This window comes from Telopea speciosissima, chromosome 5, assembly GCF_018873765.1.
Source record: "Telopea speciosissima isolate NSW1024214 ecotype Mountain lineage chromosome 5, Tspe_v1, whole genome shotgun sequence".
NCBI lineage: Eukaryota > Viridiplantae > Streptophyta > Magnoliopsida > Proteales > Proteaceae > Telopea > Telopea speciosissima.
This window is the reverse complement of record NC_057920.1, coordinates 43,464,494-43,536,582: the sequence shown is the minus strand read 5'-3', so window position 1 is coordinate 43,536,582 and position 72,089 is coordinate 43,464,494. Positions and strand designations below refer to the sequence as shown.

Sequence of the window (72,089 nt, the reverse complement as noted above, 5' to 3'; positions counted from 1 at the left end):
TGTTCCAAGCCATAAATTCCCTTGACCTTGGTAGATAGATTGTCTTTTTTTTTCTTTTTTTTTAATCTGTCATTGGGTCGCATCAAAGAGAGACATACTGATGAATGAGGGAATAGTGGAAACATGGAGAGTAGAAGAGATAAGAAGTAAATGGATGGATGGAGGATTGTATATGTGGGAGGACCGAACTTGATTGTTCTTTTTATCAAGTTGCCTGCGTAACCTAAGTAGGGATCAGGTCGAACGTAGTTCAAGACAAAGATGTCCCAACGTTAAAGCCTTGATAATTAAGTTCCATCATAGCCGGGTGAGTTCGAAGCTGCTGAGGAGAGTCTCATCACTAGGTTGTAATGGGGCTTTGGACTAGGTTCCAAAGGATGGTAGAGGCTCAAATGTGCCCCTAGGGTCCAACCATGACTCAACACTTGTGCTCCCAAAGTTCTACCAAGAGTCTGGTAACTGAACTTGTTGGGGAACTTTTTCTTTTCAGTAGTGTAATCAAGAAGTTTGGCAATCCCTCTCGTGTTTCAACTGAAGACTTTGGTAATTTCAACCTTGATAATTTTTACAATTCCATCTCCGAAGGAAAATTGGCAATTTTTGTCCCAGGGTCTAATTGCTCTCAATTGTTTGCAATGTCTTGAGCTAGTGCATCCTCTCTTTTTTTTTTGTAACTCTTGTTTCTTTTTGCTTTCATCATTTGTTTTTTTGAACTCTCATTTTTTTTTTTTTTTTGAACTCTCATTTTTATTTCTTTTGAGATTGGCCCAATTTTGGTTGTGGAGATGGAGCTACTCTTTTTTTTTTTTTAATTCCTTCGAAAACATATTGTCTTTGTGGCATCTTACTTCACCGAGGAGACTTCTTCCGGTTAGACCCTAGAAGCTAATGTGACATTTTGATGAGTAAGAGGATACATGGATAATGAGGTGTAGGTGGGCCAAAGTGAGTTTTTCAAAGGAAAAGGCTAAGGCACAACTGGGGGACTAACAGATTTTGTTGTCTCAGGGTTTATTTAGGATGACTAGTGGCCAAAGGGGGCCCTCCCTTAATAGGGTTTATGAGACGATCTTCATCTAGGCTTCCGGTTCATTGGAAGGGGATCAGATGTATGGAAATCTCCAGATCTTTGATCATCAAGACTTTAACATTGGAAAAATGGGTAGCAGATTTTTATTTTTAACTATCAGTTATGAGATCATCATAAGCTGCTATTTGAATAAAAGCGAAAAGAAAGAGAATGAGTAGATGGACAAGAAATCATATTCATTGACAGCTAATGGAAAACACAAGGTGGATGAGTTTACCAAAATAAATTTAACTGAATGAAAAGACCTAAAGACCTAAGGGATGCGGACCCAATGATGTCTTCAGTGCGATCCTGTCTATACAAGAGTGAAGTATTGTCACTGCTTTGTCATGGGACTGTGCAGTTTGTTCCATCAAAAGTGCCCTTCTAACCAAAGCTGGGTACTAGTTCCATTTTAAGTCGGTCGGAAAAACTGATTGCTCATCAAGTTAATGAGCATAGTTTAATGCCTTCGGGCGACAATGACGTCCTTAATCAGTGTCCGCCCCCAGTTTAAACTTTTCTGCTTCTAGTAGGTCCCAGATAGCATGCCCGAGTGCAATGCATTCATCAGTAGGATGCCCCTTTTGGGTGTGATAGTCACAATAGTGACCCGGGTCATACCAAGAAGGTGGAGGATCTTTGACCAGTCGTGGTCGGACCGTGCCTAAAAGCCCTAATTTCTTCAATTCGATGTATGCCATAGACCTAGTCATGCCCATATCAGTGAACTCACATAGACTTGAATTTACCATGTTCACCTCTGGGTTTTATTTCTGATTTTGCATCATGTGATCATCCTGGACGTTTACATCTCTGAACAATTTATCTTCAATGCGCTTCCCTGTGGCTATGAGTGCTTCGAAAGTTGTGAGTTGTTGGCTGTAGAGACAATCATGATATTCTCCATACAGATTCTCCAAGATCATCTCCACTGGTTCTGCTTCTGTCGGGCTGCTCCATATCTTTGTGGCCTTCTCTCTAAACCTCATGATGAAATTGGAGAACCCTTCATTTGGCCCTTGCCTTAGTGTCTCCAACTCTCGTCGTGCGATATCCAATTCAGTGTTGTAAGAATATTGCTTTGTGAATGCCTTCACAACTGTCGATCAGGTTTGAGTTTGGGTTTGGTCCAACTGGGTGAGCCACCTCAGAGTTGATCCAGCTAATGAATAAAGGAAGGCCCGACTCATCTGGTTTTCTGTGAGTTCCCATGACTTGGCCACAGTGATGAAGATTTTTAAGTGGGCTTTGGGGTCTCCAGTTCCATCAAACTTATCTAGCTTCTATTTGAAATCTTCGGGTATTCTTCCTATCATAAAGAAGACCAAATCAAATCATCTTCTGGCTCTGGCTTTGTAACTGTTTTACCTTTCACGGTGATCTCCAGTTTCTCGAACTTTTCCTTCATTTGCTTTTCCCTTTAGTCTCAGGTGGATTCTGTAGGGTGTTGACAATAACAACCTCCTCTTCTTCTAAAACGACTTCAGACTAGACCCTAGATACCGCCAGTGTCATCTTAGGTTCTCCAGGGCTTTGCGCATTATCTCCTCTAAACTAGACCTGCATCGCTTGAACCATCTATGTGACCAACTGTTTTATCTCTGTCATTTCTTTTCGCATGCTAACCATTTCCTGATTCAGTACTTCAATTGACGGGATGACATTTGACGGATTCATGGTGCCCACACTAGGTGCTGACCTTACTAAACTCTGTCTGAGTGGAGGAACAAAAGTACTTAAGACCTCTAGGGATCAAATTGGACCAACTCGGGTTAGCCCATTATCATGAAGGGCCCACACGAGTAACAGGAATATTTCTTATCGTGGATTGTGCTTTACGAAATTTATTTTAGGACTTGAGAAGATTTTTTCTTTTTTTTTTTTAATTTTCTTTATATATGTATATACACATATCTATGTTCTAGTTTACAAAGCAAATATACAAACATATATATACAAAATAGTGGTTAGGTGGCATGGCAATCCATTCCTGACCTCTTCGCTCCATTTCTAGCCATAAATCCTCTCTTGTTCGATGGCTCCCAGAGATCGTATTAGGACCATCACGAAGAGGCTTTCTAGAGGATCTCCTAATAGTCCATCTTCAGTTAATGTAGAGTACCTTCCATTTCGGTATAACCAGAGCTCCATTATTGACATAATGTCCTGGGTGGTGTACCATTTTTTGAGGGACTATCGAGGCTACAATTTTTTGTTTGATACACCATCCCGAATGATTATGTCGCTTTCATTGAGGGACTATCGAGGGATAAATAGAGCCCTTTCCCAGGACGAGTAAGCTACATTAAGGAGAATATACTGCCAAGAAACTCATTTTCAGCCCCAGAGGTTTACTACGTTAGTTTGTGGTATATCCTATCATATATGGTCTAATCTCCTACATGATGTATGAAATGGGTAGGCTGATAGGAAAGAAAAAGGTCACCCTTGACAGCACCTATATATCTATCGCTTGTGGTTCTGAATCGTCAGTACGTGGTGCTTTTAAAATACCTGGATAGTAGGTCACACGACCTCAGAGGAATCAAACTAGTGCCCTTTATGAGTAACGTACCCCACGACACACTAGTGAATGCCCTCGTCAGTGATTCTAAACTCGTGCAGTAAATATCAAGGGTTGTGGCTTTGCCGCAAATTATTCATATCTACATATGGGATCCAACGACTAACCATGGGGTTGTGTGTTTCTATGCGGTGTTGTGTGTGCATGATAGTGGTGGCGGAAGCGGGTATCATCCGATCTTAGAGTACTTAGTATGATGTGCTCCACCTCCCCAGGGGTATAGGCACAATAGGGAGTACCCTCTTTGTTTAACATCACTTTGAACACGATGCATGATGTGGTTAGTACATAAAGGGGGTTAGCCGAACATGTTATCAATCAGTAATGCAAAAGGAAGAATATTCTTGCATTCAACGGTAGCATCTAGTATTGAAAGCTTGACCATCAATCCCTAGTGGAGTTGCCACTGTGAGCATCCGTTCCATTCCAAAACCGTGTAGCGAGGGGGGTCTTGGCTTCCCCCGCACTTGGCTCGATGGAGTTTTTTTGGGGTTATGCTCATTGGTTGGAGAGAGAGAAGGAATGCGTCTTCTCAGATGGTTATGATTAATCAGGAGATGGGGGTCATACAATTAAATGAAATGGAGTCAGCACCTAGGATTAGGGCTTAGGACCCAATGGTGTAGCCCGGTGAGGGATTACAAGACTTCTTGGTCTGGTCAGATATTAGGGGTAAGTGGTCAGGTTACGAGAGTGGGAAGATGTTAGGCACCCACCTCACCCGGGTAAACCGATCTTTCTACTAGATGCTAGTTTTCAAATATTCTTCCTTTATAAATGTACTTTTCCCACATATATAGCTAAAATGATGCACACACTGCTTAATTAAATTAACTACTGTACACTACACAGTCATAATTTAAAAGTCTAAAGAGTTAAATACTTGTATGCGTTTAAATCAATGCAGTTATACGGGATGAATCATGTCCCCCAGCTTAGGTGGAGGCAAAAGACTAGCTTTGTCCTTCATCGGATAGAGTAACGGCATTAGAAAGTAGTTACCTGGATCTCAGGTAGAATAACAGCGTCGAAAAAATATTTGGGGAGTACTTACCCGGATGTTGGGCAACATAACGGCGTACGGGTGTCGGGTGCTAAGACCTCGGACAAAACAATGGCGTCGAAGAGCTTCAGAAACTAGGCTTCTTCAAATATCAGGTAGAGTAATAGCACACGGGCGTCGGATACTAGGACCTCGGACAGAATAACGGCATCGAAAAATGCTTTGGAAACTGGGGATTAGGACATCGGGCAAGGTGACTAGGCCATGGGAGGCTTCGGGGTTTTGAACAGAATTGGGTTAGGAAAGGCAGGTCCGGAGGACCCGAACTCCAGACAGAGGAACCAGGCTCGAAGGCTCAAAATCGAAAAGGGGCAGGTCCCCAAAACTAGGAAAATAGGAAAAAAAACTGAAAACTAGAGCTCTGGGGGTCCCCCCTCTCCTCAACTTGAGTTTTTTTTTAAATGAGGGGTGGGGGGCTATTTATAGGTAAAAACCGTTTGGCGACGCTACCGGACAAAAAAATTTTATTTTGGGTACCTAGGCGGTGCCATGGAGGGGGAAAAATCCCTGGCTGCTACGGCGTCGCGGCCGGAAGCAGCGCTGTCGGGAGGTGCCACGACCGGGCATGGCACGTCGGGCTGCCCCACCACCGAGTGTGAGGTGCCGCGGTCGAGTACGGTTCTGGCAGTTGGTGCCGCAGCCAAGTGCGGTGCCATGGTCGTGCGCGATGCCACTGGGTCAAGGATTTAATCGAGGGCATCGTGGGGGGTCATTTCGAGAATGCGGGGGACCATGGGTGGAAACAAAATGGAACAGGGGGTGTTTGAGTTACCCCAAAGGAAATGAGTATTTAAAGGGCATTGCTAGTCTTTTGCATCCTATTGTCGTCATCGCTGGGGGGAGGCAAAATTCAGCGTCTACAACCAGTGAACCTAAAGGAAGGGCGAGACAACAAGCCATGAGGCAGGAAAGACCGCGAGGCTTCAAGTCCAAGGGCGAGATGTCGAGCTACGAGGCAGGTAAGATCACAAGCCGCATGATCACGAGCTGCGAAGGGCAAGACCCCTGGCAGCGAGACATGGTGGGCAAGACCTCTGGTCACAAGCACGATGAAGGTGAGACCCCTGGCCGCGATGCATGGAGGGCGAGACCTCTGGCTGAGTGCACGTGAAGGACGAGATGTGGGACTGTAGACCACGAGGGGCGAGATGCCGAGCCATGAGGCTTAAGGGCGAGACCCTGGACCCCGAGGCGTGAAGGGTGAGATGTCAAGTTGTGAGGCGGGAAAGATCGCAAGCCGCGAAGGGCGAGACCTTTGGCCATGAGACATGGAGGGCGAGACCTCTGGCCACAAGCACGTGGAGGCTAAAGGGCAAGACCCTGAACCCCAAGGCATCAAGGGTGAGATGTTGGCTGCAAGGCATGAGGGGTGAGACCCTGAACCCTGAGGTGATGAAGAGCACCTTGAGGTGATGAAGAGCAAGACTCCCCCTTTTTGCAAGCAAGGTGGGCAAGATGAAGGCGGTTGGGAAGAAACCCTTGAGCAAATAACAATGGACGAGACCGAGTGAAGATTGAAAAAAAAAACTCTCTAAGAGGAAAAATGGCAAACACATGGGGGGCAAGAAAAGTGCACTTGATGAAAAAAGGAAAAAAGTGGTAAAGCTCCAATGAAGAGAGAAAATGGGAGAAAAATGAAGAAAAGGAGGAAAAAAGGAAAAAGAACGCAAAATGAGGAAAAAAAAGAAAAAGAAAACAAAAAGGGGAATAAAAAGGTAGTAAGGAGGGTTTGAACCACCTCACTTCTCCCACTTACCAACTTCCTACAAGGAGAAAAAGCCATCTGCCCCAAAAATCAAGATCAGAAAAGGTGGAAAGGTGTAGTGATGGAGGTTTGACCCAAACATCTCCCCCAATTATCAATTTTTAGGAAAGAAGAAATAGCCATCTATGCCAAGAAGCAAAGTCCATTTGACGGTCACGAGATGCTCAATCACAAAACTCATTCTAAGAAGCTTTATTTACAGTAAGCCCCTCACAAGATTGAAGACAGTAACAACGACACTACTCTCTTAAGCACTCCATTCCAAGAGAGTGGGGGGCAAGTGATAAACCAAAAATGCACGGGCCAATCCCGATACACCGGGGGTCCTAACACAAAGAAGAAGCCAGCCCAGGCCTGGCTACATCAAAACCCATTTGGTAATCCCAGAGGACTAGACCCAAAAAGTCATCCAGGGACCAAGTCCTCTATACGGGCCAACAAGGTCCAACTATGACGTCACCACCAAGGTCCACGCCATCTTATCACTAGAAGGTCGGAGCATGGGAATGTACCAGAGGGACATTATCCCAAAGAGATATAATTCTAGTCGAATTCAAACATCAAGGGTCGTTGCCCAGCACGTGAAGAACGCACTTATCTAATAGGGAACCTCTTCCCTACTAAGTCTCTACGTCTCACAATGAAGCACTTCCGAATACGACTCTACTATGTGAATGTATGCGCATGCCATGATGAGTCTAACATATGCACATATATTAATGGGATTCCATTCTCCAGAAATCAAGTATGTTGCGAACCCAAAACCAAGCATGCAGGGATCCACCATCTCCAAAATAGGAGGCAGCCAAGACTTCAGATCCTGCCATTCCCGCTATCTAGCCCGCACTCACTACTCATGATGTCTCTACAATCATAGTTGACATGATAAGAGGGTTCCAACACCAACAACATACGAATATAGAGGACATGCGGGCGACCATGCAATAATAGTAGTAACAGTTCATGATCAATGTAAATGCCTGGTTCCAAGCTATACAGCGAGCACAACCTGTGTTAGCTATATTAATGGGATTCCATTCTCCAAAAATCAAGTATGTTGCGAACCCAATACCAAGCATCCAAGGATCCACCATCCCCAAAATAGGAGGCAGCCAAGACTTCAGATCCCACCATTCCTACTGTCTAGCCCGCACTCACTACTCATGATGTCTCTACAATCATGGTTGACATGATAAGAGGGTTCCAACACCAACAACATACGTATATGGAGGACATGCAGGCGACCATGCAATAACAGTAGTAACAGTTCATGATCAATGTAAATGCCTGGTTCCAAGCTATACCACAAGTACAACCTGTGTCAGCTATTTGGACTGATGTGTATAAACTAAGGGAAAGGTTTCAGAAGCTTCATCCTCTTATCTTCTCCAAGCTGGTATAGGATTCACTATTTTCGACAAAGTGGGTTTGGGAATTAAGAAGGCCTTCACAGTGCTCAAGTGAACCGATGAGCATAAGCTGATATGTGCCAATTATCAGTTCCACGAAGAGGCTGATGCTTGGTGGAGGGCCACACAGCCGATATTGACTGCCACCCACCCTAACCTCTGTAACACCCTGTAGACTTTGAATTTTGTCACCCCCCCAACAATGATAACAATTGGACGCAAATGACTGACAATGTCCCATGGAAACCATCCTCCAAAGACCGCAGAAGCACCAAAAAGCCTCAAAACACTCATAACGCCCACATAACCCCTATAGAGCATGCACCGCATGCGTAGCGACATCGCAAACAGGCACGACCCTGCCACGTAGCACCATAGATGGGTGTAACCCTGCCACACGACGGCATAGACAGGCATAGCCCTACCATGTGGCACCATAGACAGGCAAGGCCCCACCAGGTAGCCGATAAAAAGGGGGTCCCCCCCCCCCTCATTTCACCGTTCCAAGTTTCCGGGAGAGGGGAAACCCCCAGAGCTTTCAAACCTTATCCCCTTGTTCGAAGTCTGGGATATCCAAATCTGGCTTCTTCAACCCTTTTTCGCCCGCCTCCCAGAATTCTTCCATGGCGTAGCCATTGTGCCCGAGAATTGGGGATCCAGCTCCTAAAACCACAAAACACTATTATTCTGTCCGAGCCCCAAAGATTCAACACTTGTAAGTCGTTACTCTATCTGACAGAGGACAAAGTTAGTCGTTTGTCTCCACTTGAGCTGGAGGATGTCTTTTGCATTGCATTTTTCATAATTGCATTGGTCTAAAGCATACAGGTATATATTTTTACTATTAACCTTTAATTTTGGCATGATGTAGATTCTCAAAGCATTCCTGTGTAGTATATTTAGTAGTTAGAATGAAACGTTTTAATTCGTTTAACAATTTGTGCATCATTATTTAGCCATACATGTGGATATATGACATTAATAAATGGAGAATATTCAAAAACTAGCATTTAGTAGAAAGACCAATTTATCCGGGCGAGGTGGGTACCTAACAACTTCCCACTCTCGTAACCTGATCATTTACCCCAAATCTCTGACCAAACCAAACGGAGGGCTACACCAATCAAGTCCTAGGCCTTAATCCTTGGTGGCGACTCCATTCCATATTATTGTATGACCCCCATCCCTCGATAATTTAACATCGAGAAGACGCCTTCCTTCTCTCTCTAACCGAGGAGCAAAAAACCCCTCCGCACGGCAATGCGCCAAAATAAATCCTCACAGTGGTAACTCCACTGGGGATTGATGGTCAAACTTTCAATAATAAGATGCTACCGTTGAACATAATAGTTTTCTCCCTTATGCATTGATTGGTTGATAACATGTTTGGCTAACCTTTTTGTGGTACTAACTGCATCATGCATCGTGTTCGAAGTGATATCAAATGACGAAGGTACTCCCTATTGTGCCTCTACCCCCGGGGAGGTGGGGCACATCATACTAAGTACTATGAAATTGGATGATAGTCACTTCCTACACCACTATCATGCACAAACACACGGCATGGAAACACATTTAGCCCCATGGTTAGTTGTTGGACCCCATGTGTAGTCATGGGTAATTCGCAATGAAGTCACATCCCTTGATATTTACTTTACGGGTTTAGAATCACTGATGAGGGTATAAACTAGTATATTGTTTGCAAGAAATAATAACCGCAAGTGTACAGATCAGTCATAGCTACGGGTCGAACTCAAGGAGATGTACGCCACTCTATTTTACTCACTTAAAAGTAATGCAAAGTGAATCAAATTAAAGTATTAAATTAAACTAATTAAACTAACGAAAATTAACGCATCCTAACTCACAAGCATCTAGCGAATTGAATTGGTATCCTAACACATAAACATCTAACCTATCAAAACTAACACGGATTAGAAGGAATAAATTGCAGCCACACATCACAACCACATGAAAAAACCAAAAGAAGAGATTAGAGAGAGAGAATGAGACTAAGAGATTAGAGATGTAAAACCCGAAGGGGCTTGAACCGGATTGAAATTGCTTGCTTCTCACACTTGAAATGATGCTACCAAATCTGAAATTAAAACAAAAATAATTAAATTAAAATCCTACCATAATCCATAATAATAATATTGAATAAAAAATAAAATCCTAAATGCATGATTGAATTAGAGAGGTGGAGGATGATAATGAAAATAAAAATAATGGAGAATGAAAATTCCTAATAGAATGGAGGGATTAATGGAGATGAGAATACTAATAAAATAAAACTAATAGAAGAAGAAAGAGGTAGAGAATAAGAAGAAGAAATTAGAAACTAGAAGAATTAAGAGGTTAAGAAGAAGAAGAACATAAAAATAAAAATAAGAAATTGATACTCCCTTCTACCAAAGTTGAGAGTGCATGAATTAATTAGGCTTTGCATGAATGAAATTGAAGAAGCTTGAACACTTGATTAATCCTTGCATGACTTCCTTTTCCAAGTCTCTAACTCTTCTCACTAGAATTAGAAGCCTAGAGTAGAAAGCTTTAAAACTAAACTAGAATTTAATTATTACAACCATATTGAAGACATAAAATTAAAGCATGAATCAAAAGCATTACAACCATGGAATTGAAATCATAAAATCAAACTAGAACTTAGAAAGTCAAAAACTAGAAGAAGAGAAGAAGAAATTTAACTAATGAATTGAGCTTGTTTACAAGAGAATGCTATGGGGTATTTATAGGGGGAAGGAGAGGAGAAGAGATAAGAGACGAGAGGGAGGCTTCCAACGATTTTGGGGCTTCTCCCCCTCTAAAAATCGTGGAGAATGGAGTAGGGTGGAGAGAATCTTTCCCAAAAATTTGATTCTTTTCTCTCTTTCCCTTTACAATAAGGCTTGATCCCAAAAAAAAAAAAAAAAAAAAAAAGAAACTAAGAGAGATAAGAATCCTAGTTACATAAACCTTTTATTTTTCAAAAAGTAACCTTCTAATTCTAAACTTGTGCTTCCTTATCTTTGTAGGTGTCTTCTCCAAGCAATGAGATCAAGGCATCTTTGACTTTTCAACCTTCCAAGGATAAGAGCATCTTTTCGTAGTAAAATCTCAAAAGTGCCCTTAAAAAGTTGGAGGAGAGAGAGTGGTGATGATGACTAGGGCTCCACTCAAAACAATTAATGCAATACCCATCATGTCCTCTAAAAATCGTGGAGCCTTGTGTGAGAGGAGAGATTTTAGGAGAGAGGGAAGAAAAAGAGAAAGAGATAAATAGAAAAAAAATGAAATAAAATAAGATAGAATAAAGATATGGGAGAGAGAGATAATAGGAGACCACGTGAAAGAGAAAAGAGAATAGAGAAGTAAAAGGGGGTAAGGGAGGTGGAAAAGTGAGGTGGCATAAAAAAAAAGGAATTAAAAAATTTTTAAAAACAAAAGAGAAAATCATGGAGGGGTTAGGAGATGGGAGCCGTGGGCTTATTAGAGGGAAAGGAAGGATTTTAGGAAGGGGGTGAGGTGGCATAAGAAAAAAAAGGATAGAATTTAGTGGAGGGAATAGGAAAGAAGAGAGAAACGTGAGAGAGATGGTTGTGTGTGAGATGAGAGACCGTGAGTGAGATTTGAGATGGAACAGAGAGAAAAAATAGGAGAGAGGTGGTGAGAGCCGTGAGTGGGATGAAATTGTAAGAGATAGATTAGGAAAGAGGAAGAGAGAGGTCGTGAGTGGGAATTGAGATGAGAGAGTATCTTTTCTTTTTCTTCTTTTTTTTAAAAATTTTTTCTTTTCTCCTCTCCTATCTCTCCTACTATTAATCCTTCTAAAAATCATGGAGGGCATGTGGGCCTTCAAAAATCATGGAATCTTGTGGCAGTGTGGGTCCCCCCTTGTGGATAGCAATTCTTCTCTCTCTTCAAGACTGAAAAATTATCGTAATGGTCTTGTACTTGCAGTAGATCTCCACCATTGATTAGAAATACCTCCTTTGATGCCAAAAATATCCTTGGGAAGTGGCAGAATGGCTATGGGTTTGCATTACAGCTCATTTTTTACCCCTTATCCTTTCTTGGGCTGAAAAGAATAATCAACTGCATGAAAGCCTAAACAGATGCGTAACTGAATTCTGTCACGTCCATCTTGCTCAAAATTTAGCTCTGAACACAGCCATGTAAAAACATTGGGCAGCTTTACGTGTAAATTTGGAGATGTAGCCCCCGATAGCCTAGAATAGCAATAAATGGCCCAAAACCGGAAAAGCACAAGAAAGCACCGAGTAACTCTGTCCAATGTGGTAAAATGCATGCTTTATGCCCTAAGATTTCACACATAAATGTGCTCATCATGTGTTGTGGGGTACTTCGCTACCCAAAAGGGCACTAGGTTGATTACTCTGAGATCGTGTGACCTATTCCCCAGGTATATCAAAAGGACCACATACCCACGACTCGCATAAAGTGATAGGTGTATTTGTTCTATCAAGGGTGACCTTGTTCTGTCCTATCAGCTTACCTTTTGCATGTATCATATAGGAAATTAGACCATATATGACTAGGATACTCCACAAACTAACGTCATAACCTTTTGAGGTCGGAAGTGGAACTCAGCAGTATACCCTTCCTGATACAGACTACTAATCAGGGAAAGAGCTTTGTTTGTCCCTCAGTAAATGTCGCATATCTGTTTGGATCAGTGTATCAAAAAACGTAGCCTCAATTATCTCTCCAAGAAAGATACATTGTCTAAAGGAAACGACAATGATAGAGCTCTAATCAGTGCCCAATAAAAAGTATTTTGTATTAACGAGGGATAGATCGCTGAGAGGTCCTGAATTAGGCTTCCCTGTGATAATTCAAATTTGATCTCTGAGAACCATCAAATGATGAAGGATCTATGGTGGGATTACATCATATTGCGATATCATAAGGGTCATACCTGAATAATCTCAAATGTTGATGTAAGTTCCACCATCGATTACTCCAACCAATTAAGTGGAATCAAGAGATTAGAGGAGAATTGTCACATCAACTTGTGTGTATATATTTGTTTGTAAACAAAATTCTAATATAAAAAAAATATGTCTCCCCATTTGAGTCCTAAAAATTTGTTCCTTTTTTCCTTGGCAAGGCACAATTCTGCGAAAAAGAAGATCCTTGTTACCTGTGTGGAACTGTCATGGTGGCCAGCTAAATCGGGCCGACCTCAACCAAACTCCACCTTCTGAGTCTATTGGAAATTCTGGTTTTGCCTCCTTTATCTTCCAATCCCCCAACGCAAAGTCCAATAAGGTCTCCCCTATTACAAGCACCATGGATCCACCAAAGGCCAACTCTTCAAAAGAAGTATTGAGTCAGGAAATGGTTAGCAAGTGGAGGGAGATGACCGAGATGAAACAGCTAGTTACGCAGATGGTTCAGGTAATACAAGAATAGTCTCTAGGAGATAATGCACCAACCCCCGGAGAGCCCAGGGTAACCCCGACGATGTCTAGAGCACAAGTCAGGATTGTAATAGAGGAGGTGGATGTACTCAGCAATGCTCCCCAAAACCCACCGAAAGTTGGAAGGGAGAAACAGATGAGGGAAAAGGTTGAGAAGCTTGAAATGGCAATGAAAGGCAATGCTGTTGAGAAACCGGAAGATGACCTAGTTTTCTTTGTGGGAGAAAGAATACCCCAAGATTTCAAGTGGAAGCTCAAAAAGTTCGACGGAATGGGGTATCCGAGAGCTCACTTAAAGATCTTCATTATAGTAGCCAAATCATGGGATCTTACAGAAAATCAAATGGGTCAAGCATTCCTTTACTCGCTGGCAGGATCGGCTCTGAGGTGGCTTACCCAATTAGACCAAACTTAAACTCAAACTTGGTCGACAATTGTGAAAGCATTCACCAAGTAATACTCCTACAATACTGAAGTGGACATCATCTGACGTGAGTTGGAGACCCTAAGGCAAGGAGTCGATGAGGGATTTTTCAACTTCATCATGAGATTTTGTGAAAAGGCATCCAAGATGTGGAACCACCCAAATGAATCAGAACAGGTTGAAATAATACTAGAAAACCTACATGCAGAATATCATGACTATCTCTATTGTCAACACATCAAGACCTTTGAAGCACTCATAGCTATAGGAAAGCGTATTGAGGACAAGCTATTCAAGGGGAAGCAAGCCCAAACTTCAACCAAGGAAGCCTCCGGATCTTATTCTGGAAAGAACAATAGAGGGGGAAGAAGAAAAGGTCCTGAAGTGAATGCGATGACTACCGTTCAGTATACTGAAAAGCAAGTTTCACCAACAGTTGTTTCACCTTTGGTGATCCAGGCTGAATAGCCGACCCCACCCAGATAGTTCACTTTTGGCAACATGACACCCACTCGTCTCTTCTTCAAACTCAAGAGGGAAGGGATGCTTGATATCAAGCCGCCACAACACATAGATATGGCCAACCCACTGCTATTATCATAATCGAAAAGGTCATCAGACCAACAAGTGTATACATCTCAAACATGCCATATAAGATCTGATAGATGTAGGGAAAATTGAATTGAAGATGGGTCAACAACCCAATGTGACGACAAACCCTTTACCAAACCACGGGGTGTATATGTTACACGAGGATGTTCCCTTCAAGGACCCAATGGTTTTAATTCTACCTATGAATTAATGGAGGGAGACTATAGGGCTATCCTAGTGAGCTGAATAGAGGAGAGCAAGAAAAAAAGAATAGAATTTGAGGCGCTAAGGCAAGGACCGAATGAACGATTCTCCAACTTCATCACGAGGTTCCACAGAAAGGCTGTAAAGATGCAATACCCCCTAACGGAGGTAGAACAAGTGGAGATAATCCTAGAGAATGTACATGGAGCATATCATAAGTATCTCTACCCTCAGTGACCTAGGATTCTCAAAGCATTCACCACCATGAGTGAGTCGTCAGCAAAAGATGGGCTTAACTCTCCAAGATTCCACTGGATCTGTGAATCATTTGGAAGAAGGGACAATGGATATCGACCCCACCTCTCTCATCCAACCCATAAAGGCACCTTTGAAGGAATTAATAAGGGTATGGAGGGATAGAGTGTGCCTCATGTGGCAAATGGATCTCCCTGTGGAAGCAAGAACAAACATTAGCAACTTCTTAAAGAAAATATACAAAGAAGAAATGCTAAAGAGCCAGCCAACATCATTCTGTGGCCAAAGCCAGTACACTTGGAAGAGAAAATCAAGATGGATGATGGTGTGTGCCTACTGTGCAAGGATAAACTGTAATGGGAAATTTAGAGAAGGCAAACAGCAATGCGACTAAGCAAAAGGATTAGCTTTCGATATCCAAATGATGAAACTTGAGTTCCTAGCAAATGGGTTGGACAGCCTCAGGCTTGATGCACAATTGGAGAGTTATGGATTCATAAATTATGAAATCAGTCACATGGCTTATGTGGAGAATTCAAGAGGGGAAGAAGACCTCACTAACCCAGTAGTTCACATTCAACCAATTGGGGAAGAGCTGTTCGGAGGCAACATAACAACCATTGAAGAAGTTACACCAAGTTTGATCTGAGTCGTATCTACATTAACCATTGGTGAAACCCTAACTGGAGACACTTTCCTTATCCAAATAGGTGGAGATGCTGATGATAGTGAAGAAGAAGATGTTAAGCCACAATCTGAAGATGAGTTCTCCATTGAACTTGCAACAAGAACTTTTTAGTGCGTAAACAACATTTGAGTCGACGATGATGAAATAGTCCCAACGGATCTCATTTAATCTATCCCTCAAGAAGAATAAGGAAGGAGTGGCGATGAGGAAGTAGGATCTCAAGTAAATCGAGGAAGGGCATGGTTTGTCAAAAGGGAAGACTTTTACAAGTGGAACATGAGCATCTTCTACCAAGTGCAAGACATCCTTGAGCTAATGTCCGCAACTCATGACATCCTATATAAAGCTACTTCCAACTTCCCAAACATGGTGTATGAACACTTCATGGCACAATGTGAGAAGATAGAATTGCCAACAAAAGAAGACTTTCTCTAGAGAATGTTACATGAGTTAAGGAACATGACCTGGTTGAATCTCACTTTAGTGAGAAAAGTTTTTGGGCATCCTCCTCAAGATTCCATGTTGTACTCAGACAACTGGCCATATTTTGGGCCCCCAATGATGATGGAAGAATGGGAGACTTGGATTAGTAATATCAATTCCGGAGATCCATACTTCGACCCAGTGGAGGGAATCCACCCTATTGATAGCAACAAAGAAGAAGGGGATGACTAGAGTAAAGAGTCCCTCGATGAACATTTAGATGAGGAAGCATCCAGTGAAAGTCTGAATGGCGAAGTAATGGATGAAGACATAAGTGATGAGCTACCTAGTGAAGCATCATAAATGGAGATAAAACCTTCTGTCAATAAATAAGAAGAAATTTGTGGACCAGGATCTTAGTCCCTTGCATTCAAGGCAAGAAGGATCCTTTAAATGGTGGATCAAATCCATTAAATGTTGTATGAGGTAGCCCCTATAGATGTAGGGTATCAGAATGTGTTATAGTGACACCATCCGACAGTTGATAGGTGGCCATTACCTCGGATCATGATAGAATTAGAGGACTCAGTCACATTGGTGTTTGCTTTGGAAAAAGATTTATGCGGGAGCCCTTCGGCATCCCTGGACCGAGGGAGTGGGGAATACCATGAGTATATGCAAGCACATGAGCAGTGGTTCCACCTCAACAACATCAGCATGGATAAACAAATGAAAGATCCTATGGAGAACATTCATCCAGTAATCTCCAGTGATGAGGAGACATTAGAAGATGCTCGAGAGGAAGAACATTTTGTATCTTTATCTAAAGCAATGAGATTCCAAAAATTAGCTAGTGAGACCTTCGAAATGATCCAGTAGATGATGCTAATAGGTCCATGAAAGCTGGAGCACGACCAACTTATTAGGCACCTCTATGGAAAGCAATAAGCCTTATCCAAGATCCTACAGAAAACCTAGAAAATAATAGTTGCCTTTAAAGCGGAATGCGAGGTCACTAATCCAAGAAGGAGGAGTTTCATGGTAGGAACCCTCGTGATAAATGAAAGTGACTTAGAAGATGAAGAGTTGTACCCAGTAGAGCTCATCATAAACGGGAAGGAACTTGAAGTTTCGAAAACCCGAAGTGGAAAGAACTTCAAAGATAAGGGATTTATTATAGAAAAGCCCTATGCACCCACTCTACCCCAGAATCAAGTAAAATACGAATAAGAAAATCAGGTGTTGAATCAGTTGAAGAAAGCACATGGTCACATCTCCATCTGGGGGTTGTTGATGGCCTCCCCATTACATCGAGAAACAGTTCTGAAAGTACTCAACAAGTTTCAGGTACCAAAATAAATGGGTCCAGAAGAGCTCTCACACATTGTAGGAGTGACTTATGTAATACAATCTTTGTCTTTCTCCAAAGATGATCTACCACCTAGGGGGAAGGATCACAATTGGGTTCTGCACATAACAGAATGTCATGGGAACCGAGTCCCTCAAGTTCTAATTGACAATGGGTCAGCCCTCAATGTCATATCTCTCAAAGTTGTGAGTTGCATAGGGTTGAATCTTACCCAAATGAAGCCTTCTACTCAGACGATCCAAGCATATGACAATACAAGAAGAAAATTTCTGGGAGTTTTGACCACCGTCATCCAAGTTGGACCCACTCAATTCACTATGGATTGTCAAGTGATCAACATTCAAGCATCAATTAATATGCTATTGGGATGACCTTGGCTGCATTTTTTGGGAGTGATAGCTTCAAGTTTGCATTAGAAGATGAAGTTCATCTATGAAGGGAGAATGATCACTATCTTTGGTGACATAGAGATTGTCGACACCTTGGCAAGCATTGAAGTAGGTAGCGAAGCCTTGGTAGACATCCAGCAAGGAGGATTTGAGATTGGGACAATTGGTGTAATGACCTCAAAAATGGAGGAAATGATCCCATGTGCATATCAGTCCACATGGTGCGGGATAGTTCTGAAGATGATGAACAATATGGGATATTTCCCAGGACTCAAATTAGGAAGGAACTAATAAGGAGTCCTAGAGTTCCCTGACTTTCCAACCTATGGTAACCATCACAGGTTAGGGTATAAAGCGCCAGAAAAAGGAAGCAAGTCTGAAAGGAGGAGTCATGAATACCTGAACGCAAGTACTCTCAAGATGAAGAAATTGTCTCCATATTTCAAAACATTGAATAGATACTTTGTCAAAGAAGGGGCAACTTCCCTTACTGTGGAAACATTGAGCCTTGGTTCGATCATGACACTGGAAGTCTCTAGCTAGGATTCGAAGTCTTCTTTCAGCAGAATATCGACTGGGTTACCCTCAAAGTAGAACAAATGAAACTGAAAGCAATCGAAGAGGAACTGGACATTGGAGGATTGTTCGAGATAGCCATGATTTCTGCGGGAGATGAAGAGGGGGCAAAGCCTCATCTATTAATTCACCCACTCCAAGAACCAATTGTAAACTGGATTAGTGTCTCTGAAAGGTTCAGAAAGAGAGTCTCAAGGAGTGGTTAGCTCTGAGTTAGTCATGTCTGTTAATGAGTCTGTTGCAATTAAGGAAGGTAGTACCTTCCAGTCTATCGAGTCTGTGCTCCTGCTTTTATCATGAATGAAATCACCCATTATGATATGTCTCCTCTTCTTCTGATTCTTCTTCCGATGATGATGATATCCTTGAACATCATCATTTAATAAAACAATTGAAGCAAAGAAAGGCCCAACCTGTCTGAGAGGACATATGCCCCATAAATTTGGGAACAGAACAATATCCCCGAATGGTTAAAATTGGCTCCTCATTTGGTGAAGAGGAAGTTGGTCAAATGACAACCCTGTTGAAAGAATTCCAAGAAGTGTTCACTTTGTCTTATGAGGATATGTCCGACATCAATCCAGAGATAGTACAATATCAACTACCTACTTATACAGATGCACGGCCCGTCAAGAAAAATCCCAGAAGGATGCGACCTGAATGGAGCGAGAAGATCAGGGAAGAAGTCATAAAGTAGTGAAATGCAGGATTCCTACAAGTGACACAGTACCCCCATTGGTTATCCTATATCGTCCTTGTACCCAAGAAAGATGGGAAGGTGAGAATGTGTGTGGATTTCCGGGACCTTAATAAAGTCAGCCCCAAAGACGACTTTCCTTTGCCACACATTGACATATTGGTCAAACATGCCCTATTGTCATTTATGGACAAATTCTCCAGGTATAATCAGATCAGCATGTGTCTGAAGGACAGAGAGACGACAACATTTACCATACCATGGGGAACCTATTGTTATAAGGTAATTCCCTTTAGCTTGAAAAATACTGGGGTGACATATCAAAGGGCGGCACTGGCTATTCTCCATGATATGATACACAAAGAGGTGGAAGTGTACGAGGATGACATGATTGTCAAATCAGTTACCCGGTAGGGGCACTTTGCGACATTAAGAAAGTTCTTGAAACGAATTAAAGAGTATAAGCTGAGGTTGAATCCTCAGAAGTGTGTGTTTGGAGCAACAGTAGGGAAACTCCTAGGATTTCTCGATAGTGAAAGAGGGATAGAAGTGGATCCCGATAAGATAAAGGCTATAACAGAAATGCCAGCACCAAAAACAAAGAAAGAGGTTCAAGGCTTCTTAGGATGAATCTAGTACATAAGTCAGTTCGTAGCTCGTTTAACCACACTATATGAACCCATCATCAAGCTCCTGAGGAAAGAAGAACCAAAAGAATGGAATGACAAATGCCAAGAGGCATTCATAAGGATAAAAGAATACCAGATGAATCCACCCGTCCTTATTCCACCAGTATTGGGCAAGCCTCTATTGGTAAATTTGTCTATGGGGGAAACATCAATGGGATCAATGATGGCACAACAAGATCAAAAAAGTGAAGAAGAACATGCAGCATACTACATAAGCAAAAAACTGTTGGAATATGAAACTCACTACACCCCATTGGAAAAGACGTGCACTGCTTTGGTCTGGGAAACCAGGAGACTGAGGCACTACATGATCGCACATCTAATCCGGCTCATTTAAAGGATGGTTTGGGAAACCAGGAGGCTAAGGCACTACATGATTGCACATCCAATCCGGCTCATTTCAAGGATGGATCCAATCAAGTACCTCTTTGAGAAGCCAATATTGACAGGAAGGATGGTCAGATGGTTGTTGCTATTGTCAGAGTTTGACATAACCTATGTTAATCAGAAGCCATAAAAGGATGAGCAATCTCAGACTATCTAGCCGTATACCCAATTGGGGTAGATTCACGACCGCTAGAAGACTCATTCCCAGATGAGGATTTGGCATGTGTGGAAGAAGAAAACTGTAAAGACTAGTGGTGATTGTACTTTGACGGCGCAGCCAATCAAAGAGGATATGGGGCAAAGATATTGTTGATAAGCCCCGATGATCTTTATCTGCCATCTGCATTCCGGTTAGAATTCCCATGCACTAATAACATTACAGAATACGAAGCCTACATAATCGGTTTCAAAGCCGTTGTGGCATTAGAAATCAAGAGGTTAAAGATTTATGGAGATTCATCGACCTTGATCTGCCAAACCCAGGGAAAGTGGAAAACAAAGTATAAGAAATTAAAACCCTCCCAGGAGCACTTGGAGAGCCTGATCAAGAGCTTTGAAGAAATCACCTTCGAGTATTTGCCAAGGGTCAACAACAGATTCACAGATGCCTTAGCCACTTTCGCTTCAATGGTTGAAGGAAGTTCAGATACTTAGATCCGCCCATTTTTTGGTAGATAGAAGATGCGAACCAGCGTATGAAGAATCGATAAATGCTCTGACTGTCGATGGAAGGACATAGTTTGCACCTATCATCGATTTTATCAAAGAAAGGAAATATCATCCGAATTCCAAGATAGGTGAACAGAAGCGGTTACGGAAGAGTGCCACACAATTTATACCTCAAGGTAACCTGCTGTACAAAAGGTCTTATGATGGCATATAACTGCTATGTGTAGATGAACTAAGCTCGGGTGATTATGGAAGAAATCCACCGAGGGATTTGCAGATTACACATGAATGCTAGGATGCTCACCAAGAAAATCCTCAGAATGGGATATTATTGGACAGCAATGGAAGCCAATTGTACATCATTCGTCTGGAAGTATCACAAATGTTAGATATTTGCCAATATCGTCCATATTCCTCTGACAGAGCTACATTCATTGAATGTTCCTTGGCCATTTTCAACATGGGGGATTGACATAATAGAGAAAGTGACGCCAAAGGCATCCAATGGACACGAATTCATCCCTCATTGTCATAGAATATTTCACCAAATGGGTGGAGGCACAATCTTATGTTGTTCTGGCAGCTGCAAAGTTAGCAAAGTTCGTCAAGGAGAACATCATATGTAGGTATGGAGTACTACATACCCTCATATCTAATCAAGGAGCACATTTCTGGGGAAAGGCGGACAAATTTTGTACCAAGTTTGGTATCCAAAGGCATCGGTCTACGACTTACATACCACAGACTAATGGAATAGTGGAAACAACCAACAAGAATGTCAAAGCCTAATTGTAAAAATTGGCTAATACTCACAAGGATTGGGCAGATAAGTTCCCATATGCATTATCGGCCTATCAGACATCAATTCAAACTTCTACTGGGGCAACCCCTTTTTCCTTGGTCTACGGGATGGAGGTAGTGTTACCCGTGGAAATCCAAATACCATCTTTCAGAGTATTAATGAACACAACAAATTACCTAAAGGAGAATGGATGCAGGAGAGACATGATGAGCTTAACCTACTAGATGAAAAGAGAATGAAAGCCATAGATCACCTCAAGAAGTACCAACTCATGATGGCAAGGACATTCAACAAAGGAGTTTACCCTCGCAACATTGAAGAAGGAGATTTGGTTCTCCAAGAACAAAAAGCACCTATCCATGACTCAAGAGGCAAGTTTAGGCCTAATTGGAGGAGACCTTACCAAGTGAAGGAAATCCTGAATGGGTAAGCAGTTTGTCTCATTGACTTGGATCTGAAGGGCCTTGTCAATATGGACCAACTAAAAAATATTATGTGTAGCCATCTGGCCTACATGAGCTACGTTTGACCTGATTCCTTTTCAAAGGATACGTAGGCAACTTGGCATGCTCAACTGTGGGCTCAATAACAAATCTCCACTAGGGGCATGTCTCTAATTCTACCACCTGACACCTCTGTCATTCAAAACTTCTTCTGGCATTCGGCATTTTCATAGGTTGTTGATAGGAGTTCCCTAAAGTTCTGCCACCCAGTACCTCTATCAAAAAAAATCTGCCATTCGGTGTCCTTCCATGTTTTACTAATAGGAGCTGACCATTCATTAAGTCTTATAAAAAAATGAAATTAAAAAAAAGAAGAAAAAATAGGAAAGAGACCTTTTCCATTGTATTAAGAAAGTTCTTCGATTAAGTGCAGTTAACATGCATCCCCCAAAGAAAGCAACCCTCAATGAGGTCCTACGAAAATGGACCATTAATATGAATTCTGATGATTTGACCATTTTGGAAGATGTCCAATTACAAGTTCTAGGAAGAATCATTTGTATGGAAATTCATCACGACATGCTTCGACAAGCACACCAATGTTGGGATCCAAAACTGCATGTTTTCAAATTCAAAGGAGTGAAGACAACACCCACAATTGAAGAATTACGAGCTTGCATGCTCTCACCACCAACAGGGAGACTCTTCTACCCGCCCTTAAGCGAGCACTACGAAGAAAATCTACAAGATTTTTTCGGATGGACCAAGAGGGAATTCAAAGGAATCATGAGATATCTTAAAGGTAGCAAAAGTTTTTCAAGACAAAAAGGTGTCGAAGAAGCCCTATAGAAAAATAGAAGGAGGCCATACCCCTTGTGCTTGACCGGAAGGTATTTATTGCGTAATCCAAAGAAAGGCATCTCACCTATAATTTCAGACCTTATTTGGTAACTTATAGAAGGACATGGCAACATCCCTACCTTATTGGCAGAGACTTTCAAAGGCTTGGATGGAATGAGTGTTTCCCGAAAGTATGGAACAGATTATTGCACGGGATCACCCACAAGTTTGCAAATGTGGTTAATGGAGAGATTACAGTTAGTCAAACCTATATCCATCGCAAAACTGCAACCAAAGCATTTCCAAATTCGAAGAGAGATGGAGGAATTCTGCACAATCAAGGATTGGAGGAAGTATTAGGAAGAAAGAACAGATGAGCAGATGTAACGCCCCCAAATCCGTCTAGGAGTTTAGGTCGTTAATGGTCCACAAGATCAATAGTCTTAGCGAAAAGGAACTGGAGTGTGAACCGGAATAAATCATAATAGCCTCAAATTACAATAGCAGTGTGCCTAATCATAACCATTCTTATAAACACAACAGAAGTCTTTAAATTCAAACCAAAATCTTTGATCCAAATCCCCAAAGCCCAACCATCACATTGTCTCTTGACCATAATTAAATCAAAATTACAACCTTAAAAACTTAAATCAAAAGTCCATAAACCAAAACTTGTCTCAACAGAATTTTAAGTAAAATAAACAACTTTGCAACAATCATACTCTACGTCCTCATACTTCTCAACATAAGTCTGCTCATGCTCAAGAGGTGCTTCATCTGAAAATATAACGAGCGGTAAGCTAGGGAAAGCTTAGTGAGGAAATGAAACAACCTCATACGAGCATTTGAAAATCATGTAGCATTACATTACTTAAAGGCATACATGTATACTATCATACGATCAAATAACCATGAATAGAACCACTTAAATCCAACTCAAGAAAAGAAAAAAAATTACTATAATGTATCATATCATACTTTTTTTTATAAAACATTTAAGCATATATTTTGTACTCTAAAACATGCTATGCTCCGCTGTACAATGCCATGCTATTCTTTTCTATCTCTAGCCCTATAGAACATGGAGAGAAATAGGACAGGGAGTTCGGCTCTTGTAGTCTGGTACAAGGCTTCTATAGAGGGGAACACCTTGCCCTTATGTAGCGGTCAACCTTACCCACCCTGGCTGCCACTACTCTCATCCGGTTCAGTGAACTAGGCTCAATAAATGACTCCCGTAGTCTAGACAAGCTAGTCTTGCCCTTATGTAGCGGTCCACCAATCACTTCCTCTGGTCCACCCCAATGTTTAACCCACATTGGTAGGGTATGCATCTATATGCCATGAACTATCATGCATCATCATGGAACATCATCATGTTGTAAATCATATACTTTCTTCAATATTAAAAACATACTTTATAATTTATGTAATAACATACATGCTTTTAAAGAAAGACAAGAGGCTACACTAGACTTCCATAAGACATGATAAACAATCAACTCATGGTTTGAAACATCATTGTGAAGAAAATACAACTATAAAATAAGATGGTTCTATGAGTCTCACTCACACATTTAAAAAAGACATAAATTGAAAAGAGAAATTTTAGAACATAGAAGGAGAGCTTTTATAATGAAAATGAAATATGAGTTGTGTAATTCCACTCACAGGTTTGTCGAATTAATCAACATGTACTTCTCCTGAAATTTGAAATTTCCAAAATTCCTTACTCAACTTCAACTTGACATTTAACCCACTTGTAGGCAGAATTGGAAGATGTCTATTTCTGCAAAATGTGTAGATTTTAGTATCGATTGACTAATGGAGTTAGAATCACTCAATTTTGATATGTATTGAGTGAGTTATGGTCCTCATAATAGGGAAATGTCAAATCTATACAGGATAGAAATCAACTCACCATTTGCTTGACAAATCCGATTTCCTAACGAAGCTTTGAAGATGCTCTAATTGTTAAACCTGCCCTAGACTGACTGAAACTTTGCTTGAAGGACAGGAGCTTGAGACCAATCACCCAAGCACACTATGGTGTGTCACCCCTGTAGTTGAATTCAGTGGAGAACCTCTAAGGATGTCATCCATCATACCTGTGAGAAGATGGGTTGCAGACCCATGCAGCTACAGCTCCAACTCCAGGTAATCTCTCTCTCTGACAAATACATAGGGGCCATACCCATTCAGATGTTTATTTTGTCTTGGAAAGGGTATTGGTGAAGTGCCCAAGTGGTAGTCTAAACCCCTGTGCAAGGCCAAGGCAAAAACTGCAGAGATCCATTCTTTGGGCGATGCATTGGGCGATTGACCCAAAAGCCCAGTGAAATGCCCAGAGTGTCTGTAACTTGTATTTTGGACTCTAGACAACTGGGAACAATGCATACAGCCTGTGGACACCCCCTAGAGGTAGATGGAAATTTTAGGAACCATTACCCAACTCTGGAACCTAGTGGACCCCACCTATGCAGCTGAAATGGCCCAGAATACTCTTAAAAATGCATTTTTGAAAGAGGGACAACATGGCCAAATAGGTCTTAAGACCATAAAAGCTATAAGTAGGAGGGCCCAGCCCTCTTATTTTGTTTTACTACTTTAACAGTAAAGAGAAAGAAAGAAAGAGAAGGGAAGAGAAGAAAGGAAGGAAGAAGAGAGTAAGGATTGGACTTGAGATTGGATTGAACCTCTCCACAAGCTTAAAGGTATATGATTCAGTTCATAACACTATCAAAGTGCGAAAACCAATGGAATGACACATTCCAAGATAGATCAAAGTCAGCGGAAGCGTAAATCAATTAAAATTAAATAGTTACAAGGTGTTCATTGGCTAATGAAAATATATACTGTAGTTACAATTTTTCTATAACCATCCAGTAATTAATCCAAAAGATATACACAAAGTTTGTACACGAAAAATGATAAACATAAAAGTAAAGAATAAGGTTATGCCCCAAGGGCACCATCCTTAAATGTACACCAACATCCAAGTCCAAGCCATTATGTTAGACCCGCACCCGGGATACTATTATTTTATTTCCTTCCTATGCCACGCAGGGAGGTAGAGGTCCTTGTGGGTGCACTATGCTCCCCGGTTGTCAGGCCAACCCATAGAATCTTTAACCAGTTCACAGGGGCCACCCTGTGATGGCCAAAAGGTAAGTTTTGGCATCCATTTATTTATGGTTGTTACCCTCTGTAAGTCCTTGGTGTGCAGGTCAAACCCATTAACTTTTGAAGTCCTCTCTGCCAGTTCAGTAGGGACGGATCCACTGCTGGTGAATCCGTCTGACAGTTTGTCCATGCTACCTTGTGCCTTTGTGTGTGTTCTCTATTGTGGGGCACACCTGCTCTTTTGTTTGGACATTTTAGTACCCCTGGGCTTGGTTAAGTCCTACTTAGCCTTTCCTTAGCAACTTCTTTAATAAGCCCATAGGACCCATGTTTTATTTTAAAACTAGTCTTAGATGTGTTTCTTGTTAAATGGACTTTTAAGCAACCCTACCCAAACAGACCTTAAGTTAGAACTAAGAAAACCCTGTGGGACCCATTTGTTCCTTGTCCAGGACATCATACATGAGTCCCCAAAAATGGTAGACCCCATCCCCATCTTGCCCTCACTTTGTTTAGTCTTGTTGGTGCCCCATTAGCCTATTAACACATTTAGTTGAATTTTATCTTAAGGGACTCAAACCAAACAAGCCCTAAGTGGGCCACTTAATATAAATACAATACTCAGCCTTCTATTGGCTCATTCACTCCTCCCACCAACCAAAATCGTGGAAGGCTCGGAGAGCATTGAAGGAGAAGAAGAAGGTAATTGGAGGAGGGCTTAGTGATGGACATCATCCATTGGCTCACTTGGCTAGGTGAGTACCTTCTCCCTCCCTCCCTCTCTTTCCTATTTCAAATATGGGAATCCCCTCTTGGATCGGTTCCAACCTAGGGTTCCTTTGTGGAACCTAAGGTTAACCTTGTGGGCCTCCTAAATGGAGTCCTACCCCTCCATTAATGCCATCAAGAGCCCTTTATAACCTAAGCTGCTATCCCAAGTACTAAGACTCTAACCTAAGAGTCTAGAAACCCTATAAAAGTTTCCTATTCCTTGGATCCTCTAAAGCCCATGGATGAACTAGGTACTATTGACCCTAGGGAGCCTTAGGACTCCCCTCTCTAACTCTAGGAGCCATGTGACTTCAAGGATGGAAGGTGAAAATCCTTTAAAATCTCGGACAAAAACTCGACGAAAGCATGAGTGGATCCAGCGTCGTGGTTCGGTCTGTGGATCCGTCCAGTATAAATAGTTGACCGACTCGAACGAAACTAGGAACGGATTCATCTAGTCGTTCCGTCCGTGGTTCCGTTCCCTCTCTAGAATGTCTTAGGGTTCAGACGGATGCACAAACAAATTTATGGTAGCATTTCATCCGTGAGTCCGTCCCTCCTGTTTTCACCATATGCCTAGATGGAGCCAAGAAAGGACTCACCCTGTTGCTTCCATTCTAAGTCCGTCCATACTGTCTTGTGTGAGACCCAACTTTAACACCTGGGACTTATCAAGGGGCCCACCTACGCTCTTCTAACTTTATTCTCATACATCCCTAAGTTACTTAATCAGTACGGGAGAGCGTGTATTGAGGTAAACCTTACTAAACACCTTAAGCGACGATCGAACAACTATGAGTGAGTTTTGGGTGATTGTTAGGATTGCTATATGAACTGCCTTATGAATTCCTCTATAAACTGCTTTAGGAATTGTTCTATGCTTACATCACTAATATCATTGTTGTATGTTGCATACTTTATAAGATTGTGATTGAAATGATGTGGTATCTAATGATCTCTTTATTATTGGATTGTGGTGTTGGGTGTGCCGGTGTCGTAACCCCCGAACTACAAATGTTGTACTGTTGCATGTCATATTAGTCTGTATGTGTCGTGTCGTGTTGGTACCCAGGTACTAGATGGAATGGGACGTCGATGCACCCGAAATACCTTTCGGGATGATAGAACTTACATGTAGTATATCTATGGTTAGGAGTCTTGTTCCCTTATGCTATGACCCTTACCAACAGGGGTTTATGTGTTGGGTAGTCAAAGCACTTGCTGCCTGTGGAGGAGAGAGACCAGGCCAGGGGTGGAAATGGATATCGGGGTCTGCCACTAGGTGGGGAGGCCCACGGCCGACGTAGGCTCCCTTGTGATAATTGAGGTTTCATTGTGACGATAATATAAGTGACCCACAGTGCCTTCCGAGTTATCATAGTAGCATATACCTGACTTAGAATTGTGTGCTAGGTGAAAAATGAATCTAATATATATATGCCTTATGAACTATTTGTAATTATTGCGTGTTTGTGTGTATGTGCATTCCCCTTTGCTCTCTCACTAGCTTGTGGAGCTAACCCCGTTGCGTAACCCCTTTTTAGTTGTTATGCAGATAATCTCTTGATGTGGTCCTTTTGATGCGAATCGAGTGGAGCTAGTGGCTTGGACTTGGATGTTGGTGTACATTCAAGGATGGTGCCCTTGGGGCATAACCTTATTCTTTACTTTTATGTTTATCTTTTGCCATGTATAAACTCCGTGTATATCTTTTGGAGTAATTACTCGATGGTTATAGAAAAATTTTAACTACAATATATTTATCATTAGCCAATGAACACCTTGTAACTATTTGATATTAATTGATTTATGCTTCCGTTAACTTTGATCTATCTTGAAATGTGTCATTCTATTGGTTTTCGCACTCTGATATTATTATGTTTTTAATATTAGTTCTAGACTATGATTTGGGATACTATATCTGTGACCCTAGTAGTTTATTGGGATAACATGTGTCATCCTAGTCACCCTTTTCTTGTACTTTATCCTTTATTGGGATGGGGGCATGACACACTAGCTCCACTCGATTCGCATCAAAAGAAGCACATCAAGAGATTACCTGCATAACAACTAAAAAGGGGTTACGTAACAGGGTTAGCTCCACAAGCTAGTGAGAGAGCAAAGGGGAATGCACATACACACAAACACACAATTACAAATAGTTCATGATGTATGTACATGTTAGATTCATTTTCCACCTAGCACACAATTCTAAGTCAGGTATATGCTACTATGATAACTCGGGAGACACTGTGGGTCACTTATATTATCGTCACAATGAAACCTCATTTATCACAAGGGAGCCTACATTAGTCATGGGCCTCCCCACCTAGTGGGAGAGCCCGATAGCCATTACTACCCCTGGCCTGGTCTCTCTCCCCCACAGGCGGCAGGTGCTCTGACTACCCAACACATAAACCCCTATTGGTAAGGGTCATAGCATAAGAAAATAAGAATCCTAATCATAGATATACTACATGTAATTCCTATCATCCCGAGAGGTATTCCGGGTGCATCGACGTCCCATTCCATCTAGTACCCGAGTACCAGCACAACACGGCATATACAGACCAATATAATATGCAACAGTATAGCATTTGTAGTTTGGGGATTACTGCATCGGCACACCCGGCACCGCAATCCAATAATAAAGAGATTGTCAGATACCACATCATATCAATCATAATCTTATAAAAGTATGCAATATGCAACAATGATATTAGTGATGCAAGCATAGAACAATTCCTAAAGCAGTTCATAAAGAAATTCATAAAGCAGTTCATATAGCAGACCCAACAATCACCAAAACCCACTCACCAGTTGTTCGATCATCGCTTGAGGTGTTTAGTAAGGTTTGCCTCGGTACATGCTCTCTCATACTGGTTAAGTAACTTAGGGATGTGCGAGAATAAAGTTAGAAGAGCGTAGGTGGACCCCCTGAAAAGTCCCAAGTGTTAAAGTTGGGTCTCACACAAGATAGCAAGGATGGCCTCAGGGACGAAAGCAACAGGGTGAGTCCGTTCCTGGCTCCGTCCCGGCATATGGTGAAAACAGGAGGGACGGAACCACTGGATGAATCCATTCCTGGTTCCGTTCGAGTCAGTCAACAATTTATACTAGACCGATCCACAAACGGAACCACGATGCTGGATCCGCTCATGCCTCCATCGAGTTTCTGTCTGAGATTTTGAAGGATTTTCACTTCTGCCCTTCCATCCTTGAGGTCACATGGCTCCTAGGGTTAGAGAGAGGAGTCATAAGCCTCCCTAGGGTCAATAGTACCTAGTTCATCCATGGGCCTTAGAGGATCCAAGGGATAGGAACCATTTCTAGGGTTTCTCCACTCCTAGGTTAGAGTCTTAGTACTTAGGTTACAAAGGGCTCTTAATGGCATTAATGGAGGGGTAGGACGCCATTTAGGAGGCCCACAAAGTTAACCTTGGGTACCACAAAGGAACCCTAGGTTGGAACCGATCCAAGACGGGATTTCCATATTTGAAATAGAAAAGAGAGGGAAGGAGGGAGAAGGTACTCACCTAGCCAAGTGAGCCAATGCATGAAGTCCACCACCAAGCCCTCCTCCAATCACCTTCTTCTTCTCCTTCAATGCTTTCCAAGCTTTTCACGATTTTGGTTGGAGAGAGGAGTGAATGAGCCAATAGAAGGCTGAGTATTGTATTTATATTAAGTGGCCCACTTAGGGCCTGTTTGGTTTGAGTCCCTTAAGATAAAACTTAACTAAATGTGTTAATAGGCTAGTGGGCCCACCAACAAGACTAAACAAAGTGGGGGCAAGATGGGGATGGGGTCTACCATTTTCGGGGATTCATGTATGATGTCTGGGACATGGAACAAGTGGGTCCCATAGGGTTTTCTTAGTTTTAACTTGAGGCCTGTTTGGGTAGGGTTGCTTAAAAGTCCAGTTAACAAGAAACACATCTAAGACTAGTTTTAAAATAAAACATGGGTCCTATGGGCTTATTAAAGAAGTTGCCAAGGGAAGGCCAAGTAGGACTTAACCAAGCCCAGGGGTACTAAAATGTCCAAACAAAAGAGTAGGTGGGCCCCACAACAAAGAACACACACAAAGACACAAGGCCGAATGGATGGACTATTGGACGGATTCACCAGCAGTGGATCCATCCCTGGATCTGTCCTTACTAAACTGGCAGAGAGGACTTCAAAAGTTAACAGGCTTTGACCTGCACACCAAAGACTTAAAAGGGTAACAACAAAAAATCAATGGGTGCCAAAACTTACCCTTTGCCCATCACAGGGTGACCCCTATGAACTGGTCAAAGATTCTATGGGTTGGCTTGACAACCGGGGAGCATAGTTCACCCACAAGGACCTCTACCTCCCTACGTGGCATAGGAAGGAAATAAAATAATAGTATCTCAGGTGCGGGTATAACAGAGGCTATTTGAGGTTTGATTTGATTCCAGCCCTTGGGATCATCACCCACAGGCCTAGGATAGTTTGAGGAACCTTGTCACTATCTCAAAAGTTTATGGGAACCCTACATGTGTAAGCTATGTGGTGGAATTCATGAGTTATAATGTTTTATATCTCTGGGTGATGCACTGGGCTTTTGACCCAAAGACCCATTGTAAGTTCCAGAGAATTACAACTCAATGGTGGGTACTCAGATCTGTTTCCAATCAAACCTAGACCAACCCTAGGACTTTAACCCATTCTAAACCATATTTGACATGTTCTAATGGTCCGGTTAATATAGATTATAACCCCGAACATGAGGTGCAATGTCAGATACCGATTGGGACCGAGCTGACTAAAGAGCAAGTGGGACTAGTACAAGGTGAGTGGAATTACACCATATGTGTAGGTGTAACATAACTAACGAGCTATGATAACAATAATAATTTATTTTTTTATCTTTATATTTATATTCTCATATTCTTATTGGAATTATGTTGATAACTGTTGATGGACTGCTTACATATAAATTATTAGCCTAAATAGAAACAAGGCCGGTGGTAGCCCGTAGAATGGGATGTGGTTGACACCACCCGACTCGTACGATATCATTAAAATTGCTAGTCTAGATGTCATAGCCGGCTTGGAAATGAGGCTAGTGGTGGCCTGTAGAATGGGATGCGGGGCACCACCGACTCGTTCTATATCATATAGAATGCACATGGCTAGGGTATCATCACCCGTGCTATGAACCCTTGCCAATAGGGGTTAAGGTGTTGAATGTCTGTGGGAGAACTTATACCAAAGGTATTTGCTCGGTTGGGTACCCGTCTTCAAGTAAGATGGTATCTCAGGCTAATCACAGAGGGTTAGTAGTGCTGACCTTGGGAAGAGATGCTGGAACTAACTAGTCTTCTCTGACAACTCAATGGGTGTATCGCGGGAAGGGGTTAGAGGATCGCACCAGGGATACATGTATTGGGGATTGTAGTAGCACTATACCTGCCTTAATTTTGTCTATTAAGTGGCTTAATAATAACAATGAATATCATTCATATAGGCTCATGGTTGTGCTTGCATGTGCACGCATGGTTTATATTTTATTCACGGGCTCGGTGGAGCTCACACTCTTGTATATTCTCTTTTAGGTGATTTTGCAGGTACTGGTTTGCCAATGGACGATGAAGCTAATGGAACTGTAGATCTTCCTCATGTTGTTGATCTATGAAAATTTTGTTATTATTTGAGTTTCTCTCTTTCAAGAAGTGTAATTACCATGATAATGTACTTTTTGAACATAAATGGATATGTATATGGTATAACATAGGTATTTGGGATTTTATTATAAATGATATAAATCATCTATGGGTAGTTCGATCTTTCATTGCATTCTGATATTCATTTGTTATCTTTTTACCCTCATTGTGTGGTTTTGACATATAAGTATTGCTTCTGGATCCTTAGGGATTGGCGGATGTCATAGGATATCTGGGTCACTTGCCTAAATCCTCCCACGGGTGGTTTGGGGCGTGACACAAAAGATCATCGTTAGTAAGCATGTTACTTTCAGTGAGGATGACCTAATCTCTAAAAGAACTGAACCAGCAGTTATAGAAGAATTATCTTTTGAACCGGATTTGACAATCCCAGTAGATGATCCAGTTGACTTAAACCCTATACCAATCAGCACTCAGGAGCTTCGACGAAGTAGGAGGATCATTAGGCCACCCGAACGTTTCATTCTTCTTACAGAAGAAGGAAAGACTGTGGAAGAGTTCCACATGATCTCCACTGAGACGGATGATGGTCTATATACTTATTCTGAGGCCCTTAAAGATGTTGATGCAAATAAGTGGCTAGAAGCTATGCACTCTGAAATCGATTCAATGCACTCAAACAATGTCTAGACTCTAATTGATCCACCACAAGGTGTCAAGCCCATTGAATGCAAGTGGATCTTCAAGAGGAAGAGAGACGTTGATGGAAATGTTGGAAGATTCAAGGAAAGACTGGTAGCTAAAGGATACACCCAATAAGAGGGTGTGGATTATGATAAAACCTTTTCTCCAGTAGCGATGATGAAATCAATAAGGATTTTATTGGCCATCGCAGCACACTTTGATTATGAAATCTGGCAGATGGATGTACAAACTGCATTTCTAAATGGATTTCTCGAGGAGAAATCTACATGCATCAGCCGGAAGGGTTCTCTTCAAGTGTTGATGAGAACAAAGTAAACTTGGAACATCCGTTTTGATTAAACAGTCAAAATGTTCGGCTTTAAACAAAACATGGATGAACCTTGCATTTATAAGAAACTCAGTGGGAGTGCGGTTTGTTTCCTATTATTGTATGTGGATGACATACTACTTATAGGAAATGATGTAGGTATGCTTTCGTCTGTGATGAAGTGGTTGTCCTCCACGTTTTCGATGAAAGACTTAGGCGAAGCCAGTTACATCCTTGTGATTAAGCTCGTGAGAGATTGTAAGATAAGGATGTTGGGCTTATCACAATCCACATGTATAGACAAAGTCTTGGCCAGGTTTAATATGGAGAACTCCAAGAAAGAAAACATTCCTTTTAGGCATGGAGTAAGCCTCTCCAAATCCCAATGCCCTCAATCTCAAAAAGACATTGAGGAGATGAAGAGAATTCCTTATGCTTCGGAAGCGGGAAGTCTCATGTACGCCATGTTGTGTACAAGGCTAGGCATTTGCTATTCTGTAGGGATTGTGAGCCAGTATCAGTCCAATCCTGGACTTGAGCATTGGAATGCTGTCAAGAATATCCTCAAGTATTTAAGAAATACTAAGAATCATTTCTTGGTTTATGGATCAGAACAGTTGTCAGTCATATGGTATACAAATTCCAATTTTCAGACTAACAAAGATGATAGAAAATCCATGTCAGAGATGATTTTCATGATGGGTGGTAGAGGTTTTTTATGGAGGAGTGCAAAACAAAAGTCTACGACTGATTCCACCACTGAAGCTGAGTACATTGCAGTAAGTGATGCAGCCAAAGAAGCAGTTTGGTTGAAGAGATTCTTGAGAGATCTCAGTGTTGTACCCGAGCTTGTCAAAGATCCAATTTCATTGTATTGTGACAACAAAGGGGCAATAGCTTAAGCAAAGGAGCCTAGGTTCATCAGAGAAACAAGCATGTGCAGCGGAAGTATCACCTGATCAGGGGGATCATCCAACAGGGTGATGTAACTGTCATGAAGGTTGACTCAGTAGACAATTTGTCAGATCCCATGACCAAAGGCTTAGCACCAGTTGTGTTTTTGAAACATGTAGATTCTATGGGTGTAAGACATATGTGAGATTGGCTCTGATGTACAAGTGGGAGATTGTTGGATATGTGGCCATCAAATCCGGTTTAATTAATAAAGTGTTTATTTATTTTTAAGCATGACATATATTTTATTGGGCTTGTAAGTTGTTCCATGGGTTTTCACTAAAAAACGGTTCTTGGCTAGGGACAGGACCGGACATCCCATTCATATGGTCGTCACAATGTATGTTACCAGAAATGAGTTTTCGGTGCATAAATGTGGGTACACATTGTGTGTGTATAAAAAAGAATCTGGTAAGAATCTCGCATGTGCTACTGCCAATTGTTTGAGAACGAGATTCATACCCGTTGGTTGACCTTTGACCTGAGAGATCCTATTTGTTGCAGTGCTGGATCACTTATTTTGGTAAGTCAATGGTTGACGTCCTATAGACTATATATCGGTGCACTGGACACATGATCATTCATTGTTAATGAAAGAGAAGCTTAACATGGAATCCACTGCCGTTAATTCGGGAATATCAAGGAGAGAGAAAGTCTGTGATGGATCGGACAAAAATCTACTACCAGTGTCGTTTTTGTAAATTGTTTACAAAACTATTTTATAATATAAAAAATAATTATTTATGCATTTAAATTTATTTGAAATATTTTTTGGGCGTCCGATCACGATCTCAGAATCTCTGAAATGGACTTGTATAATGAGTTGGGGGTTGACAGTATTTAATTACATACCCAATAGCTCATTATGCGATATTGGATTAGTGGAAGGTCTTATTTATAAATTAAAGAGTTTAATTGTGCAAGACAATATTTGGGAATATTAATTGGTTAATATCTTTTTATTTATGGCAATAAATAAAATATAATTTGATTATATACTTGGCCATAATTAAAGAGATATCAATTCCTTTAGATTCTACCTCTTCCCTCTTTAGAAGCAAAGTAGGTTTCTTATTTTAAAAAAGATAGGTTTTCACCAAATTGGGACATAAAAAGTTTAGGAAACTAAATATGACAAAGAAAATATTCCCCTATGGGAATTAATATATAAAAGAGACTAAGGGACAGAGAGCTCAGCGTTTGTTTTTTGGAGCTCTCCCCTTTAGTCAATTTTCACTCTCTCTCTCCTCTCTCTTAGTGAGTGTGTAGTGGTTGTGTGAATTAGGGTTTATGAAACCCAAGAATTTTTGGTGAAAATTTGTTTCTTCTTCATTGATTGTGGATCGGACATTCAAGGAGTTGAATGATCCAATCCCCTACTATTACTCAAGTGAGGAGGAACTATTATCTGGAGGAGGAGCTTCGATTGCGGCTCAAGGTAACTAAGATCCTTCCCTCTTGTGAATTTTATTTTGTTCTCTTGAATCCGAATGGAAAAGTATGCCTTCTCGATCCGAATCTGCTGTGTTATTGGGGCAATTCCAACAAAATATGTGGTCGTGAATGTATAGTAATGACATCGACTACTAATAATAATCTGGGTAGAAGATTCTACAAGTGCCGTCAACATAATTCTTTTTTTATGTAGGGTGGACCACTTTAGAATGTGTGACTATGGTAAAGGACAGTGCAAGGTTTGTAGGTGCACTAAAGGACCAAATGTAGGACGAGATTTTTGGAGTTGCCCACAATCCACCCCGGTAATCATACACACCTTTGTTTTTTAATCATTTCATTTGTCAAGAACACTATTGAAATAATTTATATTTGGTTGAGTTAAAAAAAATTAATTACAAAATACCTTTTTTATTTGTTTACAAGGGAAAAAATTATTGTGGGATGGTTACATTTGTAGATGAGGGAGAATCTTCATCTTCAGACCAACAACACTTGAATATCGTCGCGAGTCTACTTACCACCACACAAACACCAAATTTTGCCACATACTATCTGCAGAAATACATCGATTTAGTAATTAGAGGTTTCAAACAACTAACAAGGATATTTTAGCAACATACAAAGACGTTGGAGCACGTCCTTGAGGCTGTTTAAGAACTTGACCTGAACATGTAAACAAGTGTGGGAGGAGGGAAGAGAATATGACAAGGAACATGTCTACCCTTGGAACTGTAGGACTTATATTTGTGATTTTCTATTATTTTATTTTATTTTATTGTGCATGCAAAATGACAGAAATAATGAAACCAAAATAATTAAAATTGACTTGAATTTAGAGAACATTGCTAAGGTAGGGAATTATGTGAGCGATACTATTCCAAATCCCCTTTTTCGATTTGAATTTAGCATTAAGTATGTTAGTTTCGTTCAAATACTTGTCCGTGGGTAAGATTCACCATAAGAAGATGTCCCTTTTTTTGATTTACAAACCAAGAGGGGGGTGTTTCCCAAATACATGGCATGATTGGCCAATATAGAAATCCAAAGTATAAAACAAAAATATTACTTGTACTTAAAATTAAAATTTGGCCAATTGGCAGACACATGGTAAACCAAATAGTTTTTCAGGTAGATTTAGGATGAATCCAACTGACAGACTAAGGGTAAACCAAATAGTTATTCAGGAAGACTCATGTCACAGAATTAGGATAACCAAACAGTTATTCAGAAAGATTCACGTCAAAGAATCAGGGTAACCAAACAGTTAATCTTTCAGAATTACAAATCCATAGAGGTCATTCAATGGAATTATATCCATAATCAATACATGCACCAATTGATTTACACAACCAAAATACGCCCTTAATACTCCTAGTCCTAGCCCTAGCCCTAGCCCTAGCCCTAGATGAATTGTGCCATATGTAGTTTTAGATGTCATGGTTGTGCCTATCCATTATCCCTTCGACCCAACCTTTGCAGCAAATTTGGTCTCACTAAGGTTAACACTGTGTTTGGTATGCATTCTTGGAATGCATTCTAAGTCAATTTTGCATTCTTGGGCAATAAAAATAACTATCTTTATTATCCGAGAATACAACATCGACCTAAAATGTATTCCAAGAATGCATACCAATCGCAGCCTAAAATTCCAATCTCTTTCGCTCTCTCTCCAACCGAGCCATAACCTGACTCTTCCACTTCCGTTGACTGATTTGCAATTCATCATTGAACTCTACTCTCTCTCTTTCTCTATATATAGATACGGAGACCAAACAAACAGTGACTAAACGGACAGTTCTCTCTCTACCTTAAAATAAGATTAGAATCCTCCAATTTCATCTTGGTTTGAGAATTTTTTCCCCTCTTTAGACTGGAGAGTGTCTACAGGTTGAGCTAAGAGACAAGGAACAAGAAACCCTTCTCTGCTCGCGAGTTTAGGGCACTGACTCCGTTCTGCATACTTGCAATCCCGTTTCCTTCGATTGAAATCGCAGGTTAGTTCTGGCCGTCTCCAATCTCTCTCTTTGTTCCACCGTTCTCTCTACGTCTCTTTCTCGGCTTCCTCCTCTTTCGCTGTTAGTCTCTTTCTCTCTGTTTTTTTTTTCTATTGAATCTGTCAGATTAGGATTCTAATGACGCTGGATTTGTAGGGTTCTCTAGCTCTTTTTCCCGTCTTTCTGCGGCATTGGTCTTTCTGTGTGTGTGTGTGTGCACGCGCGTTTGTGCATGCATGCGTGCGAACGTGTGTGTGCACCTGTATGCGTCTGCGTCTGCGTGCGTGTGTCTTTTTCCGCCTCTCCCAACATTTGACACACGGATTTCTGCAACTTGGATTTCCAATTGATGGTTTTTATCTCAACTGATCGAGAATTGTTCTTGTTGCAGGGAATGGAAGATTTTCCTAATTTGTAATTTTTGTATGTTTATTTCAGAATTTGTGCCAACTAAACAAGATTTTGTTATAAGCTATTTGAATAAAAGATAATCGTTTGTACTTTTCAAATGCAATTTGTAGCTTCCTAAAACTATCTAAAATCCCTGATTTTAGAATCTGCTAGATTTCCAGAATCTTAGAATTATAATCCCAACCAAACATAGCCATAGTTAGAACCAGAAATTTTGGAGAGGTATGTCTCAGAGGCGAAGCTGAGGACTTTCTGAAGCCAATGCAGTTTCAAATTGTGCGTGTTCACTGAGGAGTTTCAGTTTTTCAAATTTAGAGGTCATGAATGTGCCTATCATTGGTGAGCTTCTCTTTGTCTCTCTCCAATTTATTTTTTTAGGGGAGCTGAGCATTGACTGTTCATACTCGTTATGTTTTTTAAGACCCCTTGCAGGGAGATTTTCCTGAAGTAATTGAGGAATTTCTGCAACATGGGCTCATGAAATGCATTGCCTTTAATCGGCGAGGAACACTTCTGGCAGGTAATCCCACTGATTGTTTCTATTCTACACTATACCTTTCTCGTAAATTTTTCTATACTTATATAAAAGGGAGAGTTGTACATAATTGGTTATTTATTTTATTGTTAAATTTCTATCTTAGTGGTTACTATAGAAAATTATGCAAAGACGCTGTGAGAAATATTGCTGTTCTGTAGCTTTTAATTTCTCCAACTTGAGGGAAAATGGAAAGAAGGTAAAGGAAAGAAAAGGCACCAAAACTAAGATGAAGCTGGAGCTTTGATAATTAAATTGATTATAAGGGGCACAGAGAGACAGAGTTAAATTGAGCTTGAGCTGTGTCATTATAGGTTAACGTTCTAAATGACTAACATATGAATTGGAAGATTGATTCACATTCCCCTCTTAGCGCTTGACTCCAAAATAATCCTTTCTGTCATCAAACCTTGAAGCCCTCCACAGACCAGGATAGGCATAAGCCACTACTCCTGAGTTGCACCTGAAAAACACCTCCCACCATTTTGGGGGCCTTGGATTAGGAACGCCTATTGAAGTTTAGTTTTGTGATGTATTTTGATGCAGGTGCACATCCATGGTTGGATCATCTTGGCCAGGTCTGGAAACCTAGTGCAAAACGGGTCAGGTCCAAACTGGTTTTATGGTTCGGTAGGGTTATCTAGGATATTTTCTATTAAATGGGATATTTGTAATTTGAATTCTATTTAATTATTTATTAATGGTGTTAGCTATGTAGGGTTGAGAGTGCAAATTAGCTTGGAACTCTATTTTTAGTCTTAGAGTTTCATTCCATTATAGGATTAGAGTCTAGGTATGAGTTTTCTATTATTTTCTTTACATACCTGGTTGTAACTAAGGAAACACAGATTTTGATGAATGGATTTTTGAGTTGTTTGTTACCAGAGTGGTATGATTGAATTAGGGTGTGTGATCTTTCCTTTCCTCCCGCTTTTACTCCTTCAATTTCTTCACCTTCCTTAACTATTCTTCCTCTCTTATCTAGAGTTGATGCAGTTAAGATTGTCCATTTGGGTCAATTGGGCCTCATAAAACTTTATTTTGGCCCATGGTGGGTTCTATAGACCTTAGGCTTCTTATTTTTGGGTTTATTAATGTAATGGGCCTAATTTATAAGCCTATAAAGTGTAGATAGTGGTAGTATATGGGATTAGTAGTGAAATTAAGTGTTTGAGTTTGATTAGCATACTTAATAGCTAGATAGAATTCTATTTTGAGTTTATTAACTTCATTGAGTGTATTAGAGTGATTAGGAGTCCTTTTATGAGTTTTTTTAAAGAGTTTTTGTGCTGTTGAGCAGTGCATACGGGATTGGTGTCCCAAATCTGATTTCTTCTATTATGTTCTGTAATCTTCTTCTTTCTTCTTTCTCCCAAGAGTATCGATCTCATCTCTCTTCCCTCCCCTTCCATCAATCTTATTTCTTCCCTTGACAACGCTCTATCTCAGATTTGATTATTGGGTCTACTTACATTTGAGATCCTTAATTTGGATTTTTAGATTGCATCAATTGGTATCAGAGCCAAAATCCTTTATTTTCGATGACAATCAACCATGAATTTATTACTCTTTTGGAGTGGTTAATGGATGGATTGTTGCTCTACCCCCAAGAAAAAGGGAAAATTACACGTACACCCCCTATACTTTGCCTTAAGTGCAAATCGACTTGAGGTTTCAAAAAATGAACGTGTACACCCCTTGAACTTTTAAAACCGTGCTAAACTAACAGTCCATTAGGCATAACACGTTAAGTGATGACGTGGTGTTTATAGTGGACATTTTTACCCTTTTAAAACAAGATCCTTTAGGTTGTGTTTGGTTGCGTAAATCTGTTCGATGTGGTTTGATTCTGGATGGTCATCCACTTGAGTTACCATCTGTTGAATCGTAATTCCAGAAAATAAACTGTTTGGTTATTATGATTGTGTGACGTGAATCTTCCTGAAAAACTGTTTGGTTACCCTGAGTCTATCAGTTGGATTCACCCTGAATCTATTTGAAAAACTGTTTGGTTACCCTGAGTCTGTTAGTTGGAATCACCCTAAATCTATCTGAAAAACTGTTTGGTTACCTTCAGTCTGTCAGTTGGATCTTTTTATTTTTTTGGGCAATTGGAGAGCTTTAATAGGGGATGGGGATAGGCCCCAAGGTTACCATATTAATGTTCTCAAATAATTAAGTGATTCAATTACCACCCAACCTAAAATGACTAATATGTCATTGCTTGATTTCTTGTGTTTGACGTATAAATTACAAAAATGTGACTCCATACACATCTATATTAAAACGATTGGAACATGGTTTTAGCCACATACATAACTAAAATTATATTTACTTAACAAACTGATGCTTCAAGGAACAATATATGGAAAGTTATGATTATCAAAATAGTTAGTACAATAATTAGGATATCTTTGTTTTTTGGTCAATAATCCATATCAACTAGTGTATGAGTGCAGAAGACACAATTTAATTTATAATTACAAAAGTCACAACTGTTGGGCATACACCCCTCTCAACCTCCTCCCATACTACTTCACTTGTTAAGATCTAGAGCCTTTCCTTCTTCTTAAGGCATACCTCTGTGAGTGTCAATGTCTCTACAGCCTTATATATAATTCATAAAAGGATTCTCAAGTAGGTGGGTTTCTAATTTTGCCCACAAGTAGACCTCAACTCCCGAACTCAGTTATAGAGTGATTTAGGTCACATGTCTTGTCTTACTACTACTATTGCTACTACTACTTCTTCAGTTTCTTATTGTAATGCACATAATTAAGAAAATTTCACACTGACCAACCATACTAATTTGGTGGTCCTGGTACTTCTATTTCCATGGTCTAACTGTGTAGTTTTTGTTGTCTTTCTCGGCCTTTTTGGCTATCTAGCTGTGTAGCTCTGTTATATCTTTCTCGGCCTTCTGGATAAGATCAAGTGTAGTGATCTGTGTTGTTTACATCTCTTCAAAACTAGTATGAAACCCCCCATTGCCCCGGCCCCATGGTGCGCTGCCCTGCTAAGAAGGTAACAAAGATGTTGGATATCCAGTAATGGTAGAGCTTTGACCAATTGTTGCTTAATTATAGTTCTTCATTCTAACCACTGTAATCCATTAATTCATTTAATTTCTAAAATCAAATAGGCACATGTCTACAAAGGCCTAACTGTAGAACATCTAAGAACACTAGATTCTCGGATTTAGTGCCAGATTCCAGAGTTGAAAAAAAAAAACTTCATATAGATGCTGATAAATGAAAGTAGATATTTTTGAAGGTAATAACTTTCATGAACCTTCTTGGGAAGTTCATACACCTGAGCATTGTTTCCAACTTGACCATAAGTCTCTTTCGCAACAATTCATATCTGAGCAGCAATATCTAATAGTAAATAACCACTGGCAAGGTCTGGTTGCATTGAGTTAAGTAAGAAGGACATGATTTGGGAGTCATGAAATCCATCGATCCTGAAGAGAACCTTCTGTAGATGGCTTCTCTACAGTTCCAGTGATGTGTCCAGTGAGTTTGCGACCAGCAGTAGTGAGGTATGTAGACCTGGACAACATCAGGTAATTAATTCCATCAAGTTTGATGGAGGCAGCAAAGGGAAGATACTCAATTCAGTTGCTGCCCATCAAGCCCTGAAGTAACAGTAGAAATGTCAGACATTAGGGCACGAGAAAAACACTAAATTGATTGAAATATGGAGAAATTCAATATCTTCACAATCAGCCGTGGGTAACAGTCCAAACTTGGATCGAGTTCTCCTGTTGGTGAGGTGAAACACTTCTCCAAAAGCTAGCTGCTGTTGATGAGAGATGAGTGAGATCGATCTGTCAGGGTTTTGAGAGAAAACCCTAAAAATAGAAACAAGGATCACCCCAAAAAAACTTGGCAGAAAAGGCCACAACTTGGGTGGAGATCCTTGTTTAGGGTGATGAATTCCTCCTCCAAATATCAGCTTGATCAGAGAAGGGAAGGGCTGAAATCGATGAAGTCAGGGTTTTGAAGAAAACCCTGAAACTTGAAATCGATGATTGGTCTTCACTCTTGCAAGCAGTGATGGAGGCTTCCACAGGTGCAGTACTTGATATTCAAAGAGAGAAGACTTGATCTTCAATAGTTGATGTACACTCAAATCTCCAAAAAAGGGAGGATAAAAAATCGCAACAAAAAAGGGAAAGCCCTCCAATCGATCCTTGCAGGGTATGATGGTTTATCACATCGAGGTGGGATTTAGGGTAGCAACTAGATTCATAAGAATCACCTCATTAGTGCTGCCCTGTCCTGATTTAGAAGGACAAAAGGAAGAAGAGAAGGTGGAAGAAGAAAAGTGAGATGAGGGGTTTGCGATAGAAGGAAGAAGGATAAGCTGAAAACCTAGATCAGATACTGATGCGGGTTCATCATAGATATTGGCTTATTTCTTTAGAAATAGGCCTAGGGTTGGGTTATATACATGTTGGGCCTTTGTTCCCAAGGGTTTTCTATGTATTAGGCCACTTTAATGAGCCTAAAATAGGGGTACATAGGTTGCATACGGGATTAGCCCAATACTTAGTTTATTTTTATGTTTTCTAATTGAACCGGTTCAAATTGGTTGCATCCAATTGGTTCAATTTAAGTGATCATGTGACTTGGTTAAGTGATCATGTGATGTAGGTTGGGTTGAATTAGGACTCTATAAGTCCAGCCATGTTTTGAGTCTATTTCCTTTAGTATTTTAGTTTCCTAGTCAATTTCAATTACCTAATAGGTTAGGGATAGGATTAGGCCATTCCTTTTTAGTGTCTAAGTCTATTTTTGAGTTTTTTATATAAGTTTGTAAGGGAGGCCAGCATTGTACACGAATTTGATTAATAAAAAGCTTTTGTTTGCTGCCATTGCTGCTGCCCTGCTCTGTTGAGTGTTGCTCCTTGTGAGTGTGCATCCTTGTGGTTCTATCAAGGTGGAAAGGGACTAGTGGAATCCGGTTGACTCCTTATGCCGTGACGACTGGGAGGATCTTCTTCAATTCGAAGGTGGCTCTATCCTTCACTTCTGTTCAAGCTGCTGCCAGTGGAATCTCCAGTAAGTTTGATTCCCAATTTCTTCTTCTAACCCCTCCATTCCCTCACTCCATTAAACCCTAAAACCTGCAACCGATTCTGCCCCCAACAGCAGAATTTTACAACCCCTTCAAACCCTAATCTCTTTACATCATTAGGATCCCCTAAACCTGCATATTATAAGCCCCTTTCCTAAAATCTGCCCCTAAACCCTAGATTTTACAAACAGCCATTTTCATAAGGCCTCCTACCCGAAACCCTAGATTTCCAATTTCATTCAAATCCATCCAAACCTACACCATTAGACTCCTAAAAACCTGCGCATCTTTACCAAATAAACCCTAGTTCGAAACCCTAACCCTAACCCTAGCTTTTGCCCTAATTAACCAAATCTGCTCAATCGGCCAACCCTATTACATAACCCTATTCCCCTGGTTCCTAGTGGGATTTCTCCTATCTAGAACTACATTAAATTGGTATCAGAGCTATGGCAGAGGGAAGCTCCAACCAAGCCTCGAAAGACCCACCTCCCTTCGTTTTCAAGACCCGAGTTCGTCTACCCAATGGGAGCACAACCATATTAGTTGTTGATGAGAGGCGATGTAACAACATTATTTCACAATCAATGGTGGATATGCTGTCCCAATCAGTAGAGATTTGCATCATGCCTACAGGTAAAGTCTTTGTTGAATTTGGGTGTTCTTCATACCATGATGGTGCTTGGTCTAAGCCGGTACCATCTCCAAGGAGCATTATTGCAGTACGTTGTAATTGGTTGGACGAGCGACAAGGTTGAATTGAACCTGAAAACGACTCGTGTGTCCTACCTGATTGACACCGTCTATACCATTTGTTTACTCTAAAAGGGTTACAACCAAAGGTGACCACATCGACGGTACAACCACAGGGACTGCCGAACATGTCAACTCAAACGTAAGTAGCATTGACTGTGTTTGAAGTTTCACCAATGGTGGATGTACCAATAGAAGATTCTACTAAAGCAGTTTGTGTTGAAGAGATTCAAGAACCGATAGCTAAAGAAATTCAAGTAGACCAAGCTGCACCAATAGTTGAGATCATAATTGAGAAGCTAGGCCATCAAATTGATGTGGAGGTCCAAAACACAGTGGTAGAAGAAACTATAGAAGAGGTCTACATTGAAGAGAGCAAAGTAAACAAGGGTGAGGACATGGAAGATGAAGAGGTCGAGCACATAGAATTTGTTATGCCACTATGGTTCTTCGAAGAGAAAGCTCCACGCATTGAAGACTTTATCCCCAATGTTCTTGCCTCATCGGAATTTTGTTTGGGGATGGTCAAAGCTGTTGATCACATGTTGATTCCCCCTCATCACTGCAAAATTCAAGGAGGAATTTTTTCAAGTTGGGGAGAGTTGGTGCAGGTTCATCATAGATATTGGTTTATTTCTTTAGAAATAGGCCTAGGGTTGGGTTATGTACATGTTGGGCCTTTGTTCCCAAGGGTTTTCTATGTATTAAGCCACTTTAATGAGCCTAAACTAGGGGTACATAGGTTGTATACGGGATTAGCCCAATACTTCCGGTTCAAATTGGTTCCATCCAATTGGTTCAATTTAAGTGATCATGTAACTTGGTTAAGTGGTCATGTGATTTAAGTTGGGTTGGATTAGGACTCTATAAGTCCAGCCATGTTTTGAGTCTATTTCCTTTACTATTTTAGTTTTCTAGTCAATTTAAATTACCTAAAAGGTTAGGGATAGGATTAGGCCATTCCTTTTTAGTGTCTAAGTCTATTTTTGAGTCTTCTATATAAGTTTGTAAGGGAGGCCAGCATTGTACACGAATTTGATTAATGAAAAGCTTTTGTTTGCTGCCATTGCTGCTGCCCAGCTCTGTTGAGTGTTGCTCCTTATGAGTGTGCATCCTTGTGGTTCTATCAAGGTGGAAAGGGACTGGTGGAATCCGGTTGACTCCTTATGTCGTGACGACTGGGAGGATCTTCTTCAATTCGAGGGTGGCTCTATCCTTCACATCTGTTCAAGCTGCTGCTAGTGGAATCTCCAGTAAGTTTGACACCCAATTTCTTCTTCTAACCCCTCCATTCCCTCACTCCATTAAACCCTAAAACCTGCAACTGATTCTGCCCCCAACAGCAGAATTTTACAACCCCTTCAAACCCTAATCTCTTTACATCATTAGGATCCCCTAAACCTGCATATTAAAACCCTATAAGCCCCTTTCCTAAAATCTGCCACTAAACCCTAGATTTTACAAACAGTCCGTTTTCCCTCCTACCCGAAACCCTAGATTTCCAATTTCATCCAAATCCATCCAAACCTACACCATTAGACTCCTAAAAACCTGCTCATCTTTACCAAATAAACCCTAGTTCGAAACCCTAACCCTAACCCTAACTTTTGCCCTAATTAACCAAATCTACTCATTCGGCCAACCCTATTACATAACCCTATTCCCCTGGTTCCTAGTGGGATTTTACCTATCTAGGACTACATTAGATACCATGTTAAAACTAAGGCTGAATGCTTGAATGATCAATGTGATCATCAAGCTCTCTTATTTATAATAATGGAAGAATGGACAGAATTACAAATAAGCCCCCTCATAGCCGACTCTACTAGCTCTAGGGGGAAAAACGCCAAAATTTCCTTTCAGGTTACATCACTCAACAATTCCCAATCTTAGTTTTATATCGTCAACAGCTAAGAAAGGAAGAAAAGAAATAATCGAAGAAGAATCAAGGAGCAGAACTTGAGAACATAAGAAGAATAAAAAAATAAAAAAACAGGGTATGTCAGGGTATGTAAGGAAGAAATCAAGCCTGAAACGAGAGAGAGGAAATCAGAGAAAGAAGAACTTGAGATGTGCATACAGCTCTTGGTAGCCACAATAAACTCAGATTTCATTCAACTTTCCAATCTTTCCCAAATCGTTGGGTTACAAGCCATTATATAACTTGAAATTACAATTGAAAAGATGGAACTCCTAATCTGATTAGGAATTCCTAATCAGGATAGGAGTCCAAGTTACAATAGGAGAATAATAAAACTAAGACTAACAATTAGGACTCAAAGTAGAACCAGGACTACCAACTAGGACTACAGCAACTCAAAGAGAAATGGGACAGACTCCAATTATAACTAGGAGTTTATAATCCTAATTATAAATCACAAAAACCAAATCACTGTTCACGTCACTACTGAACAGTGTCATGTGAACAGTACTTCAACACTCCCCCTCAAGCTGGAGCATACAAATCACCTAGACCCAGCTTGGAACAACTTCGATGGAAAGTAGGTCCAAATAGTGCCTTTGTAAACATATCACCAAGTTGATTGGTAGTAGAAACAAAAGGAGTAACAACCAACTTCTTTATAACAGCATCCCGAACAAAGTGACAATCAACCTCAATATGCTTTGTCTTCTCATGAAAAACAGGATTACTTGCAATATAGATAGCGGCTTGATTATCACAAAACATTTGCATAGGCTGGTTGATGGGAAACCCTAATTCCTGGAGTAAAGATTTGACCCACATCAACTCAGCTGTAGTATGTGCCATCGCTCGATATACGGCTTCAGCACTGGATTGAGCAAGGTGGTTTGTTTCTTGCTTTTCCATGTGACCAAATTTTCACCCACAAAAGTACAATAACCAGGAGGGGACCGTCTATCACCATCAATACCAGCCGAATCAGCATCAGAGAACCCAACCAGATTAGCATTTCGATTAGGTCGATAAATGAGTTCTTTACCAGGAGCACTCGTTAGATAGCGCAACACACGACAATGAATTTTCTTTGGACACTGCATAAATTGACTAATAACCCCAACAGCAAAGGATATATCTGGGCGAGTGACTGTAAGATAAATAAGTTTGCCAACTAGTCTTCTATATCGATAAACATCTAGAAAATCCTCATCCTCATCGGATCCAAGTTTCTGATGAGGATCCATAGGAGTATTTGCTGGTTTGGAAGCAAACATTCCAGTGTCAGTCAGAAGGTCAAGGACATATTTCCGCTGAGACAAGCTAATACCGTTCTTGCTTCTCAAAACCTCAATACCAAGAAAATACTTGAGAGCACCCAAGTCCTTCATCTGAAAATGCTGATGAAGATATGCTTTAACTTGGGCAATACTAGAACCATCATTTCCAGTTATAATAATGTCATCTACATAGACGACCATCACCACCACTTTAGAATTCTGACGGCGAACAAAAACAGAATGGTCAGAGTAACACTGAGAGAATCCTACCTTAGTAACAATGGAGCTGAACTTATCAAACCATGCTCGTGGAGATTGTTTCAACCCTTAAATTGCCTTGCGAAGCTTGCAAACTTTGGTAGAAGACTCCCCCTGAGCAACATAACCTGGAGGTTGCTCCATATAAACCTCCTCTTGAAGATCACCATAGAGATAAGCATTTTTGATATCCATTTGATATAGGGGCCAATCAGAATTAATAGCCAAAGAAATAAGGATCTGAACAGAGTTCAGACGAGCAACTAGAGAAAAAGTCTCAAAGTAATCCACACCATAGGTTTGAGTATAGCCTTTAGCAACCGGGCGGGCCTTCAGTCGTTCAACAGAACCGTCTGGATTGTATTTGATAGTATAAACCAACCGACAGTTTACAAGATCTTTCCCAATAGGTAGTTAAACCAGAGTCCAGGTATTGTGAGATAACAATGCATCCATCTCAGTGTCCATGGCAGACTTCCAACCAGGATGAGAGAATGCCTCATGGTGGGTGTGAGGAATAAAGTTAGTAGATAATGCTAAAGTAAGTGGGTGATAGTGAGAAGGAAGATGAGAAATGGTTACATAGTGCTTAATAGGATAAATCGGTATTGAATGCAAGAGCGTGTACCTTTACGAAAAGCAATAGGTAAGTAGATGGAGCCGTCAGCATCGGAGTCAGATTGAGTGTCAGGCTGAGCGGCATCCGCTGTATCACTAGGTGGCTGAGTGGCATTCGTTGGATCACTAGATAGGACTGAAACTGTAGGAACAGAATCTGTGGGGAGTGTAGTAGGAGTGGGTATAGGTGGTGGAACTGTGGGAGCAGGTATAGGTATGGTGGTGTAAGGTAAGGTTGGGGGACAACGTCGACGACAGTGATAGACTTGAATTGGTGAAGGAACAGAAATAGGAACAGGTATGGGTGGACCTAAAGGAACTTCATGGTTCACTATAGATGGTACAGTGGAAGAAGGAAAATAGGGAGTGTTTTCAAAAAAAGTGACGTCTACACTAATAAATTGTTTGTTGGAAATGGGATCAAAACATTTATACCCTTTATGGGTACGAGAATAACCAAGAAAAAGACATTTAACCATGGAGAGAGTATCAATGGTGGGATGGAGAATGTGAACGCAACACACACAACCAAAAATACGACGTAGAGAGGAAAACAAAGGAAGATCAGGATGAAGAAGAGAAAAAAGGAATTTTATTTTGTAAAACGGAAGGAGGCATACAATTAATAAAATAACAGGCTATAAGAACGGCATCACACCAAAAACGTTTGGGGATTCATGTGGATCATAATAGAACGGGCAACTTCGAGTAAGTGCCGATTTTTGCATTCAGCCACCCCATTTTGTTGTGGAGTGTATGAGCAACTAGTTTGGTGAAGAATACCATTGGTGTGGCAAAAATCAGAAATTGCAAATCGGGTGTACTCCAAAGCATTATCTGAACAAAAAATTTGAATGTATGTGGCAAATTGAGTTTTTATTTCTTGATAAAATTTTTTAAACAGAGTAAGAAATTGAGTCCGGTCCTTTAATAAATAAACCCAAGTGGAGAGAGAATAATCGTCCACAAAACTAACAAAATAAGAAAATCCTAACCTATTACGAACACGACACGGACCCCAAATATCAGAATGAACTAAAGAGAACAGTGAAGAACTTCTAGGTAAAGTACCGGCCGGAAAAGACGAGCGATGATGTTTGCTTAGTTCACAAGCCTCACATTCAAGGTGAGATGTGGACTTGCAACTAGGGACCATTAATTGAAGTTTAGGTAAGGATGGGTGACCAAGGCGTAGATACCATTGCATGGGAGATGGTATGGTAGTAGACGTAGCAGCAGTGGAAGATCCAGTGCCATCCAAGTAATATAGTCCATCGTGCTCAAGCCCTCCACCAATCTTCTTCCTCGTCTGAAGGTCCTGAAAAACACAATAAGAAGGATAAAAGGTTATAGAGCAGTTAAGGGATTTAGTAAGCTGACTAACAGAAACAAGGTTTAAGGGTAATTTAGGAACATGAAGAACATGAGAGAAGGTCATGGATGACGTTGGACAAATAGTTCCATGACCAGTTATCTTAGTAGCATAGTTGTCATGGCATCGCCATGGCGTGTTGTCTCTCTTTCCCTCTTCGATTTCATTTTCTTTTGCCGTTGATGTTCTCTCTGTTGGGAGGTGACTGCAACCCTCAATAGAATTGTTTTGAACCCTTTGAGAGAGAGTCAATTGGGCTTGAGTTTTGGTGCATTGAATCACCAGCCTAGGGCGATCCTTACTTGAGAGGTTCGCCCCCAAAAGCTTTCCTTGCCCTGAGATTCAAACCTTTGAAGATTACTTGCAACTAAGAAGTTGCCAGATCTGATTCCAGGGCTTAAATACTGCTTGTTTAGTTGATTTCTGTGATGAGTTCTTGCTGGAATTGATAGAACATGATGTGGCGATGCTTCACCTGAAGATTTGGACTGGACTGAGAAGAGTTGAAGGACTTATCTCCTTCGTACTGTGCTGTTTTCCGTCCCAGGCTGAAGTCATGTGGTTGAAGACAACCATAATCTGATCGTGGGTTATAACAAACCCTTATTTTTATCTTTTTCCTAAAGTACCCTTCTCTTCTTTTATTCCCCTTTGTCCATACTTTACACATCCCTCCAAGTTTACCCTTAGTCATTAAATCAAAACCCTTTTATGCTGTTTCTTAGATCTGCTTAATTACAAGATTGCCATCCTTAAAACTTGAGAAACAATAGAGAAAAAATAAAACATGGTCGACATGATTGCCATGGCGGTCGACGTGTCGATTTATCATTCAGACACCCCTCCATCAACTTGGATCGCCATGATGCCATGACAACTATGCTTAGTAGAGGATCCATCAGCAAGAATAACATTGGAGGAGGTTTGAACAGAATTTATGGAAGAAAATAAGCTTGACTTACCAGTCATGTGACATGAAGCACCTGAATCGATAAGCCAAGAAGTAGAAGAAGGAAAAAATGCAGCATTACCTTTATAGGCTAGAGTGGCGGTAGAGGAAGAGGCAGATGTAGCTTCAAGTTGTTGGAGGCGTTTGACTAGTTGGTTGTAATCCTCATGAGACACAGAAGATGAAGTTGATGAACTTTGGTTCACATCACTATTAGGTTTCTCAGTAGTAGTTTCAATGGTGGCAGTATTGGCTAGTTCATTCACCCAATCAGGTTTTCCGTGCTTGGCCCAACAAGTGTCAACAGTATGATTAGGTTTTCCACAACAAGTGCACTGGCGGGCAGATTTGTCAACATATTGAGTACCTGGGACCTTGTCCATTAGATCCATGACCATGGCCTCTAAATTGGCCACGACCACGTCCCCATCCATGATTTGCAACAAAGGCTGAGTTGTCTTTGGGAGTACTGTCAGGTTTGGACGGATTAGGCAGACGGTTAATATGAGAAAAAACTTCATTGAGAGAAGGAACCTTCTCTCCTGTGAGTAGCTGACTCTTCACAGACTGGTAGTCAGGGTGTAGTCCAGCAAGAAACTTTGCAACATGGAACTCAGCTCTTTGTTGCTTTAACTGATCAAGATTAGTGGTCAAAGGCTGATGTATCTGTAGTTCTTCAACCATGCCCTTATAACTGGCAAAATACCCATTGAAGGTTTTATCTCTTTGTTGAAAGTTAAATAATTTCTCATAGAGATCATACATACGGGAGATGTTCCTTTCTTGAGAGAAGCTTTCACGTAAGTCATTCCAGACATCCTTAGCAACGGAGTGAAACATAACATTGGAGGCAATAGCAGGCTCAACACTGTTCCATAGCCATATCTTTACAATAGAGTTTTCGCGCATCCACTCTTCATGAACTGTGAATGTGGTAGGATCTTTAGGATCACGATCAGGAGGATCATTGGTAATGTATTTCAGTTTGCCCTTGGCATATCTTTAAGCTTGAACTGCCTGGGCCCATAATAAATAATTTGAAACTCCTGAGAGTTTAATAGTGGTAATCGGTACTTGAACATTATCCGTTGGTGGTTTAGGATCAGCCATAGATATAATTTATCAAGTCCAAACAGTAACAGTAGCAGCAACCAATCGGCAGTAGTAGTAGCAGTAACAAGTGGATTTCACTTAGAACTAGATTAGGGTTTGAAACCCAAAAGCAGTAGCAGTAACGAATCGGCAGAAATAGGGTATGTAAACCCAAGGTGGCAACAGGGAATTGCAACAGAAATAAGAACCAGCAGAATAAGGGTTGAAAGAAACCCAATAATAGCAGTAGTCAGTCAGCAAAAGTAAGATTTGAAAACCTAAGAGTTGCAGAGAAAATCCTATCGGCAGAGATAGGATGTAAATAAGTCTGTAAAATTCTGTACCTGAAAATTGATGTGATGGATTGATTGGAGTAAATTAAAGGCTTCACTGTGGAACAGAACAGAAAAAACGGCTTCACTTTGGATTGCAAGTAGCAGCAAACTCCAGAAGTGATTTCTAAGCAGCAGCACAGTCGCACGTAATAGAAGAACTCAGAAGAAGGCAGAAGATATCCTCGAGTAGGTAATGTAAACTGAAGACTCCAGTCGACCCTTTGCTTCAGGTATGTAGTTGCAGTTGAACCCTAGTTTTCTCTTGAAAACTTCATCTAGGGTGTAATTATCAGAATATGCAGCATAGGGTGCTGCACCCTTTAAAGAAAATTGATTACTTAGAAGACTCTCAAGACAATCTAATGGTTGTGCTCTGATACCATGTAGCAAAACACACTTGAAGAATACCAGAACCGAGAAGAGAAGAAGATGGGAAGAGAAGTGAACTGTCGGATATGACAGTCTCACTCAGCATACTTGTATTTATAAGTTGAAATTACAATAGAAAAGAGAGAACTCCTAATCTGATTAGGAATTCCTAATCAGGATAGGAGTCCAAGTTACAATAGGAGAATAATAAAACTAAGACTAACAATTAGGACTCAAAGTAGAACTAGGACTACCAACTAGGACTACAGCAACTCAAAGAGAAATGGGACAGACTCAAACTATAACTAGGAGTTTATAATCCAAATTATAAAACACAAAAACCAAATCACAGTTCACGTGAACAGTACTTCAACAATATAGAATTAAACAAAAGTCCTAAGCCATGATAAACTCAGATTTCATTCAACTTTCCAATCTTTCACAAATCTTTGGGTTGCAAGCCATTATATAGAATTAAACGAAAGTCCTAATCCTATCTTGAAACTGATACTTGACTCGACTCTATCTAGTCTAATCAAAAGACAAATCAAATAAAACTGGACTCTTAACTTGATGTAGATCAAAACATGAAGAAGAGGAAGCCAAAACACTGTTCATGTGAACAGTGTCACAGGCCCTTATTTGCCTTGGTGTGAATATTATTAGAAGATTCTGTGGGGCTCAAATTCAGATTGCATGGTGCTTTATGCGTCGGGATTTAGAATTTTAGTTTAGTTTTTAATTTCAGATTTAGAAAGTAGGCTTACGTTTCTATTTGTAATTAGACTAAGTTTCTATTTTGAACCTTGTGACTAAGAGTTTCTATTTTAGTTTAATTACTTATAACCCAAGTCTCAGCCTTATAAGAGACTTTCTAATTTTTTAATTTATATTTTGGAGCTCAATCCTTGGGGCTTTATATATTGTAACCTGCCTATAGAGGCACCCCACGATTTTATGAATGAATAGAGCTTGCTTTTGTGCAATGTTATTGTCCTATTGTGTGGATGAAGGCCTGAGAAGCCTGGCTAGTGAGAGCCAAAACCCCTAGGGTCTGAGAGAGCCTGGATGAGACAGCCGAATCTCCTTATTTCCCTTTATCTTCTTCCTTTGCCCTATTCGATTCCCTTTTGTTGCTGCTGGTGCCTGTGACTGCTACCAGTGCTGGAGATCACATTGAAGATTAGATTCAATCCACCAAATTGAGATATTAACTGCTACTGCTGTTCAACACAAAGGAGACCACTAGCATCCCTACGACTCCAGTTTCTGCTCAGGCTTGCTGCAAGTTTCAGACTTGAATAACTCCACCATCAGGCACTGGAACCACAAGAGATTTGGAGGGCTGAGTCACACAACCAAGGGCTACACTTGACCCCTGGTTTGGTGTCCTAACACTCACTGGTTTGGGAGATCTGCTTTAACCTTCTAATGTTGACTTCAGTTCATATCTCAGCAACCAGCCATCACAACAGGCTGAGATTGGAGTACAAGACCTACTCAGTCTCTGCTCCATTCGATCCAAGTTTGACAACAAACTGCTGGCTGGGTTACCTAGTATTTGTTACCTTCTATTTTGGTGTTTACCTTCTAATTCTGATTTGCTTCTATTATTGATGATCCGTTGCAATTATTAACGATTCTACTGTAGAGTAGTTCTTAGTTGAACCCCCTTTCTACATTATTTGGTATCAGAGCCATGGGTGATGAGGAGTGTTGCAACAATCCTCACCATGCTCCATTGAGTACTGATGAAGATCTTGCTTTAGCTGTCTGACAGTTGATGGTAGAGATTGCTTCCTTGAAGAACGATGTGCTGGAAGTGAGGGAAAACTCTAGGCAGCAAATTGTGGATAGATTTCCATGTATTCATCCGCCTTGTTTACCTCCAAGGGTTCCACACCAACAACACTACGATGATGAAGCTGCTGACTTTGGTGCATGACGTCAAGATTATAAGCTCAAAGTCAAACTTGAACTAAAAGACTACAATGGGAAAGCTGATCCACTTCTGTACTATGAATGGATGTGTGCTTTAGATGATTACTTTGATTGAGTCGCCTTGTCTGAAGAGCGAAAGATGAAGCTAGCTCGTGCCAAGCTGATTGGGGCAGAGAGTGGTGGCGTAGCTGTCTGAAAGTTGATGGTAGAGATTGCTTCCTTGAGGAATGATGTGCAGGAAGTGAAGGAAAACTCTAGGCAGCAAACTGTGGATAGATTTCCACGTATTCTTCCGCCTTGTTTACCTCAAAAGAGTTCCACGCCAACAACACTACGATGATGAAGCTGCTGACTTTGGTGCACGACGTCAAGATGATAAGCTCAAAGTCAAAGTTGAACTAAAAGACTACAATGGGAAAGCTGACCCACTTCTGTTCTATGAATGGATGTGTGCTTTAGATGATTACTTTGATTGGTTCGCCTTGTCTGAAGAGCGAAAGATAAAGCTGGCTCGTGCCAAGCTGATTGGGGGCAGAGAGTGGTGGCATATACATGAGGAAAAGTTGTATCGTCGTCGTGAAAAACCTACCACATGGGGGGAGATGAAAGAAATATTGATCGACAAATATTTATCCTTTACCTTTTAGCGATGGTTACATGATCAGCTCAACACTATTCACCAAGGCTCCGTGACCGTAGATGTTTTGAAGATGGAAGAGCAACAAGCGAAGAAACCACAAGTCAGTGAACCAGTACTTAAAATTGAGGTTAATGTTGAAGAAGTGCCAATGATTTCTATTGTCAAAGAGGAGCTAGTCTTTGATGTTTCGAATGTTGAGGCTTACATTGAAGAAATTGATGCAAGCAAAGTTGAAGCCATGGACGATGTGGAACTTTGCACTATAGTTGTCTAAGTGGTTGAGGAAGCCATTGAGGAGATGGTGAATGACGAAGAAGAACTTAGAGAGTTGGAGTTTGAAGCAGAAAAGGTCGAAGAGACATTCGTGAACAACCCCATGGACACAATTGATGATGTGGAAGTTGAACACGTGGAGTTTGTTATTTTACCAAAGTACTTTGAAGAACGAACTCCACACATTCTGGACTACATCAGTATCTTCATGGAGCTGCAATAATATTTGTTCGGACAAAACTTGACATCTACTACACCAAGCTTATTCCTACTCTCTTCAAAATTCAAGGTCGAATTTTTTCTAAGAAGGGAAGAGTTGATATAGATAAAAACATGAAGAAGTGGCCAAAATATTGTTCACGTGAATTGTGTCATAGGCCCTTATTTTGCCTTAGTGAGATTAGAAGATTCTGTGGGGCCCAAGATCAGATTGTATGGTGCTTTATACGTGGAGGTTTAGAATTTTAGTTTAGTTTCTAATTTTAGATTTAGAAAGTAGGCTTACGTTTCTATTTTTAGTTAGACTAAGTTTCTATTTTGAACCTTGCAACTTATAGTTTCTATTTTAGTTTTATTATTTATAACCCAAGTCTCAGCCTTACAAGAGACTTTCTAATTTTTTAGTTTCTAGTTTTGAGCTTAATCCTTAGGCCTTTATATATTGTAACCTGCCTATAGAGGCACCCCACGATTTTATGAATGAATGAAGCTTGGTTTTGTGCAATGTGTTGGAAGAACCGTGGGAGAGAGAATGAGAGAAAATTATATCTTGTATTCTTTGATAGGTAAGCCCCTCTATTTATAATAGAGGGGCAAATACAAAGAGACTGAAATAGGCGATGTGGGACTAAAACCCACATAGCCGACTGTAGACATAATTACCCCCAACTAACTGTCTCTATAAGAGCAGTGACTTAAACCTAATAACATAAGAATTAAACTACCGCAAAAGGACCAGAAGATCCCCACGGTGTTTTGGATTACATATTCCAACACTCCCCCTCAAGCTGGATTATACAAATAAGTAAAGAAAAGCTCCAGCTTGAACTAATAAGAAAAAAACTCCATAATAATGCTAACACTCCACCTCAAGTTGGCGCATATAAGGTACTAATGGCAACTTGAAGAAAATGGGAAGAAACTAAGTTGGAACAAAGTCCAACTTGACAGATGAATGAAACTCCCAAATAAACCTTCTAGAACTTGAAAAAAAAGATCTTCAAAACCTGGGCAGACTTGATCAACAAACTTTCACCAATCTTTAACAGCTGTCTAGTGTTGAATCTCTGACTGATAATCTTAAAGATAAGCAACTAGGGCAGCAAGCAGCGGAAACAAATAAATCAGGTAGCAGAAATGATCAACCCAACTATAGAACCTCATATAGGAGGGCAATAACCAAATATCTTCAATACTCTTCATCTCCCCCTTACGGCAAACTCAACCCAATAATGAAGGATACCCAATAGCAATGGTGGAGAAGACTGATCTATATTTTGCACCAAACATCTTGCAAGTTCTGCTTTCTGCAATGGCTGCAGGTGTAGTGTACATAATCCCCCCCTCACGTGTAGTAGTACACGTGGACAGATAATGGAGATGATGTAAGAAATAATGCAAAAGTATAATACTCAAGAATTTTCCAAAAGGTGCTAAGGGTAATGGAAAAGGAAGAAATGGCTATGTAGAGAATACCATAAACTTCCAAAGTGGTTATGGGTATATGTCAAAGGTATTGTATGGGAGGTGATGAAGTGAAAAAAAGCTGTGGGATAAAGAATCATGGACAAAAACAATGCAACACAGTAATCATCAACCTTCTTTAATTGATCATATTAATTCCAAAAACACCAATCTCCAATGGTCAGATCAGAATTATAAAAAACAGGTCTGATTTCTAGAAGGAGAAGGCACCATTCTTCAAAACTTGATCGAGCTTCACACAAGGAAGAATTAGTGTGCGAAATTCCATACTATAAACTCCCATATGCTAAATAGAACTAATGAAGATATCCGAGCAGAATTGATGGAATAAGCTTCAACAAAAAACTTGGATCAACTCTGAATTACTAACCAATGCTAGGATCAAGCTCCCAAAGTAAGCTGGATATGAACCAGTAGAAAATTTCCACACAATTGAATAGGTTCGTAGTTGCAACCAATAACCATGGAACACACTGTTGTAATCCTAAATAAGCTGATCTCCAGGGTAGTCGATACGAGTCTTCAATAATGAAAGAAATTCGATCTCCAATAGTAGGATACTCAGTCTCAATAATAGGGCAGTAGTAGTCCTCATAAAGGTAGCAGTAACATGTCAACCAGTTATGCTTATAGAAGCCAATCAATAGAACCAGCAAGGTACGTAGTAAAGCTCAATAAAACCAGCAAGTATAAGATAAAAAACTCAACAGATCCATAGGTAGTTGAGGCAGCCAGCCACATAGGAACAAGTAAAAGAATAGGTTGATAAATGATGAAATCGAGCCATAATTGTGAACCTGAATTTGTTCAAAATAATTCGATGAATGATGCTGAAACTTGGGTTGAATACTCTGATTTGTATAAGACTCTCCTCAAAAAATTAGCTTGATAGGACAACCCAAACCCTAAAATTGATTATTGTTAGGGTTTTAGAAAACCCTGAAATTGAGATCGATGTAGGGAAAGGGGACTTCAATTGCTGATGTAGACTTGCAATAGATGCTGATCAAGACTGTTAGAATGGAACCTCCAAGGTGAACAATCAATCTCCAGTAAGAGTGAGACTTGATCTTCAAAGGGAAGAGCTTCCAAAAAATCGCAGAAGAATAGGGCAACAACCATTGCAGTAAAATGGACCTTCTTCAAGCCTTGTATGGACATAGGGGAGTTCTCTTTTAATGTTAGAACCACCTCCAAAGCACTTCAACAACAACAAACATCCCTATCCCAAGTCAATTTTTATCAGGGTTTTGGAAAATCCTGAAAAGCTGAGATCGATTGGGGTAGGGGTCTTCAAAAAGTTGGATAGGTGCAATATTGAGGTTGATTGGTCATTGAAGTGGAAGTGGAAGTGATCAGCACCCCAAAAATCAGCAAAAGCTGAAACCTGTAACCTTCAATTCGATTGGATTCAGGGTTTTGGTAGGATTTTTTGGCAAGTAACCAAATTAGAAGGTTAAAGAGGCTTTGCTGTAAAAACTAATCCAGCCATTAGAAAAGGTCCAAACTTAGGTCGAGTGGGGCATATAGTAGTAGGGAATCACCCCTAATAAATCAGCTGCATCTGAAAAGGAAAACCCCAAAATTGATTGGAGTGAGGGTTTTAAAAAAAAACCTTGACAAGTTGGGATCGATTTGGGTATGGAGGCTGGATAGGTTAATGAAAGATGGAGAAAAAGAAAAAAGGGAAGGAGGAGAATGGAATATGGTAGAAAGGGGCTGGAAAAGGGTGCATAGGAGTCTCCCACAAGGGAGGATCAACCATCTTTAGTGATAGAAATCAGATCTCCAAAACATTTTGGAAAGCCCCAAATCACAAAGATGGTTTCAGCAGAATTTTAATGAAAAAAAAAATCGATAGAATGGTGGAGTACAGCAACTAAATCATTGGTTAATGTTTTTACCTCATTAGTGCTGCCCCTTACAAGGATAAGAAGAAGAATACCAGAAGAAGGAGAAGCAGAGAAGAAGGGAGAAGTCGATTGATTGAAGAAGGTCTTGTTCTTTCTTTCTAAGCTAGATCAAACCATCTTTGATACCATGTTGGAAGAACCGTGGGTGAGAATGAGAGAAAATTAGATCTTGCCTTCATTTATAGGTAAGCCTCTCTATTTATAATAGAGGGGAAAATACAAAGGGACTGAAATAGGCGATGTGGGACTAAAACCCACATAGCCGACTGTCGACATAATTACCCCTAACTAATTGTCTCTATTAGAGTAATGACTTAAACATAATAACATAGGAATTAAACTACCCCAAAAGGAACAGAATACCCCCACAGTATTCTGGATTACATATTCCAACACAATGTTATTGTCCTATTGTTTGGATGAAGGCCTGAGAGGCCTGGCTGGTGAGAGTCAAAACCCCTAGGGCCGAGAGAGCTTGGATGAGAGCCGAGTCTCCTTATTTCCCTTTATCTTCTTCCCTTGCCCTATTCGATTCCCTTTTGTAGCTGCTGGTGCCTATGACTACTACCAGTGCTGGAGATCACATTGAAGATTAGATTCAATCCACCAAATTGAGATATTAATTGCTGCTGGTGTTCAACACAAAGGAGACCAAAAGCATCCCCGCGATTTAAGTTTTTGCTCAGGCTTGCTGCAAGTTTCAGACTTGAATAACTCCACCATCAGGCACTGGAACCACAAGAGATTTGGAGGGCTGAATCACACAACCAAGGGCTACACTCGATCCCTGGTTGGTGTCCTAACACTCACTGGTTTGGGAGATCTGCTTTAACTTTCTAATTTTGACTTCAGTTCATTTCTCAGCAACCATCCATAACAACAGGCTGAGATTTGGAGTACAAGACCTACTCAGTCTCTTCTCCATTCGATCCAAGTTTGACGACAAACTGTTAGCTGGGTTACCTAGTATTTGTTACCTTCTAGTTTGGTGTTTACCTTCTAATTATGATTTGCTTCTAATATTGATGATCCGTTGCAACTATTAACGATTCTACTGAAGAGTGGTTCTTAGTTGAATGCCCCTTCTACATTATTTGGTATCAGAGCCATGGGTGATGAGGAGTGTTGCAACAATCCTCGCCATGCTCCATTGAATACTGATGAAGATCTTGCTTTAGCTGTCTGACAGTTGATGGTAGAGATTGCTTGAAGAACGATGTGCTGGAAGTGAAGGAAAACTCTAGGCAGCAAACTATGGATAGATTTCCACGTATTCATCCACCTCGTTTACCTCAAAGGGTTCCACGCCAACAACAATACGATGATGAAGCTGCTGATTTTGGTGCAGGACATCAAGATGATAAGCTCAAAGTCAATCTTGAACTAAAAGACTACAATGAGAAAGCTGATCCACTTCTGTTCTATGAATGGATGTGTGCTTTAGATGATTACTTTGATTGGCTCACCTTGTCTGAAGAGCGAAAGATGAAGCTGGCTCTTGGCAAGCTGATTGGGGGCAGAGAGTGGTGGCGCATACATGAGGAAAAGTTGTATCGTCGTCGTGAAAAACCTACCACATGGGGGGAGATGAAAGAAATATTGATGGACAAATACTTATCCTTTACCTTCTGGCGAAGGTTACATGATCAGCTCAACACTATTCACTAAGGCTTTGTGACCGTTGAAGTTTTGAAGATGGAAGAGCAACAAACGAAGAAACTACAAGTCAGAGAACCAGAACTTAAAATTGAGGTTATGTTGAAGAAGTGCCAAAGATTTCTATCGTCAAAGAGGAGCTAGTCCTTGATGTTTCGAATGTTGAGGCTTACAGTGAAGAAATTGATGCAAGCAAAGTTGATGCCATGGACGATGTGGGACTTGCACTATAGTTGGCGAAGTGGTTGAGGAAGCCAATGAGGAGACGGTGAATGACAAGGAAGAACTTAGAGAGCTTGAGTTTGAAGTAGAAAAGGTCGAAGAGACATTCGTGAACAACCCCATGGACACAACTGATGATGTGGAAGTTGAACATGTGGAGTTTGTTATTTCACCAAAGTACTTTGAAGAACGAACTCCACAATTCTGGACTACATCAGTATCTTCATGGAGCTGCAATAATATTTGTTCGGACAGAAACTTGACATCTACTACACCAAGCTTAGTCCTACTCTCTTCAAAATTCGAGGTCGAATTTTTTCTAAGAGGGGAAGAGTTGACGCTGATAAAAACCATGAAGAAGAAGATGCCAAAATACTGTTCATGTGAATAGTGTCACATAGGCCCTTATTTTGCCTTGGTGAGAATATTATTAGAAGATTCTATGGGGCCCAATACCAGATGCGTGGGGATTTAGAATTTTAGTTTAGTTTCTAATTTCCGATTTAAAAAGTAGGCTTAAGTTTCTATTTTTAATTAGGCTAAGTTCTATTTAAAGAGGCACCCCACGATTTTATGAATGAATGAAGCTTGCTTTTGTGCAATGTTATTGTCCTATTGTATGGATGAAGGCCAGAGAGGCCTGGTGAGAGCCAAAACCCCTAGGGCCGAGAGAGCTTGGATGAGACAGCTGAAGCTCCTTGTTTCCCTTTATCTTCTTCCCTTGCCCTATTCGATTCCCTTTTGTTGCTGCTGGTGCCTGTGACTGCTACCAGTGCTGGAGATCACTTTGAAGATTAGATTCAATTCACCAAATTGAGATATTAACTGCTGCTGCTGTGCAACACAAAGGAGACCACTAGCATCCCTGCGACTCCAGTTTCTGCTCAGGCTTGCTTCTAGTTTCAGACTTGAATAACTCCGCCATCAGGCACTGGAACCACAAGAGATTTGGAGGGCTGAATCACACAACCAAGGGTTACACTCGTCCCCTGGTTTGGTGTCCTAACACTCGCTGGTTTGGGAGATCTGCTTTAACCTTCTAATGCTGACTTCAGTTCATATCTTAGCAACCAGCCATCACAACAGGCTGAGATTTGGAGTACAAGATCTACTCAGTCTCTTCTCCATTCGATCCAAGTTTGACAGCAAACTGCTGGCTGGGTTACCTAGTATTTGTTACCTTCTATTTTGGTTTTTACCTTCTAATTCTGATTTGCTTCTAATATTGATGATCCGTTGCAACTATTAACGATCCTCATCGTCTCCATCATCCATTCTCTATAGCCACCCTCCATCAACCTCCATCATACCTACCCATAACCCACTCAAACCAGATTCAAATCAGAATTCTCTTCTATAGTTGATCTTGGCATGTAGTCCTTTCTTCTTCCTCTGTAAAACCAGAACCCAGCGGCAGCTAGCCCTCTTTCAAATGAGGAAACTCGAGCTACTTAAATCCAATGGATCTGAATCTTTGGAGACTGACTCGTACTTAATAATTCCCTTGAATATGATCAAGGGTATGACCCATAATCAAGGAACAAAAGAGTATTTTGTTGCTGTAACATCTAGTCTCTTTTTTTCTGTAGGTCGAGACGAGATGGTCTGTGAGTTGAAAAACTACAATATGTCATTGAGAACTCCGGTAGACTCAAGATCTCGACCCAACTTACGTTAAAAAAGTGCCAAATCTTGAGATAACTCGAGCTATCTCGACCGAGAGGCTGCTCCACTGCTGCTGCCACTGGTTTTTCACCATATTTTGGGCTGTATTTCGTTGGAGAAGCTGCTGCTGGCATCATTCAGCTACACCAAAGCAAGATTACTGCATGATTTGTGGTTCTTTACATCAATTTTGAAGAACTCAATATTCCTAGTCCCAAACCAGCCTCACTTATACATGCCTCAATATGACAGTAGCAGTGGATCTCACACCTCATGGCAACCATCTCTTCTATACTCTAGGATAGGGGACTTGGCATATGCTGATGAGAACTCTTATGTGACTACTGTGGCAAACTATGTGCAACAATACAACAACAATATGACATGGGAAGACTATGTGGCACTAGTGGGGACTAAATGCGTGATTCAATCACATTTTATGGGATTATAGTTGTAACATTGTTAAACAAATTGATGTATTGTACACTTTAACATTTCTAATGCTTATTTAAGTTGTTTTACATTAATTGAATGTTTTGATTGCTTTCTATTACTAAATTATGTGTAGAGTAGGGTATTTTAGTACGTTGTCGCCTACTAACCTAGGGTCTGAAGTGACACTCCTATTTGGTCTTTGTTTTTTGCAAAATCTGATAGTGCCATTGTGTTTAAATGGCCTAAAATAGGCTGAGTACCAAATTTCAAACCCAAACTAGGTCTAAAACCCATCGAAACCAGGTTTCGAGTTGAAAAAAAAAATTGTAGAAAACCTAAGACCTGTAACCAGTAACTTGAGAGAGACGAGAAGAGAGAAATAGAGAAAATAATAGCTTAGAATAATATCATTGATAGGTAAGCCCCTCTATTTATAATAGAGGGGAAATTACAACGAGACTAAACTAGGCGATGTGGGACTAAAACCCACATAGCCATTGTACCTAATAACATAATAAATAAACTAACCCCAAAGGGACCAGAATACCCCACGGTATTCGGATTACATATTCCAACACTCCCCTCAAGTGGATTATACAAATAAATACAAATAAGTAAAGAAAGAAGATCCAGCTTGAACTAAAGAAAAAGAACTCCTAATAATGCTAACACTCCCCTCAGTTGGCGCATTCAAGGTAATAATGCCCAACTTGAACAAAATGGGAAAAAAACTAAGGTGAGAGAATCCAGCTTGATATATGAATGTAGTTCCCAAATAAACTTTTAAGAACTTGAAAAATAGATCTTCAAAACTTGGACCGACATGATCAAGCAAACCGGATTGGAATGTCTTCCAAAAAGGCAGCTTTCATCGATCTTCAATAGCTATCCATGATGAATCTCGGTTGTCATAATGACATAAAATCTTGAAGTTAAATAACTAGAGCGCAAGCATGAAAACAAACGAATCGAGCAGCGGAAAAAATACGTATCAACCCAACTGAAAGTCCTCAAATAGGCAACAACCAAATATCTTCAATACTCTTCAATACTTCAATCTCCCCTTACGGCAAATTCAACCCTATAACGAATGATACCCAATGGCGCAATGGTGGAGAAAATTGATCTTCTATGTTTTGCACCAATGTTCCCAAGTTACTGCGTTATGCAATGTCTGCCAAGTATATTGTACATAATCCCCCTCACGTGTAGTACACGTGGACATAACGAGATGATGTAAGAGAGATAAGGCAAAAACATAATATTCCAGAATTTTCCAAGAGGTGCTAAGGGTAATGGAAAAGGAAGAAATGGCAAATTAGAGAATACCATTATCATCCAAAGTGGTTATGGGTATATGCCAAAGATATAGGATATGAAGGGAATTAGAATAATTGAAAGGAACGGTGTTGGAAAAAGGATGGCATGGCTGTAATTTGGTGGAAATCCACTTTTAAATACAATCCAAGCTAAAGGGCAAACTGGTAATAAATCAGAATTTTCAAGGGTCAATTGGGTAGTCAAATAGGGGAATGTATGAAAAAGCAATGGCAGTTCCGTAAATAACCAGAATTATGCAAGGGGCCAATGGTAAATAAAGAAGTAATGGGACATGAAGAATTAGTATTGTTGTATGGGGACAAATTAGGCAATGACATGAAATATGGATATGAGCTAAATTAAGCATAAAACCAAGGGTTTTTATGGAAAATGATAAATTATGGGATTGGCATGGGATATGGTGACATAAGTGACATGGGGACATAGGGAACATGGGAGACATGGGGTAATAAAGGACAAAAGAAAAAATTACTTAAAATAGGTAATGTGACTGTCCTTAGTTTTCTTGGCACGTAACCAAGAAAAAGAACCCAAAACTCACGTTAACTCTAGAAATCATGTTCTACCTCCACAACGAAAGCAACACTTTTGCGAAAATCAAGGAACAAGAGCTGCAGCGACACTATTTACAAGGATAGGGCCTCAACAGACACCATGGTCGTCTTCAACCTTTGTAAAACCAATACTAATCAAACACAACCAGCAATCGAGGCGGAAGCCCGGTCGTCGTTAGTACCGGATTCAAACAGATATTGAGATTCAATAGTATGCCATCGTCACTTTGAAGGACCTGCAACTAACGAAACCATGGGGAAAAGAGTGCGACCCATCGACCAAGAGATCATGCCGAGAAACAAGCAAATCGGGAAGAACCAACAACAAACCCATCAAGAACCTAGGGCTCGAGTAGCGGTTCACCAACCTCTAGCATGAACCGAGGGGGAAAGACAATGAATCAAAGCAGTAGGCGGTAACCAAGCACATATCACGGTGCAATCGAGGCGGAAAACCAATAGCGTGAACCAAAAGCGAGAAATCTGGGAAATAAAACAAATAAAGTACCGGACGGAACTTGCAACCGAGAAATTCGGAAAAAACGTCTTCAACCTTGCAACCAAGAAACCTGGTAAAGAAGGAGGCGGCAAAGCAAACAGAATAGCGGACTCAACGATTCATATGATTAATATACATCAATCTTCAACGAAACTTATAGGAAACCTTAGTTCTTCTTCGTTTATGAACAAGGGTTTCTCCATAAATCGGAGAACTTTGAAACGACTCTCAAAACTGCAAATCTTGGAGAGAATTAGTCACTGGTTGCCCACTACGATACCATGTAGAAAACCTAAGACTGTAACCAGTAACTTGAGAGAGACGAGAAGAGAGAAATAGAGAAAATAATAGCTTAGAATAATATCATTGATAGGTAAGCCCCTCTATTTATAATAGAGGGGAAATTACAACGAGACTAAACTAGGCGATGTGGGACTAAAACCCACATAGCCGACTGTACCTAATAACATAATAAATAAACTAACCCCAAAGGGACCAGAATACCCCCACGGTATTCTGGATTACATATTCCAACAAAAATGCACCAACTCGACCGAGATCTCGAGATATCTTGAGACAACTTGGTTTTTCCCAAGGTCGAAACTTGGTTAAGTTCCGAGTTTTAGTTCCTTGGTATGATGATAGTTGAAGATGAAGTTATATAGGTGGCAGCCTAGAGTCCCACTAGTTGCTCAACCACCGGAATCCCACCGAGGTCACAATCGAAGGAGCCCACCATGATCCCACTTGAGTCTCACAAGAAAAAGTTCTCATGAAAAGAGGACTAAGTCTTTATTTGAAGAATTCTGGACTGCCAAAACAGCCTTCCACGATTTATATTTATATAGGGGAGGAAGGAGTTCCAAAAACCACTTAGATACATGTAAGCAATTAATGGACTGTTGGTATTCCCAACCCATTACATAGAAAACATCCACCCATGCATCTAGGAACAATAAACAAGAATATAGGAACTAGAAACAAGAAAACAATAAATCTGCCTAGGAATATAAAAAGACACTTAAGTACTTAACTACCTGGATATATGAAAAGACTCTTAAATAAACCTAGGAAATACGAAAATAAGCACTACCAAGCCTAATCCCGTATGCCTTCCTTGTACCCATATTTTAGGCCCTTTAAAGTGGCCCATTATAAAGAAAACACATAGAATCAAAGGCCCCAATATATGCATAACCTCACCCAAGGCTTATTTCCAATAAAATAAGCCCATTACGTGACTTCTCTGCATCAAGACGACTTCTTGTTGCTTCAATCTTTGTCTTTTATTTTGGTTTTCAAATATTCTTTTACCTGTTATTCTCTCATGTCCATAGTTGTCACGTCGTCACGACGATCCAAGTCGGTGGAGGGGTGTCTAATCGATATATCGACAAGTTGTCCGCCATGGCGATCATGTTGACCATGTTTTATTTTTTATTTTCTCTATTTTTAATGTCATTTAGTATGCTATAATATATACCCTATAACATAAAAAATCAACATGAAAGTGTACTATTAATCTAGTATGGTTTAATTCGTGAAAGTGTAATTAATGGATAGTATATATGAAAGTATGAAACCATGGATTAGCCTATCAAATAATTGATAGCAATAGTCTTGCTGATGATAAAGTTGAAAAATCAAATGATAGGCTAACCTGTTTACTGAAGCTTGATAGCAATAGTCTTTCTTCAGCTGATGTGAATATGTGCTTGCTGCTGTTGGTGTTGCTTTACCAAACAAAAAAATATTGTTCTCTCCCTCTCTGTCTCTCTCTCTCTGCGTGTGTGTGAGTGGTGGACTACTGGCTGTAATAAATCCCTCCCCCTCTGTCTCTCGACTCTCTCCCTGTCTGTGTGTGTGTGTGTATGGCTGTGTGCAAGGCAAGAAGAAGAAAAAAGATATAAAGCCCCTTCTCTGTGACTGTGCAAGCCTGCAACTGCAAGGCAAGAAGAAGAAAAAAGAAAAAAACCCCCTCTCTGTGACCGCAAGCCTGCAACTGCAAGGCAAGAAAAAAAAAAAAAAAAAAAAAAAACCGAGAGGTTTGTGACTGTGCAAGCCTACAACTGCAAGGCAAGAAGAAGAACCGAAGAAGAAGTTAAGAAGACGAAGAAGTGAGAAGAACAACTGAAGAAGAAGAACTGAAGGAGAGAATTGCCGGAAGTGAAGAAGTGAGAAAAACTGAAGAGAAAGAACTGAACTGAAGGAGAGAGTTGCCGGAAGACTGGGAGTAGGAGAAGAAGATGAACCAAATAAAAAAAAAATTACTTACCTGCTTGAAGAGGTTGTCGATATTTACACTTCTCCAGCTCCATGACGCCATGGCACCAAAAAAAAATTACTTACCTGCTTGAAGAGGTTGTCGATATTTACACTTCTCCAGCTCCATGACGCCATGGCACCGTGGTGCCATGGCGACGCCATGACAGCTATGCTCATGTCCCATACTTTTATTTTGCTTCCTTGTTTGTCTCCAAACAATAGTTAGTAAAATCCCCTTTGTGTTCCTTCTTCTTTACATGCCTAACAACCCCTTGAAATTTCTGGTATATTATGAGATTGCCACTGATTATTAGATTTGAGCTTTTTGTTGATTGGGGGGGCCCATAAGCGATCTGAATCGGGTTATTGGAACCCTATATCCGCATCATGTTTACTGAGGGAAGTGGTCAATATGAGCAACATTGCTCCAGTTACAAGGCTAGGCTTGGGTACTTTCACAATTTTCAATCATGACAAGGATCTTGCAGGGTCTACAAGAGGATGTTACAAAAAGGGAATAGCTATTTCCGCTTCTGTTTCTGCTGCTTTTAGAGCAACATTTCATTCGAAAATATTTCCATACAATTAAATTGAATCTTTGTTCTGGAACTAGCAAAAAAAAAAGGGAAATAGCTGATCACTTCACGAAATTTCCCAATCAATAATTTAATACCCTTCCTAAAGGTGAAACAAATCTCTGGTATTATTAGATTTTGTTGTCTTTCCATATTATTTCAGACAAGGCTAAGTTAAATTGAATTGACTTTTCTTTTTTACATATTAATTAGTCAATAGTTATACAGCTGTTACATGTGTCTTACTGAGACTAATGCCATTGCCTTTGGATTTGACTAGTCTTAATTCTTTAGATTGTAGGAATTGGGTATTATTTTGATTATTTTAATTGTTATACAACACATTTTTTTTTTGTGAATAGTAAGATTAAAAGTAACTTGTATTAATTGAATTTATAGTGCTTCCTTTTGTTATGGATTTAAGATGTATGAGTGGTTTTTAAAAACTAAGCTTTATTTATTCTGTCTTAATTTCAGTATATGCTTTTGTTATGGATTTAAGATGTATGAGTGGTATTTAAAAACTAAGCTTTATTTATTCTGTCTTAATTTCAGTATATGGATATTGTTCTTTTTCAGTTTGGTTTCTTTCAACCTTCATCAGAGTTTTAGTTTACGTCTTTACGATACTTGAAAATAGTTAAGAACTTCTCTGCTTTTTGAGTTGACAGTTTTGGTTCAAATCTTTGCAGCTGACTGGTTAATTCTTGATTTACTCTGTCACAGCTGGTTGCGCTGATGGAAGTTGTGTAATCTGGGATTTTGAGACCAGGGGGATAGCGAAGGAACTTCGAGACAAAGACTGTGTTGCTCCCATTACAAGTGTTTGTTGGTCAAAGTATGGACGACACATTCTTGTGTCAGCTACCGACAAGTCCTTAACACTTTGGGATGTTGTTAATGGGGAAAAGATAACTCGCATGACTCTGCAGCAAAACACACTGCATGCTCGCCTACATCCAGGTTCCCATACTTCTTCGGTCTGCCTGGCATGCCCACTGTCATCTGCTCCCATCATTGTTGACTTGAATACTGGAAGCACAACTGTGCTGCCGGTTTCAGTCTCTGATGCAGGCAATGGAACTGTCCCTCCCTCACGCAATAAGTTTTCAGATGGGTCTTCTCCTTTCACTCCAACTGCTGCATGCTTTAGCAAGTATGGGGATCTAATTTATGTGGGGAATTCCAAAGGAGAAATACTCATAATTGACTACAAGAACATCCAAATACATGGAATTGTTGCCATTTCTGGGGCAGCTGTGATTAAAAATATTGTATTCAGTAGGAATGGGCAGTATCTTCTAACAAATTCAAATGATCGCACAATCAGGGTCTATGAGAATCGTTTGCCCCTGAAAGATGGAGCTAGTGCTGTTGATGACATGTGCAAGAGCATGGATAATGAGCTGCAGGGTATTGAAAAGTTGAGGACTGTTGGGTCAAAGTGCTTAGTACTTTTCCGAGAGTTTCAGGATTCAGTCACTAGGATTCAATGGAAAGCACCCTGCTTCAGTGGTGACGGTGAGTGGGTGGTTGGTGCTTCTGGTAGCAAAGGAGAGCACAAGATCTATATATGGGACAGAGCTGGGCATCTGGTAAAGATCCTTGAAGGTCCCAAAGAAGCCTTGACAGATCTGGCATGGCATCCTGTGCATCCAGTTGTGGTCTCAGTTTCCTTTTCTGGCTTGGTTTATATTTGGGCTAAAGATTATACTGAGAACTGGAGTGCATTTGCTCCAGATTTCAAGGAGCTGGAAGAAAATGAAGAATATGTTGAAAGAGAAGATGAATTTGATTTTATGCCAGAATCTGAAAAAGTAAAAGACCTGACTAGATCCATTCAACACATTATATTTTCTAATTCTTTTTTTTTTTTTTTTTTTTCAAATTTCTTTATTTTTAAAATGCTTATCTGCAGGTAAAAGAATCGGATGTTAATGAAGATGACGAAGTTGATATCATGACAGTGGAGAAGGATTCAGCTTTCAGTGATTCAGATTTGTCACAGGAAGAACTCTGTTTCTTGCCAGCAGATCCATGTCCAGATGCTGAGCAACAAGATAAGTGTGTTGGAAGTTCATCAAAGTTGGTGGATAGCAATCATTGTGGATCCCCTCCTTCTGAAGGGGCAGGACAGAATGGTCAAGCAATGCAGCCTGTGTCAAGTCCAGCAGAAGGTAAAGTTGTAGCTTAAGCGTATGTTCAAAATTTTCAGCAACTTAAATTTCAATAATTTTAATTGTCCAGTTAACAACTAGGCCATATGTCTGCATCTAAGATCTCTCTATTTGGCTCACAGGGCAAGGGATTGGGTCCATTGGGATATGATGGGTTCCATGGAAGAGGTCTTTTGAGAGAGAAAAAAAAGACGTAGACATTATAGTTATTATTTTTTCTGAGCATCCATAATTAATTGATATCAACCAAATGAATGAAACGCCAGATACAGTATCTTACACATTAATAGTTACGTTAAAATATAGGAAAAATATCACCATTGCTTTGGAGAAAACATGTCCGAGGATCAGATGCTTTTAGGTCATCCAGTTTGAATTTTGGCATGGACAATCTCCTAGGATGCCGACCCAAATTCAAAATTGTGCCACGTACTTGTTGACTACTAGTATGATACTGGTATTTTCTGGGTCAGGTTTGATTGATGAATGTTCTCTCTACAAGATACTCCTAATCATCTGTCTCAAACTAGCATTTTATAAAACAATGAGGGAGCTTTGAATCAAATTCTAATGTTGATTGAATATTTACTGAATAAAGTAGGGAAAATGTTTTTGTTCATCAACTGACTTTTTGGTGTTTCCTGCCTTCGATGAGATTATGAAGTTTTCTCAAATTTGTGCATATGTTAATGGGAGAGTTTATGCATTTGCAGCCATTGATAATTCTGTTGCAGAGGGTACAGGTGTGGCACACATGAAAAGAAAGCGGAAGCCGTCAGAGAAAGGGTTGGAGTTGCAGGCCGAAAAGGGCAGAAAGCCCCTTACAAAGATCAAAGCTTCTAGTAAGTCGTCAAAAGTTAAGAACAAGTCTATTGTTGGGCAAGATACAGATCTCTCTGAATTTGTGGACGATGTAACTGATGACTATCAATAGATGATTCCAACAGCTATTTTAATATCCAAACTCTCACATTTGTGAAAAAAAAGTTACTGAAATTTCTTGCTTCTGGTTCAACAGTGTGATAGTGGTACTATGTCTGATTCTTGCCTTTTTCCTGTTACTTTCATTTTTTGAATGTTATATTTCATTTTTCATCTCTTTATTCTCATTTTTTGTTTAGACCCCAGTTTTATGTATCTTATTTTGTTTGGATCTATGTAGCTGACCCCATTAAGTTGGGATAAGGCTGAGTTTGTTGTTATTAGCTGCTTGGTTCAAGCATCTTGAGTTTGTTTGTTTTTTTTTTTAAATCTAAAAAAGTGGTACTCTGTCTGGGTATTGCCTGGGGAAAATCTGATTTGGAAGCATAGTAGATGCATGAAGTACTTAAAAATTAATGTTCTGAAGTATGACTTTAATGACATAATTGTCACTAAATTCAGAATTACAAACTAGATACTCTATTTATGTAGGTTATTTTATATTTGGCAACTGGCTTCTACACAGAGAGGGATATTTAGGTGGGTGACCATTGGGAGGCTGCTGCCGTATAGAGTCCTGATTTGGTCAA

General features: G+C 40.3%; 1 protein-coding gene across 1 annotated transcript; it reads left to right on the top strand.

Moving 5' to 3' along the window:
* The first annotated feature begins 38,285 nt into the window (after window positions 1–38,285).
* LOC122661810 (protein RBL) lies at window positions 38,286–71,548 on the top strand. Its single transcript, XM_043857324.1, has 5 exons — window positions 38,286–38,496; window positions 38,579–38,677; window positions 69,128–70,218; window positions 70,320–70,578; window positions 71,292–71,548. Exons 1-5 carry the CDS (start codon window positions 38,478–38,480, stop codon window positions 71,510–71,512), a joined length of 1,689 nt encoding a protein of 562 aa, XP_043713259.1. The 5' UTR covers window positions 38,286–38,477; the 3' UTR covers window positions 71,513–71,548.
* The last annotated feature ends 541 nt before the right edge of the window (window positions 71,549–72,089 follow it).

What these genes read in the sequence shown, in the direction of transcription:
- LOC122661810 (XM_043857324.1), top strand. An exon ending in GCGAGGAACACTTCTGGCAG is followed by an intron (nt 38,678 to 69,127) that starts GTAATCCCACTG and finishes ACTCTGTCACAG; the next exon opens with CTGGTTGCGCTGATGGAAGT. An exon ending in TGTGTCAAGTCCAGCAGAAG is followed by an intron (nt 70,579 to 71,291) that starts GTAAAGTTGTAG and finishes ATGCATTTGCAG; the next exon opens with CCATTGATAATTCTGTTGCA.